At 36.4% G+C, this 72,089-nt stretch overlaps 2 protein-coding genes and 1 long non-coding RNA gene across 7 annotated transcripts; 1 reads left to right on the top strand and 2 right to left on the bottom strand.

Annotated features, from left to right (window-relative positions):
• Positions 1-21,544: 21,544 nt before the first annotated feature.
• LOC113732499 (uncharacterized) lies at positions 21,545-49,651 on the top strand. 5 transcript variants are annotated; one of them, XM_072080495.1, is made up of 5 exons: positions 21,599-28,086; positions 48,179-48,367; positions 48,713-48,747; positions 48,858-48,922; positions 49,169-49,651. In XM_072080495.1, the coding sequence occupies exons 1-5, from the start codon at positions 28,082-28,084 to the stop codon at positions 49,184-49,186; spliced, it is 312 nt and encodes a 103-aa protein (XP_071936596.1). In that variant the 5' UTR covers positions 21,599-28,081; the 3' UTR covers positions 49,187-49,651. The 5 variants fall into 5 exon arrangements, 1 of the variants encoding a protein (XP_071936596.1); XR_003458778.2 differs by lacking the exons at positions 48,179-48,367; positions 48,713-48,747; positions 48,858-48,922; positions 49,169-49,651 and adding an exon at positions 35,082-35,592 and having other exon boundaries at positions 21,545-28,086; XR_003458776.2 differs by lacking the exons at positions 48,179-48,367; positions 48,713-48,747; positions 48,858-48,922; positions 49,169-49,651 and adding an exon at positions 33,384-33,603 and having other exon boundaries at positions 21,545-28,086.
• Positions 31,053-33,461, bottom strand: LOC113732498 (pectinesterase-like). Its single transcript, XM_027258308.2, has 2 exons — positions 33,089-33,461; positions 31,053-32,131 (listed from the first exon to the last, which is right to left on the bottom strand). Exons 1-2 carry the CDS (start codon positions 33,459-33,461, stop codon positions 31,449-31,451), a joined length of 1,056 nt encoding a protein of 351 aa, XP_027114109.2. The 3' UTR covers positions 31,053-31,448.
• LOC140037009 (uncharacterized) lies at positions 36,896-43,477 on the bottom strand. The gene is made up of 2 exons (XR_011840784.1): positions 42,765-43,477; positions 36,896-37,153 (listed from the first exon to the last, which is right to left on the bottom strand). It is a non-coding gene; the product is annotated as an uncharacterized lncRNA (long non-coding RNA).
• Positions 49,652-72,089: the final 22,438 nt, after the last annotated feature.

The following is a 72,089-nucleotide window of genomic DNA, read 5'->3' as shown; positions in this document are numbered from 1 at the left end:
TAAAATGTAGAGCTTCAGGTTGATGCGCATATCAATGTGAACAATGGCGGAAATGTAACAATAGTTACTTTATTGTTCAAGAAACTTTTCAAGTCGAAATCAACCAGACAATTGACCTAATTTCATCTCATTAATCAAGTGAAACTTGTTAGTTGTGAGCCTGGCATTATTTGTTACTGTTTTCATTGGAAGAACATGGTCATGCTAATTGTGAGAACCCGTAATTTTCTTAATTGCTAGGTTTTATTTTCTTTCAATTGCATGCTTTTCCACCTTTTATTTATTCAAAAAATTGTGAAAATAAGTTTTATGAGTAAATATAATTCTTAGATGATTTTTTTCTAGTATCGGTTAGTTTTTGAGAAATTAAGAGCGTATACCGGATGTGGGACCCACTAGTGCGGTAAGTTCGATAAAATTCGGCCGATTAGATTAAGTTGAGTATTCAGGGAGTAATGTACTAGGTGCTAAGAGATATTTAGAGGTTACTTAGTTGGATCAATCTTGGAGAGACAAAAGAATAAGTGTTAAGCTTAAAAGGTGCCACGTGTCGCTTTTTCATTCGAGCTTGGACTTTGACCATTATTTCTTACCTTTACTAATACTCAATTTTGACCCAAAAATCACCCAATTTTTGCAAGCCTTTGGCCGGCCCTCTTGACAAGAAGAAAGAAAAGAAAACTCTCAATCTTTTGCTTCTAATCTTGCCTAAATCTTGCAATCCAACCGATTAATCTTGAGATTACTCCATAAAAACCCTTAAGTGTGAGGTTGTGAGGTGACTAGTGGAATTATTTGGAGGATTAAGGTGTCAAGTTACTCTTTTCCTTTGGTTACTAAGGTGAGTAGTGAAGGAACTCCTCTCCTCTATCTAATGATGTCTAATCAATGACTTGTGATAGCCTAAGAGGTAATTTTGTGGATTATATCTTGATTTTGAGTGAATTTGGTGAAGTTTTATAATTAATCATGATTTTTCTGATTTAATATGATTCATATGTTGTGGCTTTGTATGATGATGGGAATTGATCTAGAATGAAACTAGAAGGTGTATATGGTGGTTAATTGTAGGAAATTTCTGTTTTGGGAAGAAATTTTGGAAGATAGGGTTTCATTTCCCTCATTCTGCCCGGCATTGTACCTCATAGTTAGAGGCCGAATTGGCCTTGGGTTAAAACATCAAAGTTGTAGGGAATGATATTTTAGAGATTCCTACAAATTTTCAGGTCAATCAGAGCATCGTAACTTGTGAAAAGACTGAAATACCCCTGCTACCCTGTTTCTACCCGAATTTGATAATTGCGTCTGTAATTGGTTAATTTGGTTGGGATTGCTTCTGATTTGGTTGTTGATGTCTTCTGATGAATTGTAGCCTTGTATCTTAGATTTCGAATAGCTTTGGAATCACTTGATTTGGACTTAGGTAGCCTGACTTATGATATTTGAACCAGAATGCGGTTTGTGAACCTGTTTTTGCGGTTCTGGGGTAGTATATTGAATTTTTGACCTGGTTGCAATAGAAACTGGGCTGAGTAGCCTTCTTCAACATTGTATCCCTACCTTTTAGCTTCGAAACGGTATGTATTGCACCTCCATCCGATAATCGTAGTGCTAATGGTGCCAAAACCGTAAAATGATGTCAAAAACTGTTTTTATGGTTTAGAGCTTAATTCCATTTCCGGATTTCCCTGGTTTACTCTAATGCGTATACATTCTTATGGAGCCCTATTTTGGTAGTATGTGGAATTGGTTTATGACTTGTAATCGAGTCTTATTGTGCTTATTTGACTATTTTAGGGCTTGACTTTCATTTCCGGTCATTTTCCTAGCTAAATTTTGTACTTGAATGACTTTAAGCCTATTGACTGGCTGTTGTGATGAATTTATATGTCGTATGACTTTGGGACTGGTTGAGGAAAATAATGAAGCCATGACGGCTGGAAAAGTAAGCAAATTTAGGGGGAAATGCTGCCCAATTTTCTAGGCCGCTTAGTCTCTTTAGATTTGAGTTGCCTTTTGAAAAAATGATGGGTTTTAGGAGTTGTTTGTAACCCTAGGACCAACTGTTATCCTTTTTGCTCAAAATTCATATTTTATTCTTTTGTACTAGTACTTGTACTGGTACTTAACATGGAAAGGCGTACGACATGTAGTCGAGTCTCACTTGTGCATTCCGTTTACTCGATTTTGGATGTGAAACCTTCAATTGGTTTACTTTGATGATTTTAGGGTTTCTTGGCGATTAAAGCCAATCTGAAGTGAAAACTTTTGAAGTATCTGTATTTGAACCGGTGAGTGTACCACTCCCCTCACTTGTTGTTTAACTCGATTTCTGTACATGCAATCTGTGATATGAACGACTGAACTATCTATTTATTTTGTTTGAGACGAGGGTGTACTTTATCACACTCGTTCTCTTGTCTGTTCATATGCCAATGTTTGATGTGAATCTGAATCTGTTATCTGTATCTGTTCTGACGTCGTTTGGAAACTTGTATCCAACGACCTTTCTGTGACCTCTGAGCTCAACACTTGTGGCTAGTTACTCGAGTCGGCCGGCAAGGGCTTGGTCGATTAGATAACGAACCACGGTAGTCTGTTTTGGGATCTTTGGGTATTGAGACCCTTGATTCCGGTATACTCGAGTATTACCATTTCTGAACTGATTGGAGTTCGGGCCCGGTAGGGGTATGTGAGGTAGAAGGAATCGGAGAAAGTGGAGTCTACGGTATTGGTTACTCCTTTAGCGTTGACGGAGTGTCAACTATTATTTCGATCAAGCTTCGGTGAAGCAAATGGGAATTTGGCTCCTGAGAGCCACCTGTATCCTTCCTATTTGAATCATTGTGTCTACTACTTTACTTTACATCTGGCATGTGTACCTGATTTGTTAAATGTGAAATGCCATGATTTTACTGCTATATGTCTGGTACCTTATTGAGCGCAAACTCACCCCTTTCTGTTACCTTTGTTTTCCCTACAGGGTTCCATGTTTTGAAACCAAGATTTTTGGAAGAAATGAGTTGAGCCAGTTGTAGAACTTCTTTTGTTTATGATCCTCTGTAACTGAAACCCTAATTGTATTTTCGGTGGCGTGAATACTCTGGCTTGTATTTTGGTTCATTGGTTCAAGACTCCGATGTAAATATATGTATAAGTGTTGTTTAATTGACGTCCCGTACTTCCGTATGGTTTGGTAAGCTCTGTTTAACACTTGGTGGTCTCCAATTGTTCGTTTTCGTTGAGTTCTCGCGCGTACTGTATAGGATTTGTATGAATCGACTCCGTAGTCCTGGCGAGAGTTGGGCAGGCGGTCCGCCGAACCCTTTGGTTCGCCTTAGGGGGAGGTGGGGCTGTCACAAGTGGTATCAGAGCCACTTCGTGTGGTAGTTTGGGCCAAGTGGTGTTATGGTCCTGCTTTCGTGAATGCGTCGAAAGGTATAAGTGCTCTTTTGAGCGTAGGCTATGAATTGTGCATGTCATAAGTGTAAGGATCATTATCATGGGACTTGAGGAAGTTAGGTATGTATGTCGGGTAGGAATCTTTAATATGGATGATTTACGCTTGGGACCGACCGGCGCGAGTTGTGAATTATCTTAGATGGGATTCTTGCGCCCGGATACAAAAGAAATGAGAGCCTAGGTTAGAAAGGACTTGAGCGAACTAGAAATGTGATTCTATGGAACTTCGCGTGGTCTGTTCGGGTATTGATAAGCATGATCAACCTTGATTAAGATATAACTGGTGTTGTTCTCGTAGATTAAGGACGGAGCCCTATGGGGGAAAAGTTTTTCGTGAGTTCTTTTGTACTCGTGACCTAGTCTGTCTATAGTACTTTTAGAGGACCCCTTTTGTTTCATGGGATGACTTTGTATGTACTTGACTGACTGTTCTGTATAATTGCTTGATCCGGTTATGTGTTCTATGTATATGTGTTATGTGTTTAAATGCTCTACGAGATAGTTGTTTTAGTTAATTGTCCTTGTTTAATTGTTCTTGTTTAGTGCTACGAAAAGGAGGGTTAGGTGCCCTTTAACAGTATATTTATTTTGTGACCTAGATCGACTTAGATTGATGGAAGGCACTCGTAGTGGTCGAGACCGTGGACGCGGGGGTAGGCAACCCACGCCTGAAAGGGGCACTGGGGAAACCTTATCTGGACATAACCCTGAACCTAGGGTTGATCCTAACATCCAAATAGCGGCTGCTATGCAGCAAATGACTAATTTACTAGCTCAAGTGGTGCACCAACAGGGTCAAAACCCTAACCCTAATTCTGGAAACCCTGGCAACCATACCGAGAGCGAGGACAGAGCTCTTGAAAGATTTCAAAAGTTTGCTCCACCCAAGTTTCTTGGGGGGCCCGACCCGGATGTCGCCGAAAGGTGGTTCGAGAAGATGGTGGATATCTTTGCGGCCCTGCATTACACCGAAGAAAGGCAGGTGACTTTTGCCGTCTTCCAACTAGAAGGGGCGGCCCGTTCCTGGTGGAACGTTATTCGACAAAAATGGGAACGAGAACAAACGCCCAGAACTTGGGAGAATTTTATGCGGGAGTTCAACGCGAAATTTTTTCCCCTCTAGTCCAGGAGCGGAAGGAAGATGAGTTTATCCGACTTCGCCAAGGGGCCCAGTCTGTAGCGAAATACGAAAGTCAGTTCACCCGCCTGTCCAAATTTGCTCTTGAGTTCATCATGACCGAGCAACGAAGAATACGACGATTTGTCCAGGGCCTGAACGTAGAAATCCAGAAGGACCTCGCGGTAGCCCAAATTAACGCCTTCAGCGATGCAGTGGAGAAGGCGCAACGAGTTGAGAATGCTAGGCTGCAGGTGAAAAACTTTCAAGCCAAGAAAATGGGCTTTCCTGGGAGTAGCTCTGAGCAAGAAGGTACAAGTACGCCCCCTAAGATTGGAAAGGGAAACGGGGGAGTACGAAAACCAGGGATGTCGCGTGAGAACCCGTAATTTTCTTAATTGCTAGGTTTTATGTTCTTTTAATTGCATGCTTTTCCACCTTTTATTTATTCAAAAAATTGTGAAAATAAGTTTTATGAGTAAATATAATTCTTAGATGATTTTTTTCTTGTATCGGTTAGTTTTTGAAAAATTAAGAGCGTATACCGGATGTGGGACCCACTAGTGCGGTAAGTTCGATAAAATTCGGCTGATTAGGTTAAGTTGAGTATTCAGGGAGTAATGTACTAGGTGCTAAGAGATATTTAGAGGTTACTTAGTTGGATCAATCTTGGAGAGACAAAAGAATAAGTGTTAAGCTTAAAAGGTGCCACGTGTCGCTTTTTCATTCGAGCTTGGACTTTGACCATTATTTCTTACCTTTACTAATACTCAATTTTGACCCAAAAATCACCCAATTTTTGCAAGCCTTTGGCCGGCCCTCTTGACAAGAAGAAAGAAAAGAAAACTCTCAACCTTTTGCTTCTAATCTTGCCTAAATCTTGCAACCCAACCGATTAATCTTGAGATTACTCCATAAAAATCCTTAAGTGTGAGGTTGTGAGGTGACTAGTGGAGATGTTTGGAGGATTAAGGTACCAAGTTGCTCTTTTCCTTTGGTTACTAAGGTGAGTAGTGAAAGAACCCTTCTCCTCTATCTAATGATGTCTAATCAATGACTTGTGATAGCCTAAGAGGTAATTTTGTGGATTATATCTTGATTTTGAGTGAATTTGGTGAAGTTTTATAATTAATCATGATTTTTCTGATTTAATATGATTCATATGTTGTGGCTTTGTATGATGATGGGAATTGATCTAGAATGAAGCTAGAAGGTGTATATGGTGGTTAATTGTAGGAAATTTCTGTTTTGGGAAGAAATTTTGGAAGATAGGGTTTCATTTGCCTCATTCTGCCCGGCACATTACCACATAGTTAGAGGCCGAATTGGCCTTGGGTTAAAACATCAAAGTTGTAGGGAATGATATTTTAGAGATGCCTGCAAAATTTCAGGTCAATCGGAGTATCGTAATTTGTGAAAAGACTGAAATACCCCTGCTGCCTTGTTTCTACCCGAATTTGATAATTGCGTCTGTAATTGGTTAGATTGGTTGGGATTGCTTCTGATTTTGTTGTTGATGTCTTCTGATGAATTGTAGCCTTGTATCTTAGCTTTCGGATGGCTTTGGAATCACTTGATTTGGACTTAGGTAGCCTGACCTATGATGTTTAAACCAGAATGCGGTTTGTGAACCTGTTTTTGCGGTTCTGGGGTAGTATATTGAATTGTTGACCTGGTTGCAATAGAAACTGGGCTGAGTAGCCTTCTTAAACAATGTAACCCTACCTCTTAGCTTCGAAACGGTGTATATTGCACCTCCATCCGATAATCGTAGTGCCAATGGTGCCAAAACCGCAAAATAATGTCAAAAACTGTTTTTTATGGTTTAGAGCTTAATTTCATTTCCGGATTTCCCTGGTTTACTCTAATGCGTATATATTCTTATGGAGCCCAATTTTGGTAGTATGTGAAATTGGTTTATGACTTGTAATCGAGTCTTATTGTGCTTATTTGACTATTTTAGGGCTTGACTTTCATTTCCGGTCATTTTCCTAGCTAAATTTTGTATTTGAATGACTTTGAGCCTATTGACTGGTTGTTGTGATGAATTTATGTGAGAGCCTGTAATTTTTTTAAAAGTACTAGGTTTTATTTTTCTTTTAATTGCACGTTTTTCCACATTTTATTGATTTGAAAAATTGGGAAAATAATTTTTATGAGTAAATATAGTTTTTAGATGATTTTTCTAGTATCGAATAGTTTTTGAGAAATTAAGAGCGTATACCGGACGTGGGACCCACTAGTGTGAAAAGTTCGGAAAAATTCGGCCAACTAGGTTAAGTGTTGGATACTGGAATTAATTTATCGGGTGTTAAGAGATAAGTAGAGGATGCTAAGTGGATTGGTATAAGAGAGACAAAAGTTAGGTAAGTCATAAATGAGGTGACAAGTGTCACCATTTGATTGGAGTGACTTGTAAGACTACTATTCCTTTTCTTACCATTGACCAAATAAATCACAAAATTAACCAAAAATTCCCATTTTCTTCTCTTCAAGTGGCCGGCTCTCTCTCTCCAAAAGAAAGAAAGAAACTCTTCAAGGTTTGCTTCCATTTAGCTCAAATCCATCCAACCAACCATTGAAACTTGCAATTTCTCCATAAAACCTCTTCAATTAGTGTTAGTGAGTTGATTTGTGGAGTTATTTGGAAAGCTAAGAGGACCTATTGCTCTCTCTCTCTTGTTTCTAAGGTGAGTTGTGAAGAACCACCCTCCTCCCTTAATTGATGCTTAAATCATGATTAGTGGTAGTATGGGATGCAAGTTTATGAATTATTTCTTGATTTGTGGTTGAAGTGATGAAGTTTTATTATTTTTGGGGATTTTTCTGTTTTAATATGAGCATGATTGTGTGGCTATCTATGATGATTGGAAATGGTATGTAATGACTCTAGAAGGTGGAAAAAGTGGATAATTGCAACTAATTTCTGTTTGGAAGAAAAATTGAAAGTTAGGGTTTTCTTGGAAGTGCATTCTGCCCGAATTTATAGATCCTAGTTAGAGGCCGAACTGGCCTTGACTTAAAACATGAAAGTTGTAGGGAATGACATTTTAGAGGTGCCTAAAAAATTTCAGGTCAATCGGAGTAGTGTAGAATGAGAAACGTCGAAATTACTATTGCTGTTCTGGTTTTACCCGAATGTAAGAATTGCGCCTGTAATTGGTTGTTTTGGCTGGAATTGCTTCCGAATTGGTTGTTTAGGCCTTCTGATGAAATGTAGCCCTGTTTCTTAGCTTTCAGCTGGTTTTGGAATTTCTGGATTTGGACTTGGAGAGCCTGAGTTATGATGTTTCCGCTACAATGCGTTTTGTGAATCTGTTTTACGTTTTTGGTGTAGTATCTTGCATTTTTGACATGGTTCCACTCAAAACTGGGTTGAGTGACCTTCTGCAATGTTGTAGTCCTGTCTTTTAGCTTCGAAACGGTGGGTCTTACACCTTCATCCGATACTCGTTGTGCCTTTGGTACCATTACCGTAAAAAGAGGTCAAAAACTGTTTTTTTTCAGGGCCAAAGCTAATTGCATTTCCGCATTTTCTGGTTTCCTCTAATGTTTGTATATGCTTAGGGAACCCTGTTTTGGTAGTAGGTAGAATTGGTTTATGACTTGTAATCGAGTATTATTGTGTTTATTTGAATAGTTTAGGGCTTGACTTTCATATCCGGACATTTCTTAGCTAAATTTTGTACTTGAATGCCATTAACCCTAGTGAACGGCTTTTGGAAATGAGCTTATTTTGTGTGAGATGTTGGGACTGATTTGAGGAAATAATGAAGCCGTTAATGGCTGGAAAATAGGTAAACACAAGGGATTTGCTGCCGAAATTTTACTCGAAGGCTAGTTTTGGTCCAAGTGCTTTTTGCCGCCAAATTTTATAACCCTTTTTAGTTTAGTTTTGCGTTTGGTTTATGAAACCCTAGATATTTCCGACCATCAGTCCAAATGCCCCGTTTCGCTTTAAAGTCATTTTTTATGCGTTTTACTCATTCTTTATTGGGTTCCTTCGATTTCACCTAATTGGTTGTGCTATATTCTTTCTCATTAAATCTTAGGTTTTCATTGGTGACTGAGGGTAATACCCGGTGGGGTATTTTGGACGTTATTTTTGCATAACTAGGTGAGTGTTCCTTGTTTGCTATATTTTTCTTGACTTCATGACTTGTGTTATCGTTTGATAACGTGTTAAGTGCTTTTAATGATTAGCAAAACGAGTTTTCAAGACGAGTGTGTACTTTATCGCACTCAGCCTAAATGATTGTGAAATTTTCAATGATGGAAATGTTACTTGTGCATGAATGTAAGCCTTTTGGCTGAACTAGCCACTGCCCCTTGTTACCGATCGACTCGAGCCAGAAGCGGACTCGGTCGGGCGATATGGTGACCTGGGTGAACGTTTTGGTATACTCGAGTATTACCTTTGTAGGTTGGTGGAGGTTGGTGGAGCCTGGACAATGTCCAGGAGGGGGTGAATGAAATGAATGACCACACGAGCGCGGGTTTTATTTACAAAAGAAAAAAAAATGCATTTTCAAAAGATTGAAGGAAGGAGAAAATGTCAGGAGAACGAGCGAACGCGAGAACATTTGGCTCCTTGTGAGCCCGTATCCTCTTAATGTATGTGTTATTATTGCTTTCCATTGTACATGTTATTTGAATTCTTGATTTCTATATTAAGGTATGGGTTGGATTGTTGCTTATGTGTTTGGTACCTCACTGAGCTTTTAGCTCATCCCTTTAGTTTTGTTTTCCTTAGCAGGGGAAGGCGAGCAAAGATGAGAGCTCTGGATAGACTAGCTGGTCTAGCTTTTATTTTTTCTTGTAATGGTTCTCGCCCTAGTGCTTGGCACGGGCTGGTTGTATGGTGGATTTGGAACCTTTGTATATTCGTCGGTTGTACTTCCTTTGAGATCGTAATGTATATTTTCGTTTAAGTTTTTGGATCATTGCTATATTTTTCGTATGGGCTGGATCTGGTTTTTGCTCGAGGATGGAAATGATCGACTGAGTCCCGGCGAGAGCTGGGCAGGCGGTCCGCCGAACCCTTTGGTTCGCCTTAGGGGGAGGTGGGGCTGTCACAGTTGGTATCAGAGCCTGCTTCGCGTGGTCTCTGCGCGGAGTGAGTCTGGACTAAGTAGTGAATAGGTATGAAGGACTAAGTGCTCGTTTGAGCCTAAGCTCTGAATTATGAATGTTATAGGCCGTAAATCTCTTTCATGATATCTGAGGATCATAGATAGGTACGTCTGGTAGGAATTTCGATTGTAGATGGTTTACTCTTGGGACTAGCCAGCTCGAGAGGTGAATTGTCTTCTTTCGGATTCTTGTGCCCGAGTACTCCAGAGTTGAGGCGGTGTTAAGTGTGTGGGATTTGCACGTTGGGAACATGAACAGGTTTTGTTTGGCTAGAATAAGACAGGAGGTCAAGGGACAACTGGGTTGGTTGATCAGTGACGTGAGAGATCGGACGGGGTTATTTTCATTGGGTATGGGACGATATCGCCTTTACTCCTGATTTGCTTTGATGCCGCTATGACATGACATTGGCTTGAGTATTGTGCATAGGATTATCTGTCTAATTTGACATGTATCGGTGTATTTGATTGTCTGCCTTCTTGATACATGGTGTGTATATATGTATATGTCTTTGGTGTAATTGGTGTGCTAGAATTCGATTACTTTTGTCACTTTATTGTATTTATTCACTGAATTACCTTTTTGGGGGAAAAAAAAGAGGGGGGAAAAAAAATTAAATTATACATATATATGGAGGGAAGACGTAGTCGCGGACGTGGTAGTGGCCGTGGTGTTAGGCGAGCCCAGGAACCAAGGGCAGAAAGGGAAACATCGGCGGAGCCTGTACCAGGACCAAGGGTTGAAGCCGGAGATCAGGTGGCGACGGCCATTCAACAAATGACCAATATTCTAGCACGGTTGGTGGACCAACAAGGTCAAATGCCCGTGCATCAACCCCAAAACCCTGAAATAGGAGAAGATCGGGCCCTTGAGAGGTTTCAAAAGTTTGCACCTCCAAAGTTCGCTGGAGGGTCTGATCCGGACATCGCTGAACAGTGGTTAGAGGCCATGGTGAATATATTCACAGCCTTGAACTACACCGAACAGAGACAAGTGAACTTTGCAGTGTTTCAATTTGAAGGACCGGCCCGGGCATGGTGGAACGTAATTAGAGCAAAGTGGGAAAGAGAACGGACTGTATGGACGTGGGCGAATTTTGTAAGAGAATTTAACGAGAAATACCTCCCACCTCTAGTCCAAGAAAGGAGGGATGACGAATTTATTGGACTGCGCCAGGAGACCTTAAGTGTGGCTGAATACAAAACCAAATTTACCAAACTATCCAAGTTCGCTTCCGAATTAGTAGCCACGGAACCGAGAAGAGTAAGGCGGTTCATGCAGGGATTCAGGAGGCGTTGGCGGCGGCGCAAGTGAATACATTTACGGAGGCCCTTGAGAAAGCTCAACGAATCGAGAATGCAAAGGCGCAGGTGAAAGCTTCCCAAATACGAAAAAGGGGTGCAGTGGGTAGCGTGAGTGAGGAACTTAGCAAATCAGTAGCACCCTCTAAAGTGCAGAAAGTGAACTTTTTGTCCTACCCGCCATGGACATTGGGGCCGGGAGATGAAAGGTCTACTAAAGGAAGCCAAATCGGACCTGAGAAGATTTCTCAAGACAACCAAAAGATGACTTCTCACTTGGTTTGCGGTTACTGCGGAAAGGCAAATCACACCGAGGATGCTTGTTGGCGGAAAGGGCGGAAATGTTTGATCTGTGGAAGCAGTGAGCATCAAGTGAGTAATTGTCCGAGGAGACATCCACGTGAGGGTAGTACTCAGTCACTGGATGGAACCAAAGTAAAACCGGTGAAAGAAAGAGGGAACCGACCAAGTGTACCGGCAAAAGTGTATGCATTAGACAACCAAGCTATTCCGGACTCGTCTGACGCAAATGAAGGTAAAAATTTCGATGACGAAATTTCCTTAAGGGGGAGAGAGTGTGAGAGCCTGTAATTTTTTTAAAAGTACTAGGTTTTATTTTTCTTTTAATTGCACGTTTTTCCACATTTTATTGATTTGAAAAATTGGGAAAATAATTTTTATGAGTAAATATAGTTTTTAGATGATTTTTCTAGTATCGAATAGTTTTTGAGAAATTAAGAGCGTATACCGGACGTGGGACCCACTAGTGTGAAAAGTTCGGAAAAATTCGGCCAACTAGGTTAAGTGTTGGATACTGGAATTAATTTATCGGGTGTTAAGAGATAAGTAGAGGATGCTAAGTGGATTGGTATAAGAGAGACAAAAGTTAGGTAAGTCATAAATGAGGTGACAAGTGTCACCATTTGATTGGAGTGACTTGTAAGACTACTATTCCTTTTCTTACCATTGACCAAATAAATCACAAAATTAACCAAAAATTCCCATTTTCTTCTCTTCAAGTGGCCGGCTCTCTCTCTCCAAAAGAAAGAAAGAAACTCTTCAAGGTTTGCTTCCATTTAGCTCAAATCCATCCAACCAACCATTGAAACTTGCAATTTCTCCATAAAACCTCTTCAATTAGTGTTAGTGAGTTGATTTGTGGAGTTATTTGGAAAGCTAAGAGGACCTATTGCTCTCTCTCTCTTGTTTCTAAGGTGAGTTGTGAAGAACCACCCTCCTCCCTTAATTGATGCTTAAATCATGATTAGTGGTAGTATGGGATGCAAGTTTATGAATTATTTCTTGATTTGTGGTTGAAGTGATGAAGTTTTATTATTTTTGGGGATTTTTCTGTTTTAATATGAGCATGATTGTGTGGCTATCTATGATGATTGGAAATGGTATGTAATGACTCTAGAAGGTGGAAAAAGTGGATAATTGCAACTAATTTCTGTTTGGAAGAAAAATTGAAAGTTAGGGTTTTCTTGGAAGTGCATTCTGCCCGAATTTATAGATCCTAGTTAGAGGCCGAACTGGCCTTGACTTAAAACATGAAAGTTGTAGGGAATGACATTTTAGAGGTGCCTAAAAAATTTCAGGTCAATCGGAGTAGTGTAGAATGAGAAACGTCGAAATTACTATTGCTGTTCTGGTTTTACCCGAATGTAAGAATTGCGCCTGTAATTGGTTGTTTTGGCTGGAATTGCTTCCGAATTGGTTGTTTAGGCCTTCTGATGAAATGTAGCCCTGTTTCTTAGTTTTCAGCTGGTTTTGGAATTTCTGGATTTGGACTTGGAGAGCCTGAGTTATGATGTTTCCGCTACAATGCGTTTTGTGAATCTGTTTTACGTTTTTGGTGTAGTATCTTGCATTTTTGACATGGTTCCACTCAAAACTGGGTTGAGTGACCTTCTGCAATGTTGTAGTCCTGTCTTTTAGCTTCGAAACGGTGGGTCTTACACCTTCATCCGATACTCGTTGTGCCTTTGGTACCATTACCGCAAAAAGAGGTCAAAAACTGTTTTTTTTCAGGGCTAAAGCTAATTGCATTTCCGCATTTTCTGGTTTCCTCTAATGTTTGTATATGCTTAGGGAACCCTGTTTTGGTAGTAGGTAGAATTGGTTTATGACTTGTAATCGAGTATTATTGTGTTTATTTGAATAGTTTAGGGCTTGACTTTCATATCCGGACATTTCTTAGCTAAATTTTGTACTTGAATGCCATTAAGCCTAGTGAACGGCTTTTGGAAATGAGCTTATTTTGTGTGAGATGTTGGGACTGATTTGAGGAAATAATGAAGCCGTTAATGGCTGGAAAATAGGTAAACACAAGGGATTTGCTGCCGAAATTTTACTCGAAGGCTAGTTTTGGTCCAAGTGCTTTTTGCCGCCAAATTTTATAACCCTTTTTAGTTTAGTTTTGCGCTTGGTTTATGAAACCCTAGATATTTCCGACCATCAGTCCAAATGCCCCGTTTCGCTTTAAAGTTATTTTTTATGCGTTTTACTCATTCTTTATTGGGTTCCTTCGATTTCACCTAATTGGTTGTGCTATATTCTTTCTCGTTAAATCTTAGGTTTTCATTGGTGACTGAGGGTAATACCCGGTGGGGTATTTTGGACGTTATTTTTGCATAACTAGGTGAGTGTTCCTTGTTTGCTATATTTTTCTTGACTTCATGACTTGTGTTATCGTTTGATAACGTGTTAAGTGCTTTTAATGATTAGCAAAACGAGTTTTCAAGGCGAGTGTGTACTTTATCGTACTCAGCCTAAATGATTGTGAAATTTTCAATGATGGAAATGTTACTTGTGCGTGAATGTAAGCCTTTTGGCTGAACTGGCCACTGCCCCTTGTTACCGATCGACTCGAGCCAGAAGCGGACTCGGTCGGGCGATATGGTGACCTGGGTGAACGTTTTGGTATACTCGAGTATTACCTTTGTAGGTTGGTGGAGGTTGGTGGAGCCTGGACAATGTCCAGGAGGGGGTGAATGAAATGAATGACCACACGAGCGCGGGTTTTATTTACAAAAGAAAAAAAAATGCATTTTCAAAAGATTGAAGGAAGGAGGAAATGTCAGGAGAACGAGCGAACGCGGGAACATTTGGCTCCTTGTGAGCCCGTATCCTCTTAATGTATGTGTTATTTTTGCTTTCCATTGTACATGTTATTTGAATTCTTGATTTCTATATTAAGGTATGGGTTGGATTGTTGCTTATGTGTTTGGAACCTCACTGAGCTTTTAGCTCATCCCTTTAGTTTTGTTTTCCTTAGCAGGGGAAAGCGAGCAAGGATGAAAGCTCTAGATAGACTAGCTGGTCTAGCTTTTGTTTTTTCTTGTAATGGTTCTCGCCCTAGTGCTTGGCACGGGCTGGTTGTATGGTGGATTTGGAACCTTTGTATATTCGTCGGTTGTACTTCTTTTGAGATCGTAATGTATATTTTTGTTTAAGTTTTTGGATCATTGCTATATTTTTCGTATGGGCTGGATCTGGTTTTTGCTCGAGGATGGAAGTGATCGACTGAGTCCCGGCGAGAGCTGGGCAGGCTGTCCGTCGAACCCTTTGGTTCGCCTTAGGGGGAGGTGGGGCTGTCACAATTTATATGTCGTATGACTTTGGGACTGGCTGAGGAAAATAATGAAGCCATGACGGCTGGAAAAGTAAGCAAATTTAGGGGAAAATGCTGCCCAATTTTCTAGGCCGCTTAGTCTCTTTAGATTTGAGTTGCCTTTTGAAAAAATGATGGGTTTTAGGAGTTGTTTGTAACCCTAGGACCAACTGTTATCCTTTTTGCTCAAAAGTCATATTTTATTCTTTTGTACTAGTACTTGTACTGGTACTTAACATGGAAAGGCGTACGACATGTAGTCAAGCCTCACTTGTGCATTCCGTTTACTCGATTTTGGATGTGAAACCTTCAATTGGTTTACTTTGATGATTTTAGGGTTTCTTGGCGATTAAAACCAATCTGAAGTGAAAACTTTTGAAGTATCTGTATTTGAACGGGTGAGTGTACCACTCCCCTCACTTGTTGTTTAACTCGATTTCTGTACATGCAATCTGTGATATGAACGACTGAACTATCTATTTATTTTGTTTGAGACGAGAGTGTACTTTATCACACTCGTTCTCTTATCTGTTCATATGCCAATGTTTGATGTGAATCTGAATCTGTTATCTGTATCTGTTCTGACGTCGTTTGGAAGCTTGTATCCAACGACCTTTCTGTGACCTCTGAGCTCAACACTTGTGGCTAGTTACTCGAGTCGGGCCGGCAAGGGCCTGGTCGATTAGATAACGAACCACGGTAGTCTGTTTTGGGATCTTTGGGTATTGAGACCCTTGATTCCGATATACTCGAGTATTACCATTTCTGAACTGATTGGAGTTCGGGCCCGGTAGGGGTATGTGAGGTAGAAGGAATCGGAGAAAGTGGAATCTACGGTATTGGTTACTCCTTTAGCGTTGACGGAGTGTCAACTATTATTTCGATCAAGTTTCGGTGAAGCAAATGGGAATTTGGCTCCTGAGAGCCACCTGTATCCTTCCTATTTGAATCATTGTGTCTTCTGCTTTACTTTACATCTGGCATGTGTACCTGATTTGTTAAATGTGAAATGCCATGATTTTACTGCTATATGTCTGGTACCTCATTGAGCGCAAACTCACCCCTTTCTGTTACCTTTGTTTTCCCTACAGGGTTCCATGTTTTGAAACCAAGATTTTTGGAAGAAATGAGTTGAGCCAGTTGTAGGACTTCTTTTGTTTATGATCCTCTGTAACTGAAACCCTAATTGTATTTTCGGTGGCGTGAATACTCTGGCTTGTATTTTGGTTCATTGGTTCAAGACTCCGATGTAAATATATGTATAAGTGTTGTTTAATTGACGTCCCGTACTTCCGTATGGTTTGGTAAGCTCTGTTTAACCCTTGGTGGTCTCCAATTATTCGTTTTCGTTGAGTTCTCGCGCGTACTATATAGGGTTTGTGTGAATCGACTCCGTAGTTCTGGCCAGAGTTGGGCAGGCGGTCCGCCGAACCCTTTGGTTCGCCTTAGGGGGAGGTGGGGCTGTCACACTAATTAGGAATATTTGTATTGAGTTTTAATTATTAGTCCACTACCGACATGGCTTAGTATGTTTCGTCTTTAATCATCTTGCATATACCTGGCAATTTGGCAGGTTGGGCGGGTTGATATTGAGTTTTTATTTAAATGAGTTACACCCAACCCGCCCAACTTTAGATTGGGTTAATTTTGGGTCGAGTTATATTAGGCCATCTCAAACCCATGGCCCAAATATAACCTAATATATTAATTAATAGATTTTGATACATAAACTCTCTCAAATACATTTTCACATACAAAAAACAAAAATTTTCACACAAATAAACACATTTTCACATAGATAGACATATTTTCACACTCACAGACACAAACACACTCTCAGAGCTACTAGGCTCAATGCTTTCAAAGAACTTGCCGACATCTCTTGCACTTGCCTTTAAAGACATCAGCCAAGTTCATGAACCCAATGTTAGAAGAAATGTTGTTATAAACCAGTAAATGGTTCCGCAGATTCCTGATGCACAAGGGTTGAGTAAAAGAACTAAAATTCTACTGGTGCTTGTGTTCAGGGTTTATTAGCTAATCAGGTCTGGCTTCAATATAGTCTAGGATGCACATTAAGATGCCACCATGATAATTAAATTAGTACACCTGAAAAAATGTAAAAAAAAAAATATCCAATTTCTAATATGATATGATATGATGTCTGCAATTATTACTTTGCAACAATTCACAAATTGCAAATTCTACTCTGCTAATATGTATATATTATAGAAAAACTCAAGCCATCGAATAGGAAGCCAACTATAGATAAGACTCGGACAAGTCTGCTGAATAAAACTTGGCCGAGGGATGTTTTGCTTGATCTAACATTTGGCTTCATTACATAGTCGCTGGTCTTTTCTTGTTTCTTGAATTTAATTTGTTTATTGGTTTTTTTAACTTAAGTTGGATAATGGGTGCCCAACACAAATACTCAAACTGTCCAAAATATATGTGAATTTTTATTACCCAACCCAAAATTGACCCAATTCCAACTTACCCAAACCAACCTCTCAAATTAGTAGGTAGGTTGGGTGGGTTGTTGGGTTTTGGATATAATTGCCAGCTCTAATCTTGCACTATCCTATCTAACTATGTAAGTTTATTATCTTGCGCAACGGATCCTATGCTTTGGAAACAAAATAAGAAATTTTTTTATGAGAAACAATGCGTTTATTAATTAACTATTGACTACTTGTAAGTTGAGCAAGTATTTTATAAATGAGAGGTACTCAGTTCATGACCTCCCATTTACACTATAAAAAAAATTTAAAAAAAAAAAGAATTAATTACGTGATTGCATATTACTCAGCTTCGTAACTATCTCTCCCTCTCTTCAATTGTAAAATACAATAATATTTTATGACAATGAGGCCTCATGTAACTGCTGATTATATAAACAAACACATAGCGCACACAAGGAACTTGAAGCAATTTTTGTTATATCTCCATAACTTCAACACCAGTACCAAATTTATGTACATGAGTATCTTCACTTTGTGCTCAGAAAGTATATTCGCTTTTAATTTATCAGATACGTAGTCACACTTCAAATAAAACTCCAATATTTGTACCACTAAATTTCTAATGAACTCCAGTGTTACCTTCGTATTTGGTTGGATCCCAATTTTTTATCCTAACAGCTTAGGAGGCGAAGTTATACCTTAGGATTTAGCGTTCCAAACCAATTCTTAGCCAAAAAACAATCAAAATTAGAAGGCAACAAAACTATTTCAATGGACACTCATGGATAATTACCTTTTGAGTTGTGAAGAAGAAGAAGAAGAGGAGCACGGACTGGATCGGTCAGTTCAGCTGATTGAACTGAAAATCGAGTAGACATCCGATTTGAGTTGCTTTGAAAAACCGTGAAATAAAAACTCGATCAAATCCGGTCAAAAGTCGGGTTTGATCGGAAAATCGGAAGAACCGCTTCAACTAGAGTCTAAGATCTAAAGAAGAGTAAAGATGGATGGTGGTCTGTGTAGTGGGGACCACTTAAAAACTAAAGGCATGGCGCATGTGCTGTACATAATTGCCACCAAGAGTTAACATCTCTATCGTCAACGTTGTGTCCCGTTTTTTACCGTTGTTGCATTTTTTAGCTTTTTTTAATTTTTTCCATCTTTTTCTTTTTTACCATTTTTGTTTTCCTTTTTTGATTCTTTCTTTTAATTACTCTCAAATCTCTTCACATATCCTACCATAAATCTCTCTCAAACAACTCCAATGGAAGATCTAAGTTAAAAAAGGGATAAAACATTTTAAAAAAGAAAATAAAAAATTCACCTAGAAATATTTTATCAATTTTATGATTTGACCCTTAGAGTACTTATAGAAACATTTTAGAACTTATAGCTATAGCCCTAAATTCTTGTATTACTTTTCAAATAAGCCCTCCAATTTGGTTCTAAACTTGTTAAATATGCATTAAATTGTAAATTGCATAAATTGCTACTTAATTATACTACCTTATTTGTATTTTCTTGCAAAGTATCTTAGAAACAAAAAATATACATTGAACCGACATTTCTTAGTATTAATATGTTTTTAAAAATTTTACATAATATATTAATTTTTCAAATTAAATATATTTATGACATCATGATGACGCCATCTAATTCTTGGATAGGTTCGATCATTGACCCTAACCCCCTGACCTTGACCGCATCAATGGCCAATCCGAGTTTCAAAACATAGACGCTAACTAGTAATTACATTGTGGAAGAGAAAGGATTTTGTAAAATACTTGTGTTAACATATTTGTAAAACCATTTATTTTTAAGGGACCAAAATACCATCCATAAATGTCCCTAAATTTACAAAATTATCCACCAGGTAATGTTGCACACAGGGGACAATAGCATTGTTTTTTGAGGAACTCCTCTTTTCAGATGTTAAGATTTAGGCCATGTTTGATAAATCCATTCAGTAATTTAGATCTTAATATGTTGAGATACATTTGATCATTAAAAATTGAACATGTGAATTAATTAAGTAGCACTGAATCTTCTATACAAAATTTGCTCCAAAAAATAAATGATAAGATATCTACTTATTATTTAATATGATATGCAATTAAATATATTAAATTTAATATTTAATAATTCAATAATTTAATGGATTCAGATTTTAGATTTTAAACTTCAATTTTCAAACTTTACTTTTTATCAAATGCACCCTTAATTTGTATCACGTGAACTGATTCTGGTATTTTCTAACTACTACATTCCTGTTATCGTTTGAACAAAAAAATTACTATATAAAAATGGGTAAAATACACGGAACCCCCTTATGGTTTCGCGAAAAGACACCTTACCCCGCTATCGTTTAGAAACCTACACATAAACACCCTAAACTTCATAACTAAAGTGGAAATTGACCTACAACCGACTGAGTTACCGGTAACTTGATCGATTCAGAGTTAGAAGAGGCAGAGAAAGGCCGAAAACGAAAGAGATGGAGGGTGGCTCCAATAGTAATCCAAGTTCGGCGGCGTGGTCAGCACCTCAGCTTCCCACTGACCAAAAAATCAAACGCATGAAACTCTATTGGCGTGCCGCTTTAATTTCCAACTTTGTTCTTAGAGGTCAGTACCCAACCCCCAAAACATAACTCCAATACTACTATCCTTCTTTCTTGCACTCGCGCTACTTATTTCTGTATGTGCTTGTTTATAAATGCACGTCTACATTACTGCTGAATTTGCTCTGTGAAATGGTGATTGTGGGGATTTATGAAGATGCTCTGTGTTGAACAATTGAAGCCCAGTTTCTTCATTTTACGGTTGTTCCGGCATGAAACTCTTTTTCCTGTTTCTCTCTTCAAGAGCCATCAATCGCAACCACCTGAATCCGACTCTGAAGGACCCAGAGCCAAGAAGACCCTTTTCTTGTGAACAAAAGGATCTCACCCTTCATGGGTTGTCCACCATTTCGCTCCTGGAACCTAAGCCCTCCCATGCCATGAGTCTATAACAACCACAGATAGCTTTATAGCCGGAAAGCCCCTGATTGTAAGCGATGGGTTCAATTATCATCAACAGACTAGTAGCTGTCAGCAACACACACTCCTTCCCAGTTGCAATGAAAGAAAAAATATGCTAAAACTCCTAGACTAAACCGGCTTGTAGTAACAGTTGTTTCCAGAAGAAGAATCTGATAGCCTTTGCCACAGGGACACTTGAAATGAATGCTTAGGCACTTCTCAGCCCACTCCACGCTCACAGCTTCTTCTGCATATCCTCCATCGTCATCCTGCATTAACATTTGCATTAAACCCAAAATAACAGCCTTAGACAGGACTTTGTCATCTTCAGCGCCTTCACAGTCATCGTGGTCAGCACCTCAGCTTCCCATTGACAAAAAAATCAGACGCATGAAACTCGATTGGTGTGTTGCTTTAATTTCCAACTTTGTTCTTGGAGGTCAACACCCACCCCCAAAAAATAACTCCAATACTACTATCCTTCTTTCTTGCGCTCGCGCTACTTATTTCTGTACGTGCTTGCTTATAAATGCACGTCTGCATTACTGCTGAATTTGCTCTGTGAAATGGTGATTGCTGGGATTTATGAAGATGCTCTGTGTTGAACGATTGAAGCCCAGTTTCTTCATTTTTTTCCTCACATTCTTGAGTTGCTATTTTACTTGGGTTCCTCATCCTTCTTGACAATATTGCATTTTTATACATCCATGCATTTTTGTTCAGGATAGTGTGCTTGGCAGTGATCGTTTGAAATAGGGTTTGAGGCATGTGCCTTTTGGCCCCAGAAGGTTGGAGGAAAGGGAGGTGGGGATATTGGCAGTGGGGGAATGGTTGTCTATGTTTTGTTTGATTTAATGATAGGACATCACATTGTGCTGACACTCAGCCGGTTCTTGATTCTCTATCCCTCTCTATTATAAATGAGGGTATTTTGGGTATTCGACCTATAGTCGGTAACTCAGCCGGTTAAGAAGTCAATTTTCACTTTAGTTATGAAGTTTAGGGTGTTTATGTGTAGGTTTCTAAACGATAGGAGGGTAATGTGTCTTTTTACGAAACCATAAGGGGTTCCGTGTATTTTACTCTATAAAAATACAAGTGCTATAGCTCTACATTGAGCCACGTGACCAGGGAGAAATGTCATGCTGGGAATGCAGCTTCCGTTAATTAAGGCCTTTAGATTTTTTTCTCATGGCCCGAACAATTGCTCACTGTATAGGGCTATTTGTGTCCTTTGACCTTTAATTACAAGCTTGTCCCTCATGTTTTAACAGTGGCTGCGAACAGTGCGGAATTATTGAGCCCTGTTTTTGTAATTAAAAATAGTCTACGGCTAGTGGTCTTCTCTTCGTTTCATGCTGGGAATGCAGCTTCCGTTAATTAAGGCCTTTAGATTTTTTTCTCATGGCCCGAACAATTGCTCACTGTATAGGGTTATTTGTGTCCTTTGACCTTTAATTACAAGCTTGTCCCTCATGTTTTAATTACTAGCCTACGGTTAGTGGTCTTCTCTTCGTTCTCTTGTAGTCAGGAGAGAAGAAACAAAGCGGCAGACGTCCTCTCCTCTTCTTCGGCTGAGTCCACCCAATTCCTTGAATTTCCACTCCATAATTGCCATTCTTGTCTGCTTATTGTACTTGGAAAGGATGCAAAGAAGCGAATTTGCTGTTGATTAGGCAGTCCCTGTTACCCTAAAAATCAGGGATGTTTTGCCCAAAAAAGTGCTCCATTCTTTGATTCACCTCGCTCATTGGGTTGCACTATTTCCTTCAATCACAAAGCCCTGTTTAGATGAGATGTTTGCTTTTGTCCCTAAAATCTGGAAAGTCTTTGACTTATTTTTCTACCTTTAGATGTATTTCAATTGTACCGTCCTAATTTTATCACCGTCTGATTGAAGCAAAAGTTTTCCAGATTTTCAGACGGGAGTTGTTAGGATTTTGGTACTGAAATTCAGTGAATATTTTGACCTTTTTAGTAAAAAAAAAAGACGAGAAATAGCCCATTACCTTTCATTCTCCCTCTTTATTTGTCACGTATATACGCAAGAAAAAGGAGACACTGAGAGGCCAAGAAGCAGAAAACAAGGAATTGTTTCTATTTTTCTCTACCGAGTGGTATGAACCTTTTTTCTACTTTTCCTTTGGTTTTTTCCTCTTTAGTCTTGAAGTCAGAGGTATTTTAATGCTGATGTTCTGTATTGTTGTTTTTAGCTATTATGTAGGAAAATGATAATCAATAGTTATAAGCAAAGTTAACAATTACTCCATTCGGGTATGTTACAGACTGATCTAATGCTTTTTAATGGTTCGATTATTGGCTTCTGAGAGTGCTCTTATGGTTGGTTTTGCCTGGTTTTCTTTTGGATGATGGTATGATGCTTTGCGGCTATGTGATATAGTTTTTTTCTAGATAATGCTTAGTTTGGATTGTGGAATATTATAAAGGGCTACTTTCCTGAGTATATTGTTGTGTTTTCTTCACTTTGTGTAGTTGGATCCTAGAATATATACATAATGAGCAGCCCTTTAAATATAATGCAATTAGCAAGGTTGGAATTTTGCTACTGGACATTCAACTTTTTCTTTTGAGAATTTTTGAACTATAATAAAATGGGACCTACTACCTAGATAACAATTATGGATTTGTGGGTTCTTTGCTATGTACATTTGATTTAGAAAATGAACTCTATGCGAATCCTGTTTGTTTGATCTAGTTTGGTGTAAAGAAGTTAACCAGATCTTTCTACAGTCCATGTTTTTGTCAATAAAAGATGAAATTATTAAAAAAGAAAATGATCTAGATAACAATTATGGATTTGTGGGTTCTTTGCTATGTACATTTGATTTAGAAAATGAACTCTATGCGAATCCTGTTTGTTTGATCTAGTTTGGTGTAAAGAAGTTAACCAGATCTTTCTACAGTCCATGTTTTTGTCAATAAAAGATGAAATTATTAAAAAAGAAAATGGAATCTTGACTAGAAAAGTGTATTTTAAAAAAAAAAAATTAAAAAGAAAAAGAAACAAGAATGGCGTAGCACCATTCTGTAAAAACAGCATGATCATCATAAATCTTTAGGAAAGGCATGAGATGCACCTTTTTTATGGAATGATGGAAACTGCAAGTCTGTTTTCAAAGCTTGAGTTTAAATTACTCTTTTCAGATTATGCGTATAGTTAATTAGTTTTGTTCAGCTTAAGTTCAATAGCTTGTAAATTTGCAGCTTTGGGTTTCCTTTCTTTTGGTGTTAAGAGCTTTGACTAGTTAATCTAGTGGAATATGTTAGTTCAAAGTTTAATTGTTTTGGTATTCACCTTATTCATTCTTTTTAGCCGATTGATTCTATTATATCATTTCCTGTTTTAGGTTGGTTGAAGTTGCCATGCTATTGCAGATTTCAATACAGGGCAAGAAGAGATTTAAATGTTATCTTATTTCAGCAATTTTAGCAATTCTAAACATGGATGTTATATGGATTGGTATTGACAGCGTTTGCGTAACAATGAATGAAGTCCATAATTTTGGCACAAGTTCATTTCCTTCAGTTTTTTAGCAGCCAGCTTGATTGAGAATGAATTTTTTCCCTGAAGCAAATGTTATAGAATGTGAGGAATTAAATGATAGGCTCGTACGATTTTTACAAAATTATTAATGGTGATAATGGCTTGGCCAGTTGTCAGAAAAAAGGTCTCAAGAAAACCTTTTATGCGATGAACATATTGTCTGATGGTTGCACCGACACGAGAAAGTTTGGTCATAAAATTCTTTTCTGACAATGCGCCCATCACAACTAAAATTCTTCCCTGTCACAAGTAAAGTTTTGTCACGAGAACTTTTTTGGACTGCTAAAATTCTTTTCTGACAGTGTGCCTCGCATCACTAGAGTTTGGTGACGAAGCGTGGTTTTTGTCACAAAATACTTTTTGCAACAGGCTATTGGGACGGAGCTTTGGTTATGAACTCTCCATCAGGCAAAGTTTTCATGACGAAAAATGGACTTTTTGTGACAACCAGAGCTCATCACAAAAAGCCCCCATTTTTGTAGTTGCGTCTCATGATTGAATTTTTCTTAAAAAGTTGGGCCTAATCAGACAAACTAGATGGAATTCAGGGAAACTTGGTCTAATGGGTATCGTCATTTTAGTTTTAATAATTGTCCTTCTACACTCTGTTGCTTCTAATATCCAATTTGTTTTCTTGGTTTCTGGTTTCTTGGTTTTAAATTTGCATATGAATGCAAAAGATTAGTGATGTGCAAATATACAGACAAAATTGAGATTCATGGACATAGTTTCTTGAGAGACTCATCCTATTTTGTGCTGTTTAATGATTGTAATATCCTCTAGATTTGTTAGTTTTTTTTCTAGTGGTCACTGCTGCAGTGGTACTTGTACTCAAGTCAGATTTTATCAATTATGTGTATTACTCCTGATTGCTTGCTTCATTACGTCATGGTTTGGGAGTGACTCTGTTGCATATTCAACAGTTATCTTGCATTGGTTTCTTCATGTCCGATGGAGTTTTGCCATTTTTTTGACATCATTCTAGAGCTGTTAACTGGTACTACCATCAAAATATGCAAATATGTCTGCTATAATACCCTGCAAAGATGCTTCTTGTTTGAGCCTGATCAATTAGTTGTGTTATAAGCGGATGAAATAATCGGATCTTTGTGGTCATAGTTTTGAGTGGCTCTATTCTAAATTTGCTGTTTAATTGATAGGACTAAATTCTGACTTGGTGCTTTCTTGGTAATTATTGTTGCATTTAAGTGGACTATGTCAAATTGCTCGCTTCCCTTGGTGTAATTGGAGTATTTTGGGAGACAGGCTACTTAGGGGTGACTTCTTTTCAGCTTCTTTCTGTCTCATGGAATATGGCCCATTCGCCCCTATAATTACAGAATTAGTGTATTTTCTCTAAAATGCTTATCTCTTTCTTTTGTGATATGAACAGTTGGTAGTGAATTAACTTGAAAGCTGTTGGATTACTGTACTTTATTAGAAAATTTTTAATTCTGTGCAATCATTGAGCAAGTTTCCTTATTTTGGCTAACAAATGTCAAATTATTTTGATCAGAATCATGGATATTATCGTAAACAATGGGCTAATGTCATTTGTACATGCGTGCACGTGTGTAGTAGTACACGTTTATGCTGAAGCTACTGGTTGAGGATTTACTTATTTATTCCATTAGATTTTATTGAACTTTGCAAATCAAATGGCTTTTGAAACGTATAGTTTGTGCCTCTGTACGTGTCCTTATATTCAACTCCCTCATCTCCTTATTCTGTCTTCTCATTCTTCTTTCCCTACTCTCTCTCCTTTTTTCTTGTGCTCAACTTCTTCCTTCCTTTATGATATAAAAGCCCTATCTAAATCCATTACTGTGCTCAAAAGTCATCATTAGCCAATTCCATGAGTTTCTGTCTTGTTGAAATTTGAAAATAGCTTTCAAACACTTTTGGATGTTTCATCTTCATTGCACACTTTTTTGAGTTTCCTGGAGGAATGCTTATGTTAATAATTGAAGTATAAATTCATCTTTGGACTCACATTGAGATCAAAGTTGAACTATACTTTTAAAGAAATGTAAAGATGATTTTGGTTGAACACGGCAAACTGAACTACTGAAATTTGGTTGCAAAATTTGAAAAAAGAAATGTCCGAATACTCTATCCTTAGCTCTCATATTCAAGTTCTTTTTGCTGTATGACTACATACGAAATTAGCAACTCCGCCTCTAGTCAATCATCTTAGGAGCTGACTTAATAGAAACCAATGTGATGATGGCCATGTTTTTGCTACCCATATACAGTTTATACCTTGTCAAACTCCTTGGGCCTATGAATTATGTTCATTCTGTAAACCTCTTGATGATCGTCCCCACCTAGAAAATAAAAACTTGAAACATGAAAGTTCTGTTTTTCATGTTTCACAGAGTACTAAGATGTTTTTGCTACTAAATTAAGTTTTAGTAGCTCTGTAGCTGAATTTATCGATGTTCCCGATCTCAATTGCCACAAAATAGGATGATGTTTGGCCTTTGATTCCCTACTTAAACACAGTGGCCTTTGTTGTCCCCTTTGAGCCTTTAGACTTGATAATTCATTTCACGTTAAAACCCCTGCTGATCACACCCCACACTGGGGTTAATTTTTTGAGAGTTATTTCATGGAAGTTAGAGTACTTTAATTGTGATTTTTTATGAAATCAAGGATTACAAGAATGTTGAGTTCCAATGCTCGAGTTTCAGATGTTTACTTCTCAAAAAAGAAAAACAAAAGAAAGAAGGAAAACGAAAGGAAAGAAAGAAGGAAAGCAAGGAGGATTGAGAGAAGCTCAAATATCAATAGTTTAGTTCCCAAAAAGGACAAAAAAATAGAGAGAGATTGAGAAGAGGCTCACTATGCAGAAGTGGTCACAGGTTCTAATCCTTAAAAAAAAAAAATGATTTTTTATCTTTTGGGCCTTTACTATCTTATTCTTTGCTTAAACCTACTCCAAGCCTACATTACGAGCTAATAAAGGTCCAAATGCTGACCAATTTTGTGGCAGTTATGACGAGGAACAATATTCTTTCACCACTGACGCAGCTAAGAGAATTTGGTCACAGCTGTTTTAAGGTGATCTCAAGATGATTTAACCTGAAAAATCAATACTTTGAGCTTTAATATCCCTTCTTTTTCAGCCCTTTACCTTACAACCAGAACAAAAATCCATCTGATTGGTTTCTTTAATGTGCTCATAAGATGATTGTGAGCTGAAAATGGAAACTTGTAGCATTGATATCCCATCTTTTTCAGCACTATGGCCGAGGCCCTCTTACAATCAGAGTGAAATTCCATGTGATTGGTTTCTTTATGGCCAGTCAATTTGAGAAGATGTTCCTTTTCTAAACACCAGCCTAAGCCTCGACAGAGTAGAAAGCGTCATAATAGTTTGTCATATTCCATTAAGATCATCTCTATCTTATTTACGTGGTTCACATACTTTTAATTATTAATCAAAGCATTCATCCTAGAATTTCTAAGCACACAGGAAGTGATATTGTGTTCTCCGAGTCATCTACCAAAGAATTATTGCGCAGACCCTTGCCTATTTTTTATTTTTCCTTTTACAACAACATTGTGTATCAAGAGAAATAAACTTGAGAACCCCTTCCTAGATGCAAATGGTGTTTGTTACCTATTTGGAAGGGACTGAGAAATGGAATACGACTGTTCACAACTTCTTTCATTGCTAGCTCTTTGTTCTTCAATTTTTTACATGGGAAATACCAAATAAAATAAAATAAAATAAAATTTTGGGTGCTTAAAAATGGTTTCATGGTTTTTGGAATATTCTTGTTACTTCTTTGGTACAAGGGAGGGAAAGGAGTTTAGCATAAGTGGAAGGAGCTGGCCATATGTTTTGTAATCAAAAAGGCAAGAGAATGGCTGTGGGGCTGTGATCAATTTGGTTGCATGTATAAATCTGCATTCAGTTTTTTTTTTTTATTTTTGGTAGATGATCTACTTATTTGGTCAAGTCCTTTTTAGTTTGGAATTTTGCTATACCCTAATTTATGTTTTCTTTGTTTTTTCTTGTTTCCATTATGTTGGTTTGATTGAGGACATACAAAGTGCAACCTAATGCTTTGGCTTGTAATATTATTTAATTAAGCCAAACTCTTCTGTTTTTTATGTGCATATGAGTTGGTGGCTTGGAGTGTCCACCTAGCCAGAAGGAAAGGCAAATATAGTGATTGCAAGGCTGAACTTGTGAAGATAGTCAGTCCATATATGCATGCAAAATGATGAAACGGTTGCTAAACCCGTGAAAGGATTGATTCTTGGTCCACTTGCAACCTTTATATTTTGGTTGCTGAACCATGAACAGAAAGGATTGCAGGAGGTTCTTAAAGTAGATTTGCTGCTGTGGCATGTGCAGGACTACTATGGGATGCTGCTTTTAGTGTTGATGGATGAGGTAAGCTACTTGATCCTTTTCTTCTTCTTGTTCTTCTCTTCCCTTATTAAAAACCACAAAGAGGGATTTTGGAAACAATAACGAGATCTAGCTATACCTAATCAACTTTAAGTAGCAGTTATTTTTCTTATCGTAGTCATTTTTTAATGCTAAGCTGTTCTGCATCAAGCTTTCCGCATTTGTCAAAGAAAAAAAATTCTTACAAATGAAAGATCATTTCCAATGGAAACTAAACAAAGGCATTATGAGCTGAATTGTATAATAAATAGTATGTTGGTTTTCCGCTTTGGTAAATTGTTGTATAATTGGACCTTTTTAAGCACGGATTTTGCACAAGCATCTAATCTAAGCTATGCATGTTTTGTATATTGACTACATTATGAGGTTTAAATCATATCTAGTAGAATTGTTTGTCATTTGTCTCAAAATGTTCTTCTTTTGGAAATTAACTTGAATGTTGGTTTCACTTGCTCTCAAATCTGTTTCTTCATTAGCTACAAAGTAGTGATTTGGGTGTGTAACTATTGATTTTGGCTAACTAATGCCACCTAGTATACTAAAGGATTAAAGATACCTGTTATTTCAGTTGTTTTGCTTGATCAAGTTTTGGATATTAATGTGATCAATTAGTTATGTGCAAGTGTACCTGCAAAGCTGTGTCTCGTGGTCATAGTTTCTGAGTGCCTATTACAAAATGATTGAATAAAAGTTGGGATTTTTCTTGAGCCACTGTTGCAGTTATAATTCACGAAAGATGTGGATTACTTCAGATTGCTTGCTTAATCTGGTTACAGTTTGAGAGTGGCTCCTGTTGTATATTAACGGTTTTCTTACATTGTTTTCTTTATGTCACATGGACTATGGACATCCTTTTTTACATGATTTTAGAGCAAGTAGTAGCTCCAAAGGATGCAAATATGTTTCCTGCATAACCTGTAAAATTGCTTAGTAGTCATGTTTCTTGAGTGGCTCTATTCTAAGTTTGCTGTTTAATGATTGGGATAACTGTTGAATTCATGCTTTTTTGGGTAATTGTTCTTGGGGTTATGTGTTTATGCCATGCTTTCTTTTCTGTTCCTTGTTCACTTGATAACTTTCTGACTTGAGGTATCAATGAGGTCTTAAATCTTTCATGTTAAGTGTTCAATGACTATATACATTGACAGCAGGAAATTCAGTTGAATTAATCAATTTGGCCCACTTAAATTAAAAACTCATATGCTACGCCTTACGAGTGAAATTATGCTTGGAGAAAATCTAATTAACTTGTTCTCCATGAGCTTTTTGTTTAAATAATTATCGTCATGTCTTACATAGGTTTACATGCATATTACTTGAACATACATGTCATTTTTTATTCAATGTAGTGTGCCTTGTGCATTCCTTGAGTTAGATCATGCAACTTGCCAAAAGATGCTTAACTTCTTCACTGGCTGGAATTTAGTCTAGACTTGACAATAGGTGTTCATTTTAATCTATGAAAAGTGGCTTTTTGGCCTGCTTTGAGAAACTGTGTACAAAATCTGAATTTTCTTGTTTTCTAATTACTCTTGCTCTATTCAACATATCCCACTGAAATTGCCCATCATATTCAGCTAAAACATGTATGTCATTTGATTCATCATAAGAAATGAAGTACTAACTAATGCATTCCTGAACAGCAGTAAGTAAGATTTGTTACGTTGTTTTCTTTGGTTACTTTGTATTGCTGTTCAGCAACCGGGATCTTTCTTTTCCTTTTCTTTATTTTGTCAGTTCACGCATCCGAAAGACTATCAGCAGTAATGCTGGGTTTCTGGTGTACATTGTTTTCTTTTGATATCTGCTGCCGCTGATGCTATTTATAATTTTCACTTGATGTTGATAAGGAGTGTGATTTAAGTGCTTATGATATGAACACACATGTCAAACAAAACTAATTGTAAACTCCAGAATTACAAATTCGAGGAATGCCAACCATCTAAATGTAAACTGGAGGTGCAAGCCAAATTTGTAGTTATATATCTAAATGTAAATCATTAATAGCACAAAATATCACAAAACTTGGCACAGAGCACCGCCAAACGGTGTATCTCTAAAATTGATGTGGGACAAGATGGGTGAGATCTTGCCTACTTGTGTGAGCAGAAGAACAAGGGCCTTGAGATTGTTTTGGTGCTGTGAACATTATCCTGGACAGTGATGTGGTAAGAAAAGAGGGAAAGAAGTAGAGAAGCTAAGAGAAAGAAGAAGAACACAACTAATAGACCAAAACTAAATCTTCATTCATCAAATTCTCTGCAAAGAATGACATAGAAACACAAGTATTCATAAAGTAAAAAGGTACCTAAAACTCCTATTTCCATATTCTAAATAGGAAAAGTAACTAGTTGTAGAACTTTAGAACTTTTAGGAACTTTCCCTTTCCCCATAAGAATGCTTGAACAACTTACCTGATATTGTAGATAATGAAAAGAAGCCCAAAATGACCGACATTCTGGAAATTTTAAGTGACAAAGGAAAGACCAAAATGTTTAAGGCCTAATAAGAGAAACCACTGAACGTGCAGAGAACTTTGACCATTGTTAGACTCTAGGAATCACCGCGGATAGACTCTTTTAGACCAAAATTATTCTTTTTTGTCAAATCATCCTTTAGTTTTATTCTTAGCTTCGAAGGATGAAAATATCCTTTCAACCAGCTTATGGTTGGAAAATTAGTGGAGAAATTGGTAGAGAAAAGGGTGGGGAAGGGAAACCAGTTATTATCACTTTTAGCTGATTAGAACTTGAAGCCTCCAAAATTTTGTTGTTAGCTGGGTCAATTTGCTGCTAAACCAGCAACAAAGCTTCAATCCAACTGAATCTATGGGCCATGCCATCTACTGTAGAGAGAAAAGATTGCAATGCTTCTAATTTTTTTTTTTCCAATTTCATGCACTTTTATCTTTTAGCAAAGCAACTTCTTTTGGACATACTCTCAAAATCTTTCGAGAAGTCTCAAAGTTTGAAAAGAGTTCTGCTTTTGTAACCATACTAGTCAAAGAAGAAGAAGAAAATATGGCTGATAAATAGGAAGAAAGTTTGATTCTCAACTTACATAAGTACCTTTTCTTAAATTTTATTCAAGGAACTTAAAGTGGTCTTTTTGGAGTGCTTGTGGGTCAGTCCCATAGGCTTGTGGCGGTTGCTGGACGCCATACTCAATTTCTAGTAAAGTAGTGAACATATCGCAAATACCTTTTCTTCATTCACAGTCTAGCAATGTCACACTCAATTTGTAGTAAAGTAGTGAACATATCACAGAAACACCATATAATGGCCTCGTACTAAAATAAACTGCTGGTATAAGGGATTTTGAAGATATGGCCTCATAGGCTCATACTAATATAAACCGCTGGTGTAAGGGATTCCAGACTCTGGAATCCAAGAATCCCCCTGAATAAACTTAGAAACCGTGAAAGGAATAACTTCCTTGGACTGATTTAATGCTTTATATCCCGCCCATGAAATTCGTCTCCCTGTGCCTGCACCAGGACCCCAATTACCATATTCCCTGTAGGTTAGCTCATCTGTGCGATGGCCTGGCCACTCATACCACCCAGCTGGATCTATGATGCTATCCAAGAATGATTGCATCACAATCACGGTCGACCATGCAAACCATGGTCTCCCAAGAAAAGCGTGAACCTGAGATTTGTTGGACTGCAAATCTGGGGCTGCTGTCAAAGTGGAATTTTGAATGACAAATCCACTCCTCTCATAGCGTGACTTTTTTCCCTGTGCAGTGAAAGTAATAACACGGTTAGGCAACCGTGCATATAAGTTGCAGGTTTGAAAAACTGCCGCAGCATTGCCAAACACAAAATCAACAGTGCCATAGATGTCACACTCCTTATAGAATTGCCTGCCAAAGTGTGCACAGAGCGTGTCATGGAACCCTAAAAATGTACATCTGTAAAATGATGATCCGTCAGACAGGGACATTAGGGCAACAGCTTGAGTGCCTTCTCCTGCTGAGTTTTCGAAAGTTATGTACTTAGCCATGAAACGATCACCTTTAACAGCTGCAAACAATGAAATGTAATGGCATTTTAATAAGCTTCATATGCTATGAAATAGATAAAGAAAAGATAAAGTTTATGAAAAAGAAAAAGAAAGGAAAAGAGATAGTAAATAATGCTTGCTGAAAATTTAAATCCTGTATGCAATATTTGTGCCATTGCAGAACCAAAATGAACTTCTAAATCTTCATCTTCCAAAACTATGCAATCTGAGAATCTCTGTGGATATACAATCTTTGAATATTCTTTCTACTGATAGAGTTGATAGTATTAGTGCCAAAGAAGTAAGCTTTCTGCAAAGATGTCAGCACTTTTTATGATGGGAGAGTAATTCCATCATCCAGTATGTTGTTAAATTTAGATATTGTACTGAGTGGAATGTATGAATTAAATAATCTTAATAATGCAGGGTGATGTGTTAAATTGTAGTAGTACTCCAAAGAGTATAGATTGCTGCAAGAAGCAAATGAGCTTGAAGAATTGAAGTATTGAAATTCGAAAGCCACTGTAACTTTGTAGAGCTAGAAATAGTAGAGATACAAAGTGTGCATGTTTGATATTGTTGAAATCTTGTGCTTGAAATGGATATAGGCAACTAGGCCTTTATGTAAAACTAAGATACAGCCGCTTCATATCTGATTTTAGTACCATATTGCACATGGACTCAATAACATAGATAATAGAAATTTTCCGTAAACACAAAGGCTGATCAACTAAATAATTGGAATAGACTTGTTGAAACCTACTAGAAGGCTTCTTTGCTGCATTAAAAGGAAAGCTTCAATGGACTACAACATTCGGCAAAGTGCTATAGTGTAGTGAAGAAAGAAGAAAGGAAAACTTGATGTCCCCTGTTTTTCATACCCTACTTTTTAGTACACACCTTTTCATTAAAACTGAAATGTTGTGATCCTACTAAAGCATATATGTTAATTATAAATTGCAGTCAGAAGTCCTTACAAAGAGTGGCAGTTTCGTTTGTTTGGAACTCTGGGACTCTCCTGTTTATTGTGATTTTGGTTACATTTGCACCATCTCCAATCAAAGCTATGTTCGTCTTATTTGCCCACACTTCCACAATCTCCACATATATATCGGCCTCCACATGAATGAAGTACCTGGATTGACTCTGAATGGGTAATGATGCAATGGCATCCATTATCCTTCTATATGCTCCATGTCTTGTCTTCGAGACGGTTGCATTAAACATAATACCGTTTCCATGAACGTTGCTCAATTTCTTGTGTCCTTGCAGCTGGAAATGTATGGAGATGTAAACAGATACAACCGTAACCAATACAATCACGATGACTGGTGAAGCGCCCTTAGCCATACCTCCCTACCTACGCCTGGAGATTAGTTGGTCAATGCTAATAGCAGCCTGAGTGTTCTTTTTGTTTATTAGTTGGTTACAGGGATAACATATTGCATGTTTTGAGTATTTATAAGAAAATGGAGATACAGAAGTTTACTGATATTGGTGGGGAACGAAATCATGATTGCCAAAGAATTAGGTAGATTCAACAATTGTTACCTTAGTCCTAAAAACAGAAATAAAAGGCTAATCTGTTTTTGTTGAATAAACATACTTAGATAGCTTGGGAAGTGGTTGAATTTAAAAAGGATTTACAACAGACATGAATTCTATTATAGGATTAGGTCATATTAGTACTCAGTATGTGAAATTCAAGATCAATGGATAATAACCTAAAAATTCATTCTCCTGAAATAAAAAGCAAAACCCACAATCAAAAGAAAAACAAACACAATTTGCTTGAATTTATAAAAAAAATAATGATGAGCTTGAATTTATTAATATTAAAAAACTAAAAGGTTTCAAATCTCGCATATGTTAAATGCGAGGTCTGAAGCAATTTTTTTCTTTTTTTAGATTTTTGCAAAATCAGAAATTCTGTGTGCTATCACTTAAATAGAATGCTGCACTCAAAAAGCCTCATTTGTAGAAAAATTTTAAATTTCATCATAAATTTAGAAATTTCTCATGCTTGTCTGCACTCTGCAGTATCTCTGACTGTCTCTCAAGCTCATGTAAGCATAAATGTATATCTGTTAACATCCATTAGTCAGGCCTTAGCAGCTGTCTTGGCCAAATACTACTATAACACAAGTGTATACGGAAAATTAAACAGCAGCTAACGGATTCAATCATTATTGCTACTCCAAAAAGTATATAAATATCCTCTCACTCACTTTATAATCACATAATCTAACTATATAAATTATTTCTTGCATTCATCTGCTGTTAGAATCTAATAATGTGGAGTTATTGGCTATCAAATTACTGCATTATAATGAAGGCAGTTAAGTTTAAGATTCAAAATCTAAAAACAAAAAATATTCATTATTGTTTCTGTGCCTACTTACAGTTGTAATTTGTGATCACCGACCAAGAAGGAAAGCCGCAGGACGTAAATCATGTTCTGAATATCAAGCATGTTTTTATGTAGCGGCAGTTTCAGGGTCATTATCGCCAAAGATGTCCGTTAGCCCGAACTGGTTTTATCCAATCGCAGTTCTTCATTAACCCCAAAGATGTCCATTGGCCTGAAATAGTTTTTTGTCCATTTGCATTATACACTCAAAGCAATTCAACAAACAAATCATCCTTTTTGGGTAAGGATTAAAGTTTCAGTTGGCTATAGTATGTTACCGCCAGAAATAATGAAACATTATGTCTGAAAACCAAAATAGAATAAAATACAAACACAAAAACAGATTAGCCTTTTATTTCTGTTTTTAGGACTATGGTAATAATTGTTGAATCTACCTAATTCCTTGGCAATCATGATTTCGTTCCCCACCAATATCAGTAAACTTCTGCATCTCCATTTTCTTATAAATACTCAAAACATGCAATATGTTATCCCTGTAATCAACTAATAAACAAAAAGAACACTCAGGCTGCTATTAGCATTGACCAACTAATCTCCAGGCGTAGGTGGAGGTATGGCTAAGGGCGCTTCACCAGTCATCGTGATTGTATTAGTTGAGGTTGTATCTGTTTACATCTCCATACATTTCCAACTGCAAGGACACAAGAAATTGAGCAACGTTCATGGAAACGGTATTATGTTCAATGCAACCGTTTCGAAGACAAGACCTGAAGCATATAGAAGGATAATGGATGCCATTGCACCATTGCATCAGCACCCATTCAGAGTCAATCCAGGTACTTCATCCATGTGGAGGCCGGTATATATGTGGAGATTGTGGAAGTGTGGGCAAATATGACGAACACAGCTTTGATTGGAGATGGTGCAAATGTAACGAAAATCACAATGAACAGGAGAGTCCCAGAGTTCCAAACAAACGAAACTGCCACTCTTTGTAAGGACTTCTAACTGCAATTTATAATTAACGTATATGCTTTAGTAGGATCACAACATTTCAGTTTTAATGAAAAGGTGTGTACTAAAAAGTCAGAAAAGAATTTTATGACAAAACTTTCTCGTGTCGGTGCAACCATCAGACAACATGTTCATCGCATAAAAGGTTTTCTTGAGACCTTTTTTCTGACAACTGGCCAAGCCATTATCACCATTAATAATTTTGTAAAAATCATACGAGCCTATCATTTAATTCCTCACATTCTATAACATTTGCTTCAGGGCAAAAATTCATTCTCAATCAAGCTGGCTGCTAAAAAACTGAAGGAAATGAACTTGTGCCAAAATTATGGACATCATTCATTGTTACGCAAACGTTGTCAATACCAATCCATATAACATCCATGTTTAGAATTGCTGAAATAAGATAACATTTAAATCTCTTCTTGCCCTGTATTGAAATCTGCAATAGCATGGCAACTTCAACCAACCTAAAACAGGAAATGATATTCCACTAAAACAGGAAATAATAGTATCAATCGGCTAAAAAGAATGAATAAGGTGAATACCAAAAAAATTAAACTTTGAACTAACATATTCCACTAGATTAACTAGTCAAAGCTCTTAACACCAAAAGAAAGGAAACCCAAAGCTGCAAATTTACAAGCTATTGAACTTAAGCTGAACAAAACTAATTAACTATACGCATAATCTGAAAAGAGTAATTTAAACTCAAGCTTTGACTTGCAGTTTCCATCATTCCATAAAAAAGGTGCATCTCATGCTTTTCCTAAAGATTTATGATGATCATGCTGTTTTTACAGAATGGTGCTACGCCATTCTTGTTTCTTTTTCTTTTTAATTTTTTTTTAAAAAAATACACTTTTCTAGTCAAGATTCCATTTTCTTTTTTAATAATTTCATCTTTTATTGACAAAAACATGGACTGTACAAAGATCTGGTTAACTTCTTTACACCAAACTAGATCAAACAAACAGGATTTGCATAGAGTTCATTTTCTAAATCAAATGTACATAGCAAAGAACCCACAAATCCATAATTGTTATCTAGGTAGTAGGTCCCATTTTATTATAGTCCAAAGATTCTCAAAAGAAAAAGTTGAATGTCCAGTAGCCAAATTCCAACCTTGCTAATTGCATTATATTTAAAGGGCTGCTCATTATGTATATATTCTAGGATCCAAACTAGACTAGAATTGATTACATTATCTTGTTCTAATATTGATCTAGGCCAACCTATAATAACTGATTCTAATATTGAACTTTAAGCTTCTCCAATAGAAGTAACCAAACAAAACTCAAAGAAAAATGACATGAAGAAGGACAAATCAATTTTGTCAAGTGTTCATGTCAACAACTAAAACAAACATGCAACGTTCAAAAGAAGGGATACCCACGAGTCAAGACAACATAGCAGACAATTCTTATCATTAAAAAAAGACGTATCATCAATGTCAATATACAACAAAAGTTCCAAGGTTATAGCTAATCATAACGTCCAAGAAAATATATAAAATGAAGCACAGGGATTGAAAGAGCCATTACTTTTCTATGTCTAAACAAGCTGCAAAATTGAAATCAGCAGTGGTCTAAGTCCTGGACGAGTAGTTCAACCAAAGTCTTCCCTGCATTTTCCCTCCTTGCAGCTAATGAAATGCCTGAGGTAGTACTCATTTTCAAAAAAAGTATCAGCCTCAAACTACGAAGAATTCTAAGATTCACAAAAGATCAGCTAAGTTTATGCACAAGCAATTTTTTTTTTCAAAAAATGAAAACATAAGTAAAAGACCAAGAAAACAAAGATAAAAAGCATAAACTTGGCATAGACTTGCAAAAATCACAAGTAAAATAGCATAAATCCTGTAAAATTGTTCATCTGCAAGACTGCCAAGGTCGACATACACATACATACCAAATCCTATTTGACATATTCTCAACTTTTCAGGTTTTGTACTTTAACTTCTCCAAAGCTTACAAATGATTAATTAATGGATCCCTAGGTAATTGACTATACATGGTAGAGAACAAATATTTTATATAACCATTAACAGAAAAAAAAAATCCATCCATTATGATGCTAATAAAATTGCAAATATAACCTGTATCAGGAAATCATTTACTTGCATTTTTGCCGAATCCCAGAAAACATTTTAGTAACAAAAGATTTCCAGAGACACAATTAAATAAGCAGCTCCCCTTGAACTTAGTAATCACCACACAGAAATGCTACTAAGTAGTGCCAATCATTTAAGAGAGATTATCCAATCCAATCACCCAAAAATGTAACACTACCAATGTATTTTCCCAACATATAGAAAGTCCATGAGTGTATTTATGTGATTTAAGATAAAACACCTTTGAACCTTTGTCCTTTCTATCTCCGTAGTCCATGATTCCGCTCCCATATGCACTGTGTTATATTTTTGTGGGTTCCAAAGAAAATTCATGGAACCTCAGTCACCCAATAATATGTCAACAACAATAGTCACATCACTTATCCAGCAAGTTCGCCAAAACTACAAATTTAGATTGGATAAAAATTTTTTTCTCTTTTTTAAGTCCTAATCTACCAAATCCATTGAACAAATCTTAAATAAGATACTTTTTCCTATTTCCTAATATTTAGTTCTTATTTGTTTTGAAATCAAATTTCTACTTCGAAGAAACCTTTTCTACAATATTGCGGCAGTTAAAATTTCTGAAAACAATATCATAAAATTCAGATATTCAACTCAAGATAAAAGAAGGGCCAAAAACCCCTATGGTCCTCCAACTTTCCATTTGGTGCACTTTTGGCCCTCCAACTAATAAGTATGAACATTTAGTCCTCCAACTAATAAATATGTTTACTTTTAGCCCTTCCGTCCAATTCTACTGTTAAAGTCGACCGGAAACACATCAGGTATTACTCACGGGACAGATTAAGGGGTAACTTTGCCAGTGCAACACAGAAAAATGTTAAACTGTTCAGATCAAATATTACCAACCCAGCATAAACTGTTCAGATCAAATATTACCAACCCAGCATCAGTGATGAGAGCAAGACAACTTGGTATATCCCTATTCTTCAATATTTTATCTTGTTCAAAAGTCTGCCTTCTCAATTTCCCTTTATTTTCACCCGTCTACTTCCTCAATACCAAATTTTAAAATGCAAACCTCCATCAAATAGTAGAGTAAACAAACCAACGGGATTGAAGTTCCTTTCATAGTAACATCACAAAACTGAGAATATGCATAACTACCCACAAAAAAAAAAGCACTATTTTCGGAGACAACAAAAGGATTAGCATGCACATCACTTGATGAGTATTGGACTCAATAAGTACCAAAAGGTAGGTCTCCAACAAGCAGTGGATTCTTGGCGCCTCTAGCCATGGCACAGCAATGAATAACATTTCTTCAGAGTAATAGGAAAATTGGTGTCATGGCCATGAACCACGACGGAAGCAGAGTCACTCACAAGGCAACTATCAATGCCAGAAGTATCAAGATGCACTGCATATGGATAATCATAGGCTGTCACTATTCTTATTGGCTACCCCTTTTTAGGCTTCTGGCGTAAATTTGTCAATGTCACTCTTTGGTTTGGGTTCTTCAGCTTTGGCCCTCAATAAACAGTGTTCTCTGGAGCATTGCTCAAACATCTTATTCCCAAAAGGGTCTTGTAAAAAGATTTCCTTTTGGTGATAGAGCCTAAGCAATTCCTGATTGAGGTAAGAACTGGCATACAGACTTGGAAAATAAAATTACGATTTATACTTTCCTAGGAATCTTGTATGTAGAAATGTGAAGGCTTGTAAATATAAAAGAAATTAGGGAGGATTGAAAGGCATTATTTTTGGTGGCCCTTCACTTCACAGTTCAGTTTTGTGGCCAAGCCAACAGCAGAACAAGTGGGGAAGATGAGAAATGGGGATAGGTTGGTGGTGGGCTGGTCACATGTCAGTCATTGAGTCAACATGTATTATCCTCTAAATTTGTGTGAGAACTCGGGAAATTTATGTGTACACTTCGAATTTATTTCATTACATTTAATCTGTTATTAGAAATATTATATGTAACAAATGAATGGTTAAAGTAAATGCATAATTGAATTTCTATAAAATTGAGAATTTAGAAATATCCTGGAATGGTGTAGAAAAAAAAATTATATGAATCAAATAAATATATGATATGCATATTGTAATTTGTGTCATTTGAATTTATTATATAGTTAAATAAGTACATGCCTAATTAATTTTCTTTAAAGCCAAATGTGTGAAAATCTACTAGATCAATATAAGGAAAATTTTTCAAGGTACATACAAATTAGAACAAACGAAATTTTGAGTCAAGGTGTAAGACAATAAAATTATGGACTCATGGCAAACAAATGAACTAAAATTAAAAGACCAAACCAACCTTAGAGTTTTGGTTAAACTACCATGCAGCCAAGGAACAAGTTATCAGAATTTCATAAAACAAGAACCGAGAGAAGAAATACTTGGAGAGATTGGAACCTACTGGAAGCTAGATAACCGTCCGCTAAGTCCAAGCAGTGGAAAGGAAAAGGAGTAGAAATTGTCTGATAGTTTTGGGCAGTGAGTAACTCTTATTTGGACAGCTGCCAGGAAGGAAATTTACTACCAAATTGCTGAGTAAGCAGTGACCGAATGAGAGAAGCTAAGAAATTCAATTGTGCACTAGTTGGGCGGTGATAAGAAGAGGAAACCAGGCAGCTCCTCACTTTTCTTTCTTTCCTTCTTTATTTCATTCTTTCTTTCTGAAACCAACCGAGGGAGTGGAACTAGAGGTGAGGAGAGAAAGCTGATTAACTCCATCAGCTGCTAAACATAAACAAATAGACCAACAAGCGCAAGGAACGGGAGAGATAGCTGGTGCAAGAGTTGAGGAACCGAAACAGGAACTTAAGCAGCCTGCACCAACGAACTTTAAGGAGGAAAAAGGAAGTAGCTGTGAGCCAGGAAACAAACTCGACCCTCGAGAGTAGTTATTTGGATATTTGGAGTTGGTGGTCGGGGAACAAACGAGGGAGCTTAGGGAGTTAACATGAAGTCGTTTGTGATTGTAAATTATCTAGAATCATATCACGGCTGAAGTTTTGTATTAAACTTGGTATTGTAAAAGATTTGAACGCGTGGTTTTAGTATACCACAATGTTGTCTCTAAAGTTAATGTAAGATTAATGAGAGTTTATCAAATGTTATCTCTGAAGTTAATGTGAAATTAATGAGTCCTGGCTCTCGGTGATCCGCTATTTTCTAGGGTATGCCCTAGGAGAAGGTGAGGCCGTCACAATTTGTCCCAGTGCTAAAAAAATTACCCCCTTAATTTGTCCTCTGAATAATACGTGATGTGTTTTCTATCCATTTTAACGGCAGAATTGGACGGAAGGATTAGGAGTGTACATATTTATTAGTTAGAGGACTAAATATACATAGTTATATTAGTTAGAGGGCTAAATATTTGTCCTCTGAGTAATACATGATGTGTTTTCTGTCCATTTTAACAGCAGAATTGGACGGAAGGATTAGGAGTGTACATATTTATTAGTTAGAGGACTAAATATACATAGTTATATTAGTTAGAGGACTAAATATACACAGTTATATTAGTTAGAGGACTAAAAGTACACCAAATGAAAAGCTTGAGGATCAGTGGGGTTTTTTCCCCATAAAAGAAAGATATCCTTAAGAAAAAGGAAAACTAGAAAATGGATAACTAAAAGTCAAATTGCTTGTTTCCTGCAAAATTGCCTTTCCCAGAATATGATATCCATACAATTAATGGTCAAAAACCTACAAGCAAAACAACTCATAATCAAAATTATCAAATCCAGCTCTAAATTCAAACCCACACCAAACATGATCTAAATAACTATGTTCAGCAAAACAAGACCCCACAAAATTGTACCTTTTCAAGCAAAAATGGCAAAAACACAGTAATAAGAAAGGTTAACAGTCTGAAATTGATTAAATAGGTTCATTTTACGAAACCAAACCCTAACCCCTGTTGAAAAGTAAAAAATCGCACAGAAATCCTGAAAATTTCCTCAACATCCAGAACCTAAGAGAAATTAATAGCATTAAAATTGTGGAGCTTTGGCATGAATTTACATCTGACAAAGAAAGGAAACAGGGATTTGGTTGGAAAGATTGACAAGGGAGAGAAAACAAATAGACAGGAGCCATTACTAGATCTGAATCAACAAACCATAGTGCTAAGAAGCAAGATTGGCAAGAAAGCCTAGGCTAGGGAAGAAAAGGAGAGGAAGTGAAGACGAAATGGTACATCTCGGTTGTTACTACCTGGAAAACAGTGCCGCTTAGTGAAAGAATTTGAAACTTGAAAAGTTATAAATTTTTTAAGCAATGCCATCTATGAATGTACAATTTTCAAGGTTGAATGTACAACTCTGTTGCTGCACTTTTATAATGGACCAAAACTTTTGTGACAAGAACTGGACTTTTCTTGACAACATCCCAATATTGTTATAATATCTCCATTTTTACTTATAGAAGCGAGGAGTTCATCAAGAGAAACTGACTCTCGGTGATGAACCTTGCCTTTATCGAAAAACCACTTTCTCTTTGTAGTGCCGATGATCACTTTATCTTCTATGAAAAAAGAGTCAAAATTATCCAAAAGCCTTACATAGGACATATTTGAAGCATTTCTAATAAAATAAACTAATCTAATAGCACTCAATTTAAACCACTGTCAACGCTACCAATCAAGTATAGTCATGAGCAAACCAATGAGATTCTAGACAAAAATCTATTAATATACTAAACAAACAACAAGAAATCCGAAACAAGAAAGCAAGTAATCTGAAATAAGCCACATGATTAAATCCCAAACTTTTAGCGAAACAAGAAAGCAAGTAATCCGAAATAAGCCACATGGTTGGTTAAATCCCTCTTGAGTGACATTTAAACTACCATTGCTATAGTGGCTAGAACAAAATTCCCAAATCAAGAATTTAGTCCCAAAAAGGAAAAAAATAAATAACAAAAAATCTTTGATACGTAAAGACTAAAGCAAAATTCAAGTTCATAAAAAGAAAATAACAAATTCGAAATATTTAGACGAATAAAATCAAATCAAACTAAAAATAAGAAAGATCTACAGTTATAACCGAACATTAGAAAAAAATTGAGAATGGAAAGAACTAACAGAAGAAAATAAAAAATTAGAAGCATCAGATTAATAAACAAAAGTTAAAACAAAACTACAAACAAAAATACCATTGAGACAGAATTCTACCTCATGATTCTAATTGGTTTACTTGCAAAATCTTTCCATCAACTTCTTGGAAAACTCGTATAAGCACAAATGATTTTCTCCAATTCGTTGAAAACCTGAAGAGTCCCAATCGATTTTTCTCCATCAACTTCTGAAATAATTTCAAGAATTAGGGTTTCTTCTTTCATTATTATCCCTGCTACTTCAGTTTGCCATTAAAATCTTCCCATCGCTCGCACCATTATCGCCCTTTGTTGAATCCTCTGCTGCAGCCGGCGCTACCTTCTTCTTCATCTTTTACTCCAAGATTTTCTTTTTTTTTCTTTTTCTGGTGGAATATGTCAAGAGAGTTTCTCCAGAACCACTGTCAATGGGTTTTCTGTCTGTGTTAATACTTCACTTCCCGGTTCCACCACTGTGAATGGGGTTTTTTTTTACTTTCTCAAAACAGTCGTGCCCACAATTGTCGATACTCTACTATCACTCCTCGAATTTTTCCCCCCGCACCCTCTCCTCCTCTTTTTTTTTTTTCCCCTTCACTGATAATTTAATTCTACACTTGCTTCTATTCCTATTCTAACTTATATTAGGAGATCCAACTGAATCTATGAGGAGGTCAACGGGAACTAAACCACCATTAGATCCTCTCCACCTTGAATTATTGAAAACTAGCATTAAGAATAAAGGCAATGTGTGTGCAGTTTAGAAATAACTAGGAGGAGAACATCACGCTTTACGCGGTGTAATTTTCAAACTTCCCAAAAATATTCAATTATTCGAAATGGGATAGTAAATATAAAGAGTTACATAAATGTGCACTAAAATCTTTGTGATTATTTTTTATAATTTTATTAAGCAATGAAGAGAAGCCACAATTTCAGCCTAATTGCTAAATGACACGGTCATTTTTTGTTTTGCTGACTAATTGGATAGCAATGGTAATGTCATAAGTTTGAAAATAATATATCATCATGTAATGTTGCATTCTATTTTTTATGTACACCAAAACCTATGACTTTCCAACTCAAAAAAAAAAAGAGCACAGTGTAGTATTGCATCAAGGCTTGGCCTTATTATTAGAATCTTATACTACCAATCTATTGTTTTCGTAATTACATCAAACTGACCCAAAGACTGCAAAAAAAGACCCATTACTTTGTAATACAATAACCAAAATGGCTTCATTAGCTTGTAACTTCAAGAAATCTGAGGAAAAGAAACTGTGCTTACATATCAACCTTAGTGAGATAAACTGCATTTGACCAAAAATGAAGGAAGATTACTAATGCAGGGTGTATCCTCTGAATACATCAATAACATAGGGATGGTCAACTACTTAACACACAAAAAAAAGAAGAAAAAGGAAGTTACATAGGCCTTGATCATTTGATGCATGTCAACAGCTAGAATCCCATAAAAGGAGAGACAAGTGCATGAGATAATGTAAAAGTCTCCATTTATGAAACTTAAGACCGGTAGACTGCAGTTCAGAGGTTCTCATTATATATCAAACCAGTTCTAGCTCAAAAAGGAAAAAAAAAGACAAATAAGAAAAAAGAAATGCGCAGTGTAGTATTGCATCACGGTTTTCCTTGTTATTAGAATCTTACACTTCAAACTAACCCAAAGACCGAAAAATGCATTATTTTGTAGTATAATAATCAAAAAGGTTTTCATTAGCTTGTAACTTCAAGAAATTCGATGAAAAGAAATTGTGCTTACATATAAACCTTAGTGGGATAAATTCCATTTGACCAAAAACAGAGGAGGATTATTAATATAGGCCATAATTCTATCCTCTCAATACATCAATAGCAAAAGGGATGGTCAAACTCTTGGCAAAAAATAACTCAGCAAGTTACACAAGATTTTAAACCAAACAAAAATATCATGACAACACCATCCAAGTGAGATATAATGCATCAAGAGCTGATAAACATTTATAGTAGGTAATATAGGAATCATATAGCTACTGTTAGTGCAAAATCTAGTATCCAATGTCATACGCTTCCAGGCTATAATTTGATAATGCTTCAAGGGTGGCCGATTCTGCTTTCTAGATATAATAAACACGTAGTTTTGTTAATAAAATGGCAGAAACATTCTTGAGTGGTACTGCAAAAACCCACTTCATATGGTTAAATATTAGCAACAATTACCATATTCTCAAAAAATATATCATAGATTTTTTTCTTTTATCATTGCCCCTTCCATTTTAACCTAACTTTTTTCACTTACAGGAACATCAACTTAGTGTCTATCTATGCACCTATATGCCAGACAAGCTTTTTCCATATAATTATCCCTGAAGGCAAAAGTATGGGGCAAAGGTTTTAGTATATTTCATAGGTCGGGGCATACTACACCAGTGCAACCAAAGAATAAATGAACAATCTTCAATTACACAATATAAAACATGCAATAACTACAAATGAACAATTTTCATTACATTATTATATACACAATATAGACATTGTTGTAAAAAAAATTCCATTCATAAAGATGGTTATATTAAAACGAAAGGCAAAAGAAAAAAGGTAGTGGTACATGAAGGGGAAATAGAGCAACTCAAAAATGATATGACGTAATTGTCCATGAAATCACGTCTAATTGATGTGACGTAATTGTCCACCCACTTAATTATACTATAATTGTCCACCAGAGCAAACTATAAACATCATAAGCAACTCAAAAAAAAGGATAAAACATAATTTTATTTTATACTGCATGTTGGCCAATATTTACAGCCTTAAAACCATAGTGCATAACATTTTATCCAGAATTCCTCAAATTTAAACAAGGTTGGTATCCTTTTATTTTCTTTATTAGTAAAAATAAAATATATAACATCATACTTTACAATTTCAAAAAAAATTGATGCAAGGTAGACTGCAAAGCTGCCAAGTAGTCTAAAGTTTCATTATAAAAAAACAAATAGCCAATATTGAAGAGTAAAACTACAACTCAAAACACAACTATACAAGCAAATGCCATAATGAGACTTTAAGAGAAACGAGAACATGCTTGCATAAGAAATATATGAAGAACTAAGAATTATCAAGTTGATGGAATTTTGAACAAAGTCAAATAATGAAATCCCTGAAATCCTTGCTATTAATACATTTTAAGGAACCCAATCAGATACTCATAATATTATACCTATTAACTCAGCATGGTCTACACCATATTACGTATAACAAATATTTTCTATCCTGCTAATGCTAATCCTTTGCTAAAACTTGTATTTAAAACTCAAAGATCCAAAACAACCATGTTTCTCATTATTTCAAGAGGCAAAAAAAAAAAAAGAACAGTCAAAGTCAATCTCACATGATAAGCATGTTACTCCAGAGACAAAACAATTAATCTTAATTGCTAAAGAACAGTATTCCCCATCCAATTAGTCATCATGTAAGGCCTTAGCACAAATAAACATATTGACCACATGGAGGATATTAATGAGATGTGAAATTTCTAAGTTTCCATCCAAATCACTGGTTCTACTATCTATATTAATTCAAAGTGAACAAACCATTAACAGATTATACTAATTCAAGTCATCAATTTCCTTCTTTTGGCAATCACAAATTAAAATGCTAGGAAAGTTGAATTTTACTCTTGTCACTGGTAGAATCAGCTTCCTGCTTCTTGTACACATGGGCAAGAGTCAGTTGAAGAGAAGGTTAAGATCTATGTGTCAAAGAAGCGTAAGAAGAAGAGGAAAAAGTCAGATATAAAGAAATAGGTGGTGCCTCTGGGTGCTTAAATATTCAAGTTTCTTCATCATTTGTAGTTCATTTTAACTTTGACCATTGTTACTTTTAAAGAACTTAAAGGACTCTATAGATGGAAAGATGAAACAATGACCTTCAGTAAATTCAGCTTTTGGTGATTCTTGGAGTCTATTAGAGGGGAACAATCAAGATTATAGAGCTCAAATACTATTGCAAAGTGAGCTAATGCTAATTCTTTCCCTTTAAAAGTCATGCATAGATATGGTCGCTAGAAAGTTAACCACCAGGCAGGTGTTGTGTAGTTTCAGTGGAATGAGATAGATATTTTAGTACTTATAGCATTTTTAGCAAAACTATGTGTATCAACTAAGCTGTATCATTAGTAGCAAAACACAAAAAAAAAAAAGAAAGGGTAAAAAAAAAAAACTAACTATAGGAGCTGCAGGAAAAGTACCTAGAAATTCAGCGAACTGAGAGCAAAAACTGAAGAAAAAAAAAGCCAATGATGATGAATATAACAGCCCCATTAGTATGAGAACACAAATACAAAACTGAAATAGGAAATCATCCATGCATGCGCCAATTGTCTCATGTTGAAGTTAATCTTAATGCTTATAATTCCAATGACCGGTGAGAACAATAGAACTATTAAATCAATTTAAACAAGCTTACAACTTACATGGCACGGCTTTGGAAACTACAGATTCAGTAGGCACATCATTAAGTAAAGAAACTAAGACCATGCATGCAACAGATCCAGCATTAGATAATAGGTGACACTCTACACTCCAAAGCAAAACCCAAAATCAAAATTTGAGGGGACACCTCTTGGCTACTGTGAAGTTTTTTTTTTTATTTTAGAAGACAATAGTGAATTAGCAATGCAAATGATGCAAATAATTAAACAACTAAACTCCAAAAGCAGAAAAAAAGAAAGAAAAATATCCAATTCTTGGAATCTTGGTAATCACTAAAACACATGAAACTTTGAGCACAATGGAGATAAATAATTATGTATCAGATCCTAAATGTCTAACCACACAAAACATTAGATCAAAGATAAATTCCATTAGGCAAGATATGAAAACAACATTCTAGAAAAACACTCTAAACAAAGGTGTGAGTAGTCAACAAAGAAATGGAAAGGAGGGAAAAAAAAAATAGAACGCACTGATTCTTTCATATACTTACCAGTTACCATGAAGCAAGCACTTGTACAGCCAAAAAACCTGAAAAAAAAAGAAAGAAAATATTTGATAACTACTAGATAAAATCAGAAGAATAAAAACTGATCTAAAAAGAAATTAACATATGAAGAAAAGCAAAATCCGCCTAAAGGCTTTCTTAGCAATTATTTCCCCTTTTCATCTCAGTGGCAGCTGTTAGGACAAAAAAAAATAAATTTTATGTATAGCTAAGAAAGAAAAAAATGGAAATTGGGCACAACATGGGGAAAAAAAGAAATTTTCACCTTAGCTAACTCCTTTGAACTTCATTTGCTTTTTATTAACCATATAGACTAAGGGCGAACCCCTGGGATCCACGTCGGATGTCGTCATCCTCCGCGTGGCAACGTGGGATTGGTTTGATGGTGATGTGGCGCGAATTGATTGGTTTTAAATTTGCCTTGGTTGCGCCTAATTTTTCCTCCCCTTCGTTCGTCCTGTCTTTCCTTCCTCCTGTTTATTGCTACTGTGTTAGTCTGCAGGCGTTCGGCGGGAGTCATCACCTCCTCTCTACCCACTCCAACCTGCTTCCTTGGCCAGTCCACTCCGAAATGACTGTGTGTTCAGGAGCCGTACATTTCCTCCACGCCTTCTTTCTGTTCCTTCCTTCCCGAGGATTAGGTGGTTGTGATGATGAAACTTGTTGCTTGTCCCCGTTACATTGGTATGTGCTTGTCCTCTTTATACTTTTTAAGATTCTTGTTTCTTTCTTTGCAGAACTTCTCTAGCCCTCATTTTTTTTCTTTTTTCTTTTTCCTTTTTTTTAAAAATGGGTTGTAGTTGTCTTATTTACATATTTCTGATGTTGCAAGTGACAAATTGGAAATTACCTCCGGCGACCTGATGAGATCTTGCAAGCTTTTTGTTTCCCTTTCTAAACTGCATTCTGTATGGTTGAAAGTTTTGATTCTTCTAATTCCTCCACTTTCTTATGCCCGAGTTCTTTTGTACTTTTTTTGGCTTTCTGAAGAAACCGTGTTGTGGGTTTTTCTCTGTTTTCCCAATACAGCAAGGGATCAATGATAAAGGAGGCATCTTTTTCAGGTTTGAGGTTATGTTTAATAGTTTTTATCAATGATTTTTCAAATCAATAGCCTATTGTTGTTTTTTTGCTTGAACTATTTTTATTTGTTGGTAGCCTTCTTGATTTTCAGGTTTAGAAGAGATTTTTGCAGTTTTTTGGGACAAAATAGCTTCGATCAGCAGGAAAATTGCCTCAGTGAGTTTCTTGCTACAGATTTATGTGTTTTGGACTATTGTTATCTAAGCGCTTTCGTAACGTTGTCTTTTTTATGAACTGACTTCAAGTTTTTTCCCTTGTTTTTTTATAAATGCTACTGGTATATGCTTTTGCCGTTGCGATGAGTTCATTTTAAACTTCCTGCCTTTTTCTTTCTGTTTTAGTTTTTCTTTCTATTCTTGTGATTGTCTGTTTTACATCCGTATGGTATGCCTTTCTTTGTAGAATTCGCTGGCCTTTTGATTCTTGCGAGGAGCCTTCTTTGAAGCTAATCCTTTGTCGTTTGTTGGGACAAGATTTCTGTTGCAGTTCAGATGTTTGTTTATTTATCTTCTTATTGGGATAGTTGTACCTTTGTAAACCACCACTGCCGTCTATATTATTTGTCCTTTAATTTTTGTTTCTTTTTCCGAACCACACTATTTGTCTTTTGGCTGATGGGCTCGAGACCAGAAAAGGTTCCATCTTTCTCTTCCTCTTTCTCTCTTCTCTTTTTATTTCTTCCTCTCTTTTTCCCCTATTTGCTTTTCTTCCATCGGGACAAGCCAACAACAGTCCAACCGTCGAATGTCCACCTGTTTGAGTTCAATTTTTTTTCCATATATCATGTCTATCTGTTCGATTTATATTACAGCAAGAGAAATGGGACAAAAAAAAACGTAAGCCATGAAAAAAAGAAGCAGAAAGGGAGAAAATGGAGGTTCATCAGAACATGTATGCTTTTGTTTTTACTTTTTTTTGTGAAATTTAAGCTGGTTCTGTGAGTCTTTTCATTTAATTTTTTCCCCTGATCAGAGAAAGAAGATGAGAAGAAGAATAAGTAGATGAAGAAAAAAGTATGGCTCTTCAGCCTCATCGGTTCTGTAAGTTTATTTTTTATTTTAATTTAACCAGTTTTTGTAAGATTTTATTTTAGTTCAAAATACATTTTTATCTGATTTTTTGAAATGAAAATAAGGAGGTGAAGCAGATGAAGGGAAAGAACGGATCTCTATTTTGAATCAGTGCTGTACATTTTTTCTTTTACTTTTTTTTTGTAACTTGAGCAGTTTTTCTGAGTTTCTTTCTTCTTTGCCTCTTTTTTAAAATCTAATTTTCTATTATTGAATCTAAAGCAAGAAATAAAGAAGAAATCATAACATTTCATAGTCCTAAGCAGTTTTTTGTTAATTTGTGTAAGTACGATCAGTGTTTGTGGATTGGTTATTAGAATGATTGAAAAATTGGATTTTGATGAACTCATTCTAAATGGTAAGAGCTTGAAAGTAATTGATCAGAGAATGCTTAGGATCACATCGGATTGTTTTTGCTTTGAGTTTTCACTTTTCTTTGGTTTATTCATTGTGCAATTATTTATTATACTGACAATAAGATTTGGTTTTGATGAGACTGTTTGAGGATTCTAATAGCTTACAAGCAAATGATAAAGGTAGACATCATAATCATTTATACTTTTTGGTTGCTACATTTTGGGATATGAATGTTAATTATCATTGGATTTGATAAATTTAGTGCTTCTGGTGTACATTTAAAGCTTAAAGTAATGCAATTACCTTGGGCACTCATGATTTATCTAAAATAGAAAGAGAAAAATATGCCACATACTCATTTATCCAAATCTGTTTACTGAAACTTATATGCAAAATCCCACCTTTTTGCCAGAAAAACTACCAAAAAATCTTAGGACATGAAATGTACGAAGACTTTTGTCAGAAGGCTAGATGGGCTTTAAGTTTAACCGCCCTTGTGGAAGTGGGATCATCAATTGTAGCTGAGGTTTAATCTTTAGTGAGTTATTCTTTGTAGTTCACTGAACCTTCAAATGTTCTCTCCTTAATTATCTCTGCTGTTCATGTCTCCAGTGTTGTTGAATGGTAACATTAATTACAATTTATCTCTCATTTAGGGAGTGTGCATGCTTGTGTGTGGAAGTTCTGATGGGTTTTATGCATTTTTTTTGTGTTGAAGGATCACTGCTATGGCTTTGGTTTGGCCATCTGGGGAAAAATCTGGGACTTCTAGAAGAAAATCTTTTTTTTTATTGATAAGAGAAAAAAATGTATATCGTGCTCATTGTGCTTTCTGTGTAAATCTTCCCAATAATAGGAATGTTCCTTCCAATAAATTCAAAACCAAGTTTGAATGATGTTACAAGCTTGACCATTGTGAGAGGAGTCCAGGGTTCTCTGACATTATTTTATGCTATGTCTTTATAACAAAGGTAGCCAGCATTGAATTGGGGGTTGAGTTAATTGAGGCCTCTCTGCATGCTGGCTTGTTATTTCCTAATGATCTACATTTCGATATTGTTACTTTATATTAGAGATCAGTAATTGTAGAAAGCAAGCTTTGAGTTATGTTCGGCCTACAATCTTTGTATTGCTATACTTTTCCTCTATCTACTGACAATCTATTGTTAAAGAAGATGGTGGGTATGTGTAAGTTTCCTCTAGAAGGTATTTGGTGTGATGTCAAAAGCCGTGAACCTACTTGAAATTGATTAAAACATGATTAAAACATGATTCAGGGATAATGACAAAACATATTTTCAAGCTCCTTTTCCATCATTTATATTGTCATTGGTCTTCATTCTTCATCTTCTGTACTTTTTTTGGTCAAGTTTTAATAAACTTTACTTGAGTTACTTGCCCTGCTAAATATTGCAATAAGTATTGTGCTACTCCATTTATCAACTTTTTAGTTATATCTATGCGTATTGAAAAATAGTGGACTACTTCTCACATTCATTTCGCTTCTATAATTTGGTGGAAATAAATAACAAAGATTGTTCTTTTTGGAAAATGGAATTGTATGCTAATTGAAGTTCATTTAGTTGTCTTTCAACTACTGATTGATTTTAATCATGACTTTCTGATTTGCTAGACAATTTAAGACCGCCAGTTTTGCATAATAATAAAAGTAGTTAGAAGTTAGGGCAGTAGTTAGAAGTTTTTAGAATCAAAACAAGGAGGAATAAGCACCATCATTGGTTAAGCTTACTATTACTTTGGGTAGAATAATTTCAAAATGTATTACACTTTGAATGTGTCTGCAGATCTAAGTTTTATTTGATTGAACTCTTCCACTGATGATGCATTATCCTGCCGGGTATATTTATTCTTGCTGGCTTTGGTTAAGATTGTCATTGTTGCTTTTTTGGTTCTTGAGACATTTTCTTTTTCTTTTGTTTAGAAACATTAAAATTACCTCTTGTGCACTTGAAGTGTGAAGATGCTAATGGGTTATTTGCATTAATATCATCAAGAAATTTTGTCAAATCTCATTGCTTTTGGTTTCTCTTGAGGTATTGTCTTGATCTTTTCATGTGTGACCTTTTCATCCTTTGCTATGTTGCAATGCATGCATGACCTTTTCATCCTTTGTACACTTCCCTGCAAATTGGAAAATAGGCCAGCAGTGGAGAAAGAGTCCATATGTCAGTTCATTTTTGGCCATATTGCCATTTTGAGAAAATAGTGTCTGTGGGAATAATTTTGTTTTCAGATACATGTATTGCAAGATTCTTTCCTTTTCCTCATTTTTTGTCTGGATTATCATTAATTTGGAGTCTTTTGGACTGGTGAACGATTCTATGTTTATTGATGATGGAGAAGCTATTGATCTGCCTGATGGCCTTGTTCAATTTCGGATGAATTTGGTGGAACTTTCGTTGATATCTGTCAGATTCTAGGCTCTGCTGCATTCAGGCTATCTCAAGCTACTGTGTTCAGCATTATAACTTCATACTTTTTGGATGCTCTTCTAGGCGATGATCAGCTCAGCTTCAATAACCTAAACATTCAAGACAAATTGAACTTGTTTGATTTTCATATTTAGAATGCCTGTAGAACTAGAACCTCTTTCGGATGACTATTCAATATTTATAACAAAACTGTATTGCTCAAATAATTTTACTCTGTTTAGTATTTCACTAATTTTCATTCTCACCAACGTTACTAGCTAAACATTAACTGGGCATGTGTGCGCGGTGTCACCACCTAGTTGGTTTCATCCATGCAAAGTGTAGAGTAGTTCAAGCATACCTTAATATGAAAGTTCCGAACAATATCAAGATCCATAGATAATAGGTGGAAGCAATCTTGTTTGTTTAATCAATATTTACAAAAAAAAAATGAAAAAGAAAAAAAAGGCGGGAAAGGAAGATGCCGATGATCAAGAGGAAGAAAAGCCTATGAAGAAGAAGATGGGGGAGAGATGCGTGCTCCATTCTTTTGCAGTACAACAAACCAAGAATAAATGAGCAAAAAGCAAAAAAGCAATAGTAACACAAATACCTACAACCATAATGCAGATATCTCCAAAATCCGACGGTCAATACATGGACGTTCGTTCACTTGTGCGAACAAATTTTCAACAGGCTTCTCAATCAAAAAAGGAGTAGAAAGTTGTTCTTTGTCAGGCTCGTACAGGGATGGTGGAATCTATTTTACACTCACAGGGTATTCAAAAGAAAGATCCTTTATAATAGAATTTGTAAAATTTGGGGAACAATAAGGGTAAAATTATAATTTCACTGGCCCATCATTAAGCCCAACACCAACCCCTTGTCATTCAACCTAACTAATAACACCTACTGCAATGTGGGTCAGCCACTCTCCCCTTTCTTCTCCTCTTCTTTGGCTTGTAATCTTCTTAGTCTTCTGGTCTAGTCTAGTCTAGTTAGAAAGAATGAATGACTGAATGGAAAAGAAACCGAAATGGGAATACAAGAAAGCCAAGCTACCACTGGAAACCAAGTTGGACGAACACTCTTTAGCCAACCACATTTCACCACATCAACAACACAAGCATCCCTTAGAGGCATGACATTCCCTCTTTAATATATATGTTAATTATTAATTTTTATGAATAAATTACTTTTTTACAAAATTAATTTTTATATAAATTCTTCATGAAAAAAATTGCAATTTATTAGTAATTTTTTGTTTAATATAGTTATATTTAATTTAATAGTTATAATAATGGGTATTAGCAAATGTGATTAGGTGGTTAGGGTAAAAATTAAATTTTTTAAGGACAAAATTAAAAGTTTAAAAAATAATACAAAATGTTGATTCCAACTATCACTTTTCTCTTCCTTTATTATTGTATAGATGGATAAAGATGTCTTGTGAGAACCCGAAAAATTTTCTTATTTTATATTATTTTATTTTATTTCTTCGAATACATTTTCTTTACTTTACTTTATTACCTTAATTTCCTAAATATTTTTATAAGTGAGACAAGTTTTTAAATCATTTTCCTTGTATAATTTAATTCATGTTAAGTTCAAAATGCATTATGGAAGTAGGACTCGCTAATGCGGTAAGTGTAATAAATTTTTGAAGATTAGGAGGAGTTTTGCATAAAGGGATATTATTTTATAAGGTGTTAAGAGATAATTAGAGATTAGCTAGATAGTTTAGCCTTTGGAAGACAAAAAGATGAGGATTAATCTTAGCAAACCACTTGTCACAAAGGTCATGGTCCTTTGACTTTGACTAAGACTTTCTTAACCCTTTAATTAACAAAAAAAAATTGACTAAAAATCCTATCATCTTGCACCTCATTTGGGCGAACCTTGGAGAGGAAAAAAAAAGAGAGAAACCTTATCTTCCACCTCTAATTCTTGCTTGAATCTTGAGTTTTAACCATTAATCTTGCAAACTACTCCATAAAAGGTGATATCTAAGGAAGATTAAGGACTTTGGTGGAGTGATTTGGGGGAAAGAAGCACTTGGTTTCCATTTCTTCTTAGGGTATTAAGGTAACTCTATCAAGAAGCTCTCTTCTCTTTTAATACTTGCATAAGGGTTGATTTAGGGCTTGATTTTGGTAATTTTCATGAGAAATTTCATGGTTTAAGAAGTGATTAAAAAATTTCAGTTTCAATGGTGAAATTTCAGCTGTTATATGATGGTTGAGTTTGGCCATGATTTGGTAGATTTGCTGTGTGAATTATCTAGCTTTTATATGTTAATTTGGCCTGCTTAAGGAAAATTTCAGCATGTAGTTGAAAATTTCAGCCCAGGGTTTCCAAATTTTAGCTTTATTGTGGTTGATATTTGAGCTATAAATTTGCTATATTTGGATGGTTTTGTGGCCTTAAACAAGTGTATTTATAGCTTATGACTTGTGATTGTGATTGAGGTTGGATTGAGATGAAATTAGGTGTTAAGTTTGGATGAAAAGTAAAGAAAACAAGGGGAAGTGCTGCTGAAATTTTTACTACTTCCTTTCTTGTGAAATAAGTGAGATAAAAGGGATGATTTTGGGTTGGTTTGGACTTAGGTTACATGTGATTTCTTGAGTGCACTTTGATGGTAGTGTATAAGTTGAAATTTTGATAAAATCATGTGTAAAATAAGAGGAAAGGTGATGGTTTTTTCTAGTATGCTTTTTAGTTGCACTTGTTTCACTTTAAGGTTGAGGTTGGTTGTCTTCTTAACTATTTTGTTGTCGGAAATTCCAACCATGAATTGGAATGAGGAACTTCTTGGTTACTCATGTCCCTTGAGTACAAATGTTTTCTTTTCACTCCAAAATCATATTTGCATCTTTGCTCTAGTAGTTATTTGGATTTTCTTTGGTTCACCTAAGTTTCGGATGGTTGAATCATAATATTTTATTTTGGTTGGTCTTAGGATTTGTCGGTGATCAAGAGCATAATCCGGGAACAAACTTTTGACTTTATTTTTACTTGAACTGGTGAGTGTACCACTCGCATGACTTGTTGCTTAATCGATTTACTTGTACTTGATATTTATGATTTGAATGACTGTGGCTTTAGTTTATCCTGGACGGATAAGTGTGTACTTTATCGCACTCGTTTCCCTTGACTGATTGACTGGTTTATTGTGCAATTTGGATCTGTTATTTGTGCATGAACTGATGTCGTTTGGAAGCTAATATCTAACGACCTTACTGTAGACAATGGAATTTTAATTAAATTCTAAAAATTACCATTGGTCTATAAATTATTTCTATGGCTTATTTTTACCTCATTTAATGGGGTCACATGTCATGCATACTCGGAAGTTTGGCTATTCGTTAGCCAATTATGTCTCCTCACATGTCAAGATGAGGTGTTGCGACCAATTAAGATTGTCAAGATGTCTCTGCCAATCAAATTATGTCATGTCACATGTCTATATGATTTGACAAAATTATGAATAAAGAAATAATTATTTAGAGTTATTTAATCTATGTAGATGTCTTATATACTGCAACAGCTTGTCTAATCAAATGGCGCCATGTCATATCTCCCTACAAGTTTGGTCAATCAGGGAATATTCCTTAGTATTATCTCTTTGTTAACAAATATAAAATGAAGAAATAATATTTAAGCTAGCACAATTCTAATATCACTGCATGTCTTGCAAGACAAGTAGGGGGTATATATGTTTTCAACATTTACCTCATACTATAGTTATAAATAGGGGTCTCTCTATCAAGTCAGGGGACACCAAGAGGCATCTCATATGCTCAAGTATTGAAGCTCCAAGTTATAAAAGTCTGGATCTTTAAGCTTTTCAAGTCTTCCATATATCAAGACTTGAGTCTTCAAATATTTTCTAGATTCTTCAAATCTTCCATATCAAGATTTGAAAGAATTAGTGGTGGATCCAAGAACAAGCTATGAAGCCCTTGGATTAGCGTTCGAAGGGAAGAATCGAAGGAAACTCTCTACCAACTCGAGAAAATTTTGGAGATTGTACTCACATATTTTCCTAAATTTATATATTGCATATTTGTCGTGTATTTTTCCTTGTCATTTTGCAGACTTGAAATTTTATCACGTACAAATTTTTGGCACGCCCAGTAGGACCATCTCTGCCTTCCATCTTTTCTCTTCGAATATTCAACTACATCTATCATCGATGGCGCCAAAGAACAACAAGTCCATGACTGCTCGTTCCAAGGCTATTAATGCCAAACCTATTCAGGAAGCTGCATATGTTGCCACCAATACTCGTGCTATTGGTCCTATGACAAGAAATTCTAGCCAAAGTAGTATGGAGGTTCCATCTGCATCAACTCCTATCTTTGGTTCAACATCATCAATGCGTTCTTCTCCCACAGCGGGGATCAAAGACATTATTGTCTCAATTGAGAAGACTCTTGCCATGCTCGAACTTGGATTCGGATCGAAATTTTCTAAGTATGATGATGATTCATCAAGCACTAGATCAGTCTCTTCGTATGAAACTTTTCAATCGAAGTTATCTATTGAAGATTCTGTTGTTTCTTCTGCCGCAATGCCTGCTTTGATGACAAACACTTTAAATATCGAAGAATAAGTTTCGAACATGTCTAAGATGATAGAGACCATGATGAAACACATCAAGGACTAAGATGTTCTTATCACTCAACTGCTCACCCAAAAAGATCATACTCTTGAAAGAAGCCATATGAATTCTAAGGAACACCAAGAGCGCGAAATTCCGTTATCTAAAGGCAAAGACAAGGTAAAGGAAGTATATGTGACCGTCAAGGGGACTATCCCCAGAGAATAATTGAAGGAACTTGTTGAAGATATAATTAAAGACAAAAAGGAGGGTGACTCAAAATCAAGCTTTACTTACTCCAAAACTTACACTGCTAGAATTGACAACCTAGCAATACCTGCTGAATATCAATCGCCTAAGTTCTAACAATTCGATGAAAAATGCAGTTCAAAACAACATGTGGCCCATTTTATCAAGACTTGCAATAATGTCGGAACCTATGGTAACTTACTAGTCAAACAGTTTGTTTGGTCCTTGTAGGGCAACGCATTTGATTGGTACACCGATCTTACGCTAGGATCCATTGACAGTTGGGAACAGGTTGAACAAGAGTTTTTGAATCGCTTCTACAGCACCAAAAGAACCGTTAGTATGTTGGAATTGACTAAAACTCGCCAATGGAAGGATGAACCTGTGGTCAACTACATCGATAGATGGAGAAGTTTGAGTCTTAACTGCAAGGATAGACTATCTGAACCCTCTGCAATAGAAATGTGCATTCGAGGGATGCATTGGAGTTTAAATTACATTCTACAAGGTATACGTCCAAACACATTTGAAGAATTAGTTACTCGTGCTCATGATATGGAATTGAGTATCACAACCAATGCAATTGATGGGTTTCCTATTCAAGCTCCGCAAGTGCAACCGCCTCATCAAAGCAATGAAAGATAAGAAAATAAGAAAGGGGGCAAGCTTACTTCAAAACTCAGTAATAAAGAGTCCATGGCAATAAACACGGCTCCCATAAAGATTGCTACCGAAGTGAGTCGAAAGGTCATCGAAAAGTTAAGACTCCTCCCAAAATAAGTCAATAAGAAGACCCACTCTAAAAGAGATGCAAGAAAAGGAATACCCCTTCCTTGAATCTGATTTACAGGGGATGTTTGATGACCTTTTCAAGGAGAAGCTCCTTGAACTTCCTGACATGAAGTGTCCAGAGGAAGTCGATCAAGTTAATGATCCAAATTATTGCTATTATCATCGCTTGATTGGTCACTTTCTCACTAAATGTTTTGTCTTTAAAGACAAAATTATGGAATTAGCCCGTCAAGGAAAAATCCTTCTCGAGGAGGATAAAGTATTGGGAAACCAAACAACAATAATGTTTGGGTCTGTGTGTTGTTCGATAGAAGTTCTATCCACATCTAGCAATGCTTTGTCTGTTTGAACTTCCTGACATGAAGTGTCTAGAGGAAGCCGGTCAAGTTAATGATCCAAATTATTACTGTTATTATCACTTGATCGGTCACCCTCTCACTAAATGCTTTGTCTTTAAAGACAAAATTATGGAATTAGCCCGTCAAGGAAAAATCCTTCTCGAAAAGGATAAAGTATTGGCAAACCAAACAACAACAATGTTTGGGTCTGTGTGTTGTTCGATAGAAGTTCTATCCACATCTAGCAGTGCTTTGTCTGTAAAAAGGGAGTTTGAACAATCTTCAATTGAAAATGTTATTGAAAATGATAATGAAGAATGGACTTTAGTTACTCAAAAGGGGACTTGCAAGCCAAAGATAAAGAAGTACATCTATTCGAAAAGCATTCGTTCGACAAAGACTAAAGTGACATTGAAACAACGAAATGCAACAAAGAAACAAAAAAGAGTGGCCGTAACACTAGTCTTTTCAAATCATTTGCTTCTTCAAGAGGCTTGACAATCTGTGACACTGAGAGACTTTATACCTAAGAGATATTTAAGTGACAATGATGATGATTTTACTTCTTGTAATGTCGTCAAGGCTGAAAATCGTCAAGTCACACAAATTAGCACTGAATTTGAGTAAAAACTCAAAATCGATGATAAATCACTGGTAGATTGTGCAACGACGATCATTTTTGATAGTGATGATTTAATAGTTGATTTCAAAACCCACAATCGACCTTTGTTTGTTAGTGCATATGTCCAAGAATAGAAGATGAATCAGATACTCATTGATGGAGGATCTGCTGTCAATATCAGATCCGTAGATGCTATAAAAGAACTAGAAATTTCAAGCGATGAGTTCTATCAGAGCCGCCTCATGATCCAAGAATTTAACCAAGGGGGACAAAGAGCAATTGACCTCATAAGGCGTGAATTACTCATTGGTGAGTTGTTTTCAAATGCGTTATTTCATATTATTGATGCCAAAACCTCTTATAACATGCTCTTAGGAAAACTCTGGATTTATGAAAATGAAATTATACCATCTACTCTTCATCAATGTTTTAAATATTATCGAAATAGTATAGTTAAGAAAGTTACAGTCGATGATAAGCCTTTCTCTGAGGTCGAAACTCACTTTATTGATGCCAAATTTTATTTTAAAAAAGAAGCAAAAAGAAAAGAATCAGTAAGGGAAGAAATTTAAGATTCCAAAGTACCGATTTTGCATTACATCCCAAAATCAAAGAGAAAAGAAGGTCAGTCTTCTTTTATCAGAAATGATGCATTAAATATTTCGCTCACCAAAATAAAGCCTGTTAAAAGTGAGAAAGTGAACTTGCAAGAATTTGTCCGTTCTAAAGAAGAACCTGCAGTGGAACATCACTCACTACCAACCAATCGGATTCAAGAAGATTTTGATCCAAACGCATATAGACTTCTTGCTAAAGCGGGTTATAATCCAAATAAGAAGAATGCATTGGGTAAACTCCCTCCTAAAGTGACTGGCAAGAAGACTCATGGATTGACACTTACGCAGAAAATGTTGAAAGAAAGAGGCTATAATGTTGAAAGTTCATCAATGGGTTTTAGTTATCCACCGCCTTCTCCTGTTCGTATAATGATCAAAAGGGCAAGTTGTAACTATGTGAATGAAGAAATGGAGGTCACAAGTCGAAAGAGGTCTGTTTTCGATAGATTGAAAAATAAGTCAAGGCATACTTCTGCATTTGATTGACTTGGCCCACAATTAAAGAATTTGAAACCGCCCATCTATAAGAGATTAGGCAGTAAAAAACAAGAGTACCAAGTTGTCAAGGAAGAAAGTTTTACTCTAATAAAGAAGAATGATCCAAGAAAATGAGTTTCCAATTTTTTCATGCATTATGAAAACTTGTTTAACGTAAGAATTGAAACCATCTTTGAAGAATAGGGCCAAGAAAATATTGTTTCCTGCCATCATATTACGATCAATGATCCTAAATAAGAAAAAGATGCGGATGACGCTCCCCCTGAATTTGAACAAGGAGTAAAAAATACAGTCGATATGCTAAAAGAGATTAATCTTGGCATAAGCGATGACTCTCGCACAATTTACATAAATTCTTGTATGGCTCTTGAAGAAGAGAAAGAGTATGTTGATTTGCTGTTCGAGTTCAAGGATGTATTTGCCTGGAATTATTCAAAAATGCCTGGTTTGGATCCAAAAGTCGTTGTTCATAATTTGTCTATCAAACGAGGAACAAAACCTGTTAATAAATCTCAAAGATGCTTTCGACCCGAATTGATTCCTTTGATAGAAAATGAGATAAATAAGTTGATTGAAACTGGATTTATACGAGAACTGCTATATCCAACATGGATTTCTAGCATCGTTGGCCTTGTGAGAAAGAAGAATGGGCAAATTCGAATTTGTGTTGATTTTCGAGACTGAAATGAAACTTGCCCGAAAGACGATTTTTCACTCCCCATCACAGAATTGACAATAGATGCTACAACAGGAAATGAAACACTATTTTTTCTCGATGGATCTTCTGGATATAATCAAATACGCATGGCAGCCGGAGATGAGGAGTTCACTACCTTTCACACTCCCAAAAAAATTTATTACTATAAAGTTGTGAGAACCTTAAAAAAAAAAAATATAATAATAATAATATAAAAATATATATACATATATATATTAACAGTAAATAAATACATACTCACATGCATTTATACTTGTTGCTCGTACATGCTGCCTTTTAATAGATTTTATTACTAGTTGATCTTAAATAAGTGTGTATAAATAAGTTTAAAGTCGCAAATAAGTTAATTGTGTAAAATATTAGATTTATTTGAATTTTTGCCAAGTTAAGTTAACAATTCTTGACGCAGAGTGTGTCGTTGTTTTTTTTTATTCCTTGATTTCAATAACTAATTTTAAGTATTAATAACATTAGGTGTTAATGGGAACTAGAATTAAGACGAATCGTTTTAAGTCAAAACTTCTTATAATCACACTTAGGACGTTGTATTTCGATAACTGAAATTTTGCAAGGTTAGTATACTAGTAGGTATTCAAATTACATCTGGGGTAAATTCTGGAATTAGTTTAGGATTGAAAACTTAAGTGGAAATTTGGATGAAATGTGAAAAGACCAAAATAGCCTTCCTCCATTTCAAATTAACCATGCAGCCATGGAACTTCCTAGAACAAACGCCAAATACAAGCATTTCCATTCTAGCCGGTTCCATTTCCTTGTTATCTACTTCACCATTCCACCAACCATAATGCCGGCTCACACCCACTATCGTACTCCACTATATCAGCTACATTCCACCACACAACATCTCCATTTCATTAGTTTATTCCACACTTCCATTTCCTTTGTCAGCCGCAAGCCGAGAGTGAAGTGAGCAAGAGAGAAAGAGCCGAGTCTTTTATTCTTTTCCTTTCTGTTCGCAAACTAGAACGAGAAGAGAGGGACATGCTGGCTCATCCACTCCATCCGTGAACTGGTGAAGAGGTTGAGAGCCAAATTCTTTCCATTCTGGTCGTAAGCTTGAGCAAGGGAGAGGGAGAGCTAGTGGGGCTGCATTTTTGGACAGCCGAGAGTAGAGGATTTTTTTTCAGTTGCTAGTCGGGTGTGTTGAGCTACCAGCTGAGGTAAGTTCTGGACTTAGACTGGTTGATTAGAGGTATATGATGTTAATTATAAGCATGCATGTGGTAGTTGTACGGTTGGATGACAAATTAAGTCACAAAAAAATCTGATTGTAAAGGATTTGGAGTTGCCGAGTGTGTAAGCTGAAAATTTGCAGCTTTGGTTGGCCAATTTGTGATAATCTGAGTTACATGTGTATTTAGCTACCCAAAAACTGGATGATTAAGCTTTGCATGAGGATAATCAACCTTGATTAAGCAAGAATTGAAGAAATACAAGAATCTGGTTGCATGCAAGCTAACCGAGAGCAGGATTGAATGAATTTCTGGTTGGTTAGTGAGTTTGATGTTGTCCGAACTTGGTTATGAATCAAATCGGATAGATAGCTATTTATTTGGTCATGCATGTAGCTGATGAACCATAAAAAAAATGATGATTCCTAGAGTTATTTGCTGGAAATTTTTTTTTCCAGGTTGTCCGAATGAAGGAATGGTGAGGTTTCCAGCTATTTTTATGAATTTTGGCCTTGAATTCCTATGCTAAACTATAAAGTATATTGCATATTAACTTGGTCTGGACATGCATGAAAGATTTGAACATGAATTGAAGAGATTATTGGAGAAAATGTGTATTTGGCTGAATGGTGTGAGGAAATTTCCTTTCCAGCTTGGCCGAGTGAAGGGGATTGAGCACTTGATTAGTTTTTTTTCGAATTCATAGCTGAGATTCCATATTGCATGTTTAAGATTTACTTGTAGCTTGTTAATCACTTTTTGCATGTTGTGTTGAAGTAAAAAGTGAAGAAAACTAGGGACAAAAGCTCTATAATTAAATTGTTACATTGCTGGAAATTGTTCAAGGTCGCGGGCCGAATCATTTGGAGTTTTGGTGAGATTATTTTTCTGGAATTGGGTTTTATTTGTTTTGGTTTAGATTGGACAGATTACGAGCTATATAATTGGTGTTTTAAACAAATAAAAGATGGTGATTTAATGGATGTCTTGAATTGGCAATTGCTGGATTTTTTCTTGATTGTCGAGAAGGAAAAAAATCTGAGTTCCTAAGTGTATTTGTGAGTAAGTTAACCATGATTTTCTGGTATGTTTGAGTTAAATTCCTAGTTGATTGGTTGCACGAAATATTTGTTTGATGTCAAGAGCTAATGATTGATGAAGCTCTTGGCCATTTGAGTAATTTTTACAATAGTTAAATTTTTGATGGATTTGCTTAAGTGGTTTGGCCGAATTGCACTTGGAAAGCCATGACTTGTGGTTCGGATTTGTTTCGACGTTTTGGACTTGCTTTGTTTAATTTTTGACTAGAGTTGAAGCTGTTGAGACCTAGGGCTAATGATTGACGAAGACCTAGTGAAATTGATATTTGAATTGCAATTTTCCTATCTTGGCAACTTGGAATGTTTGGTATAAGTAGATTGGAATCGTGAAGTCTGATTGGTCTCTTGAATTCGAGTATTTTTGGTCAAGATTTATTGAAATATTTTATCTTATTATCAAGTTATAGACTTTGAGTATAGTATGTTAAAACTAAAATTTAAACGTCGGGATTTTTAAAACCTTGCTAAGCTAGTATTTCCTTTCTTTGCTTAAACTGGCTTTATTATCTTTAAGAAAGAATTGTATTAACTTCCAAACTTTGAGCTTTTCGTAAAACTATCCCTGACCAGTTGTCTTAGAAGAGAATTGTTAAAACACTAGATTTCAATAATTTTAAATGAAAGGCATAGAAAACTTGCTCGGCAAGAAAACTCGCTTGAATTAAATTGGTCCTAGTTATTCCTCTAGAAGGAAAAGTATTTTAAAAGGAACTATACGAACTACTTTATTACTTTTATTAGTTTTAATTCTAAGTGAACTTTTGATTCATTCTGAGAAAATAAATTAGTTTTAAACCAGATAATATTTTATACAAACTAAGAGTTTGTATAGTAAAACTTATAGTTTTTAAAACTTGGTTTTCTAGGGTTTAGCGAGGACGTGGACTTCGATTCCCAACTTGACTTTTGAGCTTCATTTTTGGTGAGTGTCTGTGCTTGATCTACGATTAACTTGTTAACATGCTTTCTTGACTTGCTATGTGATAATTGTGAAGTGATTTTCCTGATCCATCGAAGTGGCAGTGTGTACTTTATCGCACCAGCCTTTCGAGTGGTGATTTGCTTGAAATGTTTTTTCGAAATCCTGCTTGCACTAGTTAACTACTTAGTGGAGAAATGTACCACACCTGAGGGTGGGAGGGCCTCTTATCCTATCTCAAGTACTAAAACCTTGAATTTGTTGACTGGAGCGTGGACTCGTCAACTAATCTACCAGGCAGGGAAACGTACCACACCTTAGGGTGGGAGGGCCTTTTATCCTGACCTGAAACAACTTGTTGTGACGTCGTTGGGTGAATCCCTCGACTAGTTATCCAAAGGTATACTCGAGTAATACCAAGCACTTTCATGAGGTGTGCGGGCCCGGTGGGAGTAAGTTGGTTGGAGCGTGTTAAGGAATAAAATAATGAATCTACATGAACTTTAGATAGTGAGAGTTGACGGAGGGTCAACTGCGATTAATCTTGATCAAGTTCGTGGAAATGGCTCCTGAAAGCCCTGTATCCTACCCTGTGCTGTTATACACTTTTCTACTCGTTGAATTTAAGCTTGAAGGTTATTTGCTATTTGTGTTATATGATTGCATGTTTTGGGGACACCACTGAACTTTAGCTCACCACACGATATTTGTTTTCCTTAACAGGTTTTGGCGTTCGAGAGATTTGAAATCTACTTTTGGCTTTTGTAAATATTGTTTCGAATCGGTCTATGTATCTTTTGTTTTGGGTTGCCACTTGAAGTTGGAAAAGTGCAAACTCCAAACTTTGGTTTGTATGAATGAATTTGTAATTTTCGGATTTCACTTTGTGGTTTGTATTGTATAAGTGTAGTTATGTGTTAAACTGATCGGAGGTTTTTAAGAGTGAACGTTTAGATTTCCAAATGGGGATGTTATCTCTGAAGTTAATGTGTTTTTAGTGTTTTGGTTATTTTAAGGATTGGCTTGTTCGGGTGGTGAGTTGTGTAATGGTTTAAGCCATACGTCGGGAAGGTTTAGCCAGTTTGCTTGCGTGAGTCCTGGCGAGAGCTAGGCAGACGACCCGCCAACCCTTTGGTTCGCCTTAGGGGGAAGTGGCGCCGCCACAGGTGGTATCAGAGCCTAGGTTAGAAGAGTTATTTGAAAGACATATTAGACGTGTTAGACACCCTAATCCTTTCTAGAAGTTAGAAATGAGGCCATTAGATATGTCTTAAGTGATATCTGAACCCGTTAGCCATTTAAGTTTAACCTTTGGATTTTGGTTATTTTGCAGGTATGAAAAACGGAAACGGACATGCTAATGGTAACGGAGTGGCTAATGGACATATAGAGCCTCTTAGGTCCATCTCCTATAGGCCACGAGATGGAGGACCTCGCATACGTTATTCACCCACTGATAGGTTTCCCCGATGCCAGTGTAGGGTCACGTATGCTTACCCTAACGAGTTAGTGCTGTCTTTGGACGACGAGCGTCGCCAGTTGAGGGACGCTAATCACATTTTGATCCAAGATGTTGAGGAGCTGAGTATCATGGTTGATACTCAGATGGATCGCATAGCTGAGCTCGAGCAGAGGTTAGCAGCCGAGAGGGCTAGGTCAGAGGCCGCTCGTGAGGAGTTAGGGAGACAGAGGTCTCGATTGACTCGAGTAGCTGAGGAGGTACGAGATAGGAGTGCGGGTATTAGGGCCGACGCCACTATAATAATAGACGAGGTAATGGGGATCATTGAGGGTACTGATCAGGCAGGTGTAGAGGAGGACCCGGAGGAGGACCCGGAGGAGGATCCGGAGGAGGACGTTGCTCCTGGTAGCCCTACTGAGGGTTAGACTAGGTTTGATCTGGTTATATCTACTTATCTAGGGTTTGTTAGGGTGACACTAGTATAGGTCTTAGCATTTTGTCTAGCTAGAAGGCCTACTTTTGAGACACTATATCCCTATTTTTAGTTTAAGAGATTGTTTGTATATACTTGTTAAACTCGTGTGCCCTACTTTTGGAAGGCACCCTAACCTGCTATTTGTATGAACTTTGGTATGTGAGTATACATGTTAAGTGTTTTATTTTTCTTCTTCTTGTAGACACCAAATTTTTAATTTAATTTAATTTATTTTTATTTCTTATTCATAATTATCGTCTATTCTTATTTTATTAATCTCATGTTTTTATTGTAGATTTTTTTAGCATTTTAGATATTAAATTCTAATTTAGCTTTATTCTTACTTTTTTTTTATTTTTAATGATAATTATTTTCATTTTTCACTTATTGGTCTCTTAGTTTTCATTAAACTTTATTGGGAAAAGAAATTGGTCACAAAAATATTTTTTAGTGCTTTTTAGATGAAGGTTTCCTACTTAAGTGAAAAAAAAACAAAGAAAAGAAAAGAAAAGAAAAGAGAAAAAAAGGAAAAAGGAAAAGGGCGGACAAGTGAAGGAAGATAGCTTCTGCGGTTTCTCGCCGTTCTTCCATTTTTTCATTTTCTGTATTTTTCTGGCTCCGTTAGATGAGGTAAGTCCAGGCCATCTGGTTCCATCTAGAGGCTCCAATTCAAAGCCATAATCAATGGCTAACAATAAGGGAAGGAGCTGAGTTTGTTTAGAGCCATTGAGATGAGATTTAAGGGTTTGGCTGCGATATAAAAGGAAAAAGAACCGCAGCCAAGAACGGGGGAGGAAGGACTGTGTGTGACGGCTAGAAAAATCTGAGAGGAAACTAGCTACGGGAGAGGAACGGATAGACTAAGGAGGAAACCAGGTCTTTGGGGCCGAAGAAGAAAAAGAGAAGTGAAAAATAAAAAAGGTTTGAGAGCTTTCGAGGAAAAGGATGGGAAGTGACGGCTGAAAGAGGGTAGAAGGAGGTGGTTAGGGTTAGAATAAGGAGGGCAACGGGAGAATGAAAGGTTCTGAGAGAGGCAAAAATCGAGAACTAGAGTGCAGATCGAGGCCGAGAGAGAGCATCTTAAGCAACGGAGGAGCAGATAGTTTCATCCCTATCTTCATCTTCCATGACCCAGTCAGATTGCTGGGCTTATGCCATTTCCTGGCAGAGTTCAAATGATCAGAGTAGATGGATGGTGATAGCTCGGGGAGATGGCTACTCCCAAGGGACCAAAGTCGTCGATGATGCTCTGTCTGTGCATCAACGACAACCACCCCAGCAACTACAACACCACCGCCGCTATGGGCAGCGGATCTGGCTCAATCCGAGAGGAAACGTGATGAAAGGAATTCAGGTTTTGCTCGGTGAGACCCCAGCTGTTGGACAAAATGATGATGACACTGCGGACTGCGACGTCACCGACGCAGAATGGTTCTGCGTCATGTCCTTGGCTTAATCTTTCTTCGCTAGCGACGGAGCGACAAAGGCTAAAAGGTAATCTTTCCTTCTTTTCTGTTCATAGATCATTGAATCTATATCAGACTTATTAAGAGCCTTGCTGCCACGCCTGTTGCTGCGCTCCCTTGCTTGTACTTCTTGCTTGTGAACCTAATGAAAGGGTGGAAAGTTTTTTTTGAATGAACCTGTTTTGCTGTTAATCTTGTACTTTGGTTATGTTAACAATGGTGATTTGGAGATTGATGTGAGCGTTGGTTGCTGGGTTTACTTGAATTTTTGCATAACACTGTCTGCGTGAGTATGAGCCGCGAGGTTGCAGCAGAAAGGTTGCAGAATGAAACCCAGAAATGTGTGGGGGGTTCATGACTGTCCCTTTGCTTCCTTTTGTTCATGAATCTGGGTGGAAGTTCTGAGCCATGAACCTGGTGTTTTTGCTTCTTTGCTGTGTTGCCAGTTTTGGGTGCAAAAAATGGGAGAATAATGCATGTGAATTTTGATTAGATTCAGGGTCTGTTGTTACTCATGTTTGTAGTTTTTCGTTGCTTTCACTTCCTTTCCTCTGGTTTCTTGGTTGGTTCAAGAAGCTGCTGTCTTCAATTTGACGTAGTGAAGCTTTGTTAATAATCTTGGATGAGTTTGCTAAGGGTTTTGAATGGATTCTGACTTGATTGCTTCACCTTTTCATGGAGTGATACGCATGCTTGTTAGCTGGTTTCGTGTGATTAAAAAGAAAACTCAGAACTGGTGGAAAGTTTTTCTTGAATGAACCTGGAAGTGCTAGCTTGTTCCTCATTCCAGATTTCTCTCTCTCTTGTGTGCATAGCATAGCATCTTGAGGATGAGTTTAGAAAGCTTAATGAGAACTTGAGGTTGAATCCTTGTTGAAATTGTTGTTGCATAAGTTTGCTGAAATTTCGAAGCTTCAGGAATTGCCGAAGGTTGCAGCTGCAGAAATCTTCTTCGAGCTTGCATGAAAAACTTTCAAAAAATTACATTCTAACTCCTCAAGTCTCCCTTTGTTTCACTATGGCCCAATTAGTTGAATAATTTAATCAATTTTGTCATTCTAGAATCTTAATTGCTTTTGGTATGCTTTGATATGATTTTGGGTGAAATGTTTAATGAATTTTAGGATGAAATTTGGAGATTAATAATTTTTTTAGGGATTTATAGTTTAATTGTTTTATTTTAGGAGAGTTTCGACTAATTGGTTGTTTAATTATAACAAATAGGTTTCATTTCTTCTTTTATTAGTTTAGTGTTTGTTTTGGTAAATTTCACTTTGAGTCGCTAATTTTAATACCCAATTTTAGAACTTTTAATCATTTCAATTAGGTTCTTTTCTACTCTAATTTCTTGAATATTGATAATTTTGTTTTATGTAAAATACTTTAAGTGATTGCATTTTGAGTTTAATTTCATGTTTAATTTCCATTTTTCGTGTTCATTTCCATTTCATGATTCATTGATTGAAGTGATGCCTTGACCCTTTTATTATTTTGGAGGGTAAATAAGTCATTTCACTCCATTAGGGCCCCAACTCAAGGGAGGTACACTCTTTCCCTTTATTTGATTTCACTTGACCCTATGTGCATTTATGTGATTTTATGTGCTTGATTGCATGATTTTGAATGTTTTGTTTTATATTCATTCATTTATTTTTAGTTATTTCATTTATTTTAATTTTGTGGATTTATTCTAATGTAATTATTTGGGAAGGCAATTAAATGCCACAATTGTAATAGTTAGGTATTTCTTTTAATTATTTCACATTCCCCTTTTAGATTGTAGTAGGCCTCCCCCCAAATGTAATAGTTAGGGTTTTAATTGCTTTTGTGTGGTTTGCATGCTTATGTGCTTTGTGTTTAATCGCTTTCTTAGGGCTTGGCATCTAGATATGCATGATTATGTGTTATGTGTTATGTGAATTACGTGCTCACATGCCTACTCGCTTTAATTATGCATATTTATTTATGTGTGTATGATGGATGCAAATGCATGAAACCGTGGCTAGTCCAACGCTAGTCATGGTCTTCCCCTCGAGCTCTTACAAGTCCAATGCTTGTGAGAGAGCGTTAGTGAAGGACTAGTCCAATGCTAGATCCAATAGGGCTGTCCCTCGCTAGTACATACTTGCATGCTTGCACGACATTTCATTCATCTTTCTTTGGTAGCATTTTTACACTTTTGGCATGAACCTCTACCCCTTCTCCCTCATTTGAAACATGATTTTTAGGACTTTGCATTTCATTCTAGTTGTTAGGGTCATTTGCTTGATAGGTTAGGGAGTCACCCTTTTTGGTAAGAGAAACAGACGAGTTTGGCTACACATAGCCTTAGCACGCTTGTTTTCTTTCTAACCAAAAGGTAAATCAAAAGTCACGACTTAGGGTCTCCCCGTACCCGTCTTGCTTGCATTCCTCTAGGTTTCATGCATTTCATTCACCCCCTAACACTTTGCACACTTACTTTCACACCACCACTTTGCTATACACACGCTCATATTGATCACATTTGCATTCATTTTACTCGAGTTATTCATTTGCATTTGTTCGTGACCTCTTTGAGGGTTCATCGTGGCTGTCACAATTCATGTGATTTAGTCCAATCGAGCCTCTAAGAGATATTTGTCCCTTTCGATCCCTCATTAGGTTTAGGATTGCATTCATATTAGTTACATCCAAATGCGATACATCTCTTGGTTAGAAATTAGGAGAATCATGACTAAATCACACAACTAGCCTTGGTTAGGTCGAAGGGGTGCCTCGGATTTTATCCTTGCCTTCCCCTTCGTCAAATGTGACCCCCGAACCATTTTCTCTGATTTATCGTAGATTTTGGAGTCGTTCTAAAAAGGTTTTTTTCGCATTTTTTTTAAAATCCACATTTTTTGGGTGACTTGGTACACCCTAACTCGATACCAAGTGGCGACTCCTATTTTTATATTTAAAAAAACCTTTTTAGATTATCTTTTGGCCAAACCGTTGTATTTAAAAGTCCCATGGCCTTACCTTTTATTTCTCACATTCACACACATTCACACATTTTGTGCACATTACACCTCTGTGATTTGAAACCACTTTACCACACTTTTATTTCTAAAAAATGGGGCGCGACAGCTTGGTGACTCCACTGGGGATTTTCCTAAGTGGGTCCGAGCACTGGATTTAGTCATTCTTTTCCTTTTTCTACCCTTTTCATGTATCACATTTGGATGTTGTAGACACCAAATTTTGGATAATTTGTATGTATCATCTATTTCATGATTTTCATTTTAGATTGCTTGCATTTTAGTTCGTTATTGTGTGTTTTGCACTATTAGTTGTTATGATATTTTAGTTTTATTCATTTCCGCCTTTTAGTTGACCTATTTCATTTGCTATTTATTCTTGTTTACTTTTAGTTTAAGTTTTTAGTTTCAGCTTTTAAGTTTAAATTAGCATAGAGTTTTTAGAAAAAAGAAAGGAAAACATCAAAAATATGTTTTAGTCATTTTGTTTTTATTCAATGCTTTCTTGAAAGAAAAATGAAAATGAAAAATCATAAAAAAAGGAGAAAAGAGAAAATTAAAGAAAAAGAGGAAAAAGAAGAAAAATTCAAAAAAAATAGGCTTTAGTTGGATTGGAAAAAAGAGAAAAAGGGAAAAAGGAAAATTTGTTCACAAAAATATGTTTACTTCTTTAAATTCAATCTTTGGGCACTTTAGTTATTTTTATTAAGTTATTTTGAGAAAAAGAAAATGATGAAAAGAGAAAATTTGAAAATTAAAAATGGCCATTTTTGTTTAGTGTTTTGTTTAAAATTATTGTTGTTTTGTTATAATTATTATTACCTGGTTTGTGTAATTTTGTTATTATTTATTTTGTCATTTCTGTAATTATCAAGTTGTATTAGTTTTCTTGAAAAAAAAAAAAAAAAAAAGGGATCGTGGCCTGCAAGCTGCATTTTTGGCAGCTTGCAAAAGGCTAACTTCGTACGTGCCATTGAAGGGCAGGATGAAGGCAGAGGCTGGCCTTCATCCTGACCATTCAGTGGAGGGTTTAAGGGCCTTGGAGTTCCATATAAAAGCAAAAAGAAAACATCGGCCGCAAGAGGGAATTTTTTGGAGAGCATTGACAGGCCGAAAGAAAAACTGAGCAAAGGTTTTGGGGGAGAAAGAGTGAACGGCAAAAGAGAAAGGAGAGGGGATAGAGAGCACGGCTGAAAGAAAAATTCTGAAGGAAACCAGAAAAAGGGGAGGGATCCGGAATATAGAAAACATCAAGGGGAGATTTCAGGAGTGTGGACGGCCAAGAAAAGTTGAGAAGCGAGAGAGAGAGCGCGAGAGAAAGCACGGTTGGCAGGGGCAGTTGACGGATGTAGAAAGAAAAGGCTACGGAGGTTTTAGGTCGGCAGCTGAGAAACAAGAACCGAGAGT

This window comes from Coffea arabica, chromosome 2e (genome assembly GCF_036785885.1).
Source record: "Coffea arabica cultivar ET-39 chromosome 2e, Coffea Arabica ET-39 HiFi, whole genome shotgun sequence".
NCBI lineage: Eukaryota > Viridiplantae > Streptophyta > Magnoliopsida > Gentianales > Rubiaceae > Coffea > Coffea arabica.
Note: the sequence above shows the minus strand (reverse complement) of the source record. Positions and strands in the feature narration are given on the sequence as shown.

What these genes read in the sequence shown, in the direction of transcription:
- LOC113732498 (XM_027258308.2), bottom strand. Translation starts at nt 33,461, where the DNA reads ATGGCTAAGGGCGCTTCACCAGTCATCGTGATTGTATTGGTTACGGTT. An exon ending in AAACGAAACTGCCACTCTTT is followed by an intron (nt 32,132 to 33,088) that starts GTAAGGACTTCT and finishes CATTGTTTGCAG; the next exon opens with CTGTTAAAGGTGATCGTTTC.
- LOC113732499 (XM_072080495.1), top strand. An exon ending in TGCTTGTCCCCGTTACATTG is followed by an intron (nt 48,368 to 48,712) that starts GTATGTGCTTGT and finishes TTCCCAATACAG; the next exon opens with CAAGGGATCAATGATAAAGG. An exon ending in AAAGGAGGCATCTTTTTCAG is followed by an intron (nt 48,748 to 48,857) that starts GTTTGAGGTTAT and finishes CTTGATTTTCAG; the next exon opens with GTTTAGAAGAGATTTTTGCA.